Below are 72,089 nucleotides of genomic sequence, written 5' to 3'. Positions count from 1 at the left end.
AAGCCAACGCTTGAATCGCAAGCTCAGGCAAAAGATAGCCGAGATCAACAAACAGATAGACGAGCACTGCCAAGCCTTGTCTAGGCAGTAATGGGACGAAATTTGCAATTCAATCGACGGGCAGATGCGCACGGGAGGGAAGTGTAATCTTCTGAAACATTTGCTCGGACCACTCGGGCACCAAATCAAACCAGAGAAGTGTCCTCGCTAAAGCGCTACACAAAGCCAACAAGTCGTCTTCGGAAGCAGACGTGCTGGAGACGCTAGCTAAGAAGTACCTGCCACTCAAAACTGTGGCCGATGAGGCGCCATACCCAGTATACAAAGGGAAGCCGAACTCCGTGCTGGACGAGCCTTTCCAAGTCAGTGAAATCCGCCGCGCCCTACATGACCTCAATGGTAGGTCGGCACCCGGCCCTGATCAAATTAACAACAAGGCTCTCAGAAACCTAGAGGACGAATCAGTCGAGTTTCTCACAAATGAGATAAATCGCATTTGGGAGGAGGGAATGTAGCCGAACAATGGAAAGTGGCGAAGGTCATACTCATCCCAAAGCCCGGTACACCGCCGAGCTTGGACAACCTCCGCCCCATCTCACTGACGTCATGTGTAGGGAAGGCGGCCGAACACGCCATCCATAACAGAATTGCCGAGTATATTGAGACCAACGACCTTTTCCCTCACAACATGATAGGTTTAAGGCCAGGCCTCTCCACCCAGGACGCCATGAAGCTTATCAAGGTCCAAATCCTGGAACGCTGCACTCGGGACACGAGAGCCATCCTTGGTTTGGACCTGGAGAAGGCCTTTGATAACATTCGTCACGAGTTCGTTCTCGACGCCATCTACAAACTCGACCTGGGCTCCTCCTTCCATGCCTGCGTCAAGTCTTTCTTGAGCGAACGATGCGCCATCCTCAAGGCTGGAGATTTGGAATCAGAGACAATGGAGCTGAGTGGAAGAGGCACCCCCCAGGGGTCAGTCATCTCACCACTCCTCTTCAACATCGCAATGGTCGACCTCTCGAGATACCTAGACAAGATCCAGGGCATCGGTCACACGATCTACGCGGACGACATCACTGTCTGGTGCACGGGAGGCAGTGACGGACAAGTCGAAGCCGCTCTCCAGGAAGCTGTCGACACTACAGAGCGCTTTCTAACGGACACGGGACTCCGGTGCTCGCCAAAGAAATCGGAACTCCTTCTCTACAACCCCACTAGAAAGGGCCGCAAGCCACAGAACTGGAAACCCCCCACCGCAATCGACATTACTCTCTACATCAAGTGCGGAGATCCGATTCCCAAAGTCGCGTCCATTAGAATCTTGGGAATGACACTCGAAGGGGCGGGTACAAATAGCATCACCATTCACAAACTAGCAAAGCAGACGGATAGCGTCATCGGTCTAATCAAGCGGGTAGCTAACAGAAGGAGAGGCCTGAGTGAAGAGAATCTGATAAGGCTAGTCCTCGCTTTCTTGTTATGCCATCTGGAAGAGGGCCGAGCGAGAGAAACTAAATGCCATGATAAGGAGGGAGATCAAGAGCGCGCTCGGACTACCAAACTACACACGCAACGACCCGACTTCTGCAGTTGGGTATTCATAATACACTAGAAGAAATTGCAGAAGCACAAGAAAGGGCACAGATTCTCAGACTCTCCGGCACCACGGCGGGCAGACGACTCCTAACAGAGATGGGCGTCCCAGCGGCTAAAGTCAAAGACTCCTACCAGGGCCTTCCGAAAGAGCAGAAAGACCACATCATCATATCCCCCGCCCCACGCAATATGCATCCCCAGCGCAACGTGGAAAGGAGGAAGGCCAGGGCCGTGGCGCTCCTACGCCGGGCGACAGAACTCCCTGGCGGCAGCTGCTTTGTTGACGCGGCCCAATATGGCAACAGCAAAAATTTCGCAATAGTGTCCATCAACCAGAAGGGTTCGACCGTTAACGCAGCTTCGGTACGAAGCACGTCGTCATGTGCGGCCAAGCAAGTGGCCATTGCCTTGGCCCTCCTGGACGAGAAACATGCCAACATCTTCAGCGACTCCAGGGCAGCCATCCGCGCCTTCAGCGTTGGCACCGTGTGTAAAGAAGCCTGTCGCATCCTCGACGGTAAAAGCATTGCCACCCACACTCTCACGTGGTTCCCCGCTCACATGGGATTGATCATGGGAGGCCCCACAAACCTCAAGGAGCTGGCCCACTCCAAGGCGCAAGGTCTCGCTTTCCGCGACCATGGAGAACTCCCCGGCCGGCCAGGAGTGGTGGAGAACAGAGATCAACCGACAACATACAATGAAATTACGCAGTACTTTTATCTCGGCAGGAGAGACTTTCCCCTTCCTCACAAGAAGTTAAATAGAGCGCAGGCATTGACCCTCAGATTATTGCAAACAGGCTCGTATCCCAGCCCGGCTTTATTACACAAGCTTTATCCCGACACTTATGCCAGTAGTTCTTGCAGGCACTGCAATGACTTCGCTAGCTTAGAACATTTTCTCTGGCGTTGCCCCTCGTTACGAGGCACGGAACAAATAAATGAGGACAAGTGGCTCTCCGCTATCAAGAGCCCCGATGCCGGGGCGCAACTATGGGCTGTCCAGGGGGCACACGATGCGGCGGTCGGGCATGGCCTGACTGTCCCAACGTGGGAGCGGCCCGCTGCGCACTGAGTCGCGTACCTCAGGACGTTCATTAAAGTTTTACATTTATCCATCCATCCTTCCGTTTTCACTTACAAAGTTAATGATACTCCAATTCAGAGCGTTAGTAAATTTAAATACCTTTTCACACCAAGTATGTCTTGGTCGAAGCACATAGATTTAATGTGCTCAAAGGCAATGAAAAAGTTAGGCTATCTGCGCTGCACATTGACCACAGCCCCAAGGGATACTAAACTACTGATGTATAAATCGCTAATCCGGCCTATACTTTGGGCTGCTGAGCACAAGGTCGCGGGATCGAATCCCGGCCACGGCGGCCACATTTCGATGGGGGCGAAATGCGAAACAACCGTGTACTTAGATTTAGGCGCACGTTAAAGAACCCCAGGTGGTCCAAATTTCCGGAGTCTCCCACTACGGCATGCCTCATAATCAGATCTTAGTTTTGGCACGTAAAAACCCATAATTTAATTAAATTTCCGACCTATACTAGAGTATGCTACTCCTGTCTGGAATCCACACAAACAATGCCACATTAATCAGATTGAGGCCATCCAAAAAAACGCGATCCGCTTCATATGCCGAGGAACGACAGGGATTTTTCACGCTCTACAGCGCTTTTATCCCTAGGCTTACAACCACTCTCAGATCGCCGACACACGGAATCGCTGAAGTGTTTGCATTTCATTATTAACTCCTCTTGCCGTATATCTTCAGATAATTATCTAACTCCTGCAAAACCATCTCGCACTAGAAGTTACCATCACCTAAACATCGCGCCTCCTTTTTCCCGCACGGACACTTTTAAATAGAGTTTATTTCCCCGTGTAATTGAATACTGGAATTGTTTGCCTGGTCCCACTCGTTCTCTTCCTTTAAACTTGTAATAAAACTGAGATAATCAGTATGACAAGGCAGCCATCCTTGTTTATTGAAACTTCTTTTCCTCTTCCCCCCTTGCCTTCTTCTTCTACCTTACACTCCCCTTCTTTTAAGTCTCACCCGTCCTGGGGTGATAAGCAATGATGTTGCTCACAGCTGCAATCTCTACTTGTCCACTGTTCATATACCCAACAGTCTTGAGTAGGCCTAGCTGCACACACGTTTTCACGACCTGGAATGGACCAAGGAATTTTACATCAGTTCCTGGTAGTCCCTTTCTGACGAGCGCAAAGTCGTTTAGCTTGATATACGGTATATGTCCATGATGCCTCTTGTCGAACTGGCGTTTCATCGCTGCGCGATACCTGCTGCGCTCCTCGATGGTTTTTGGTCGTTGCGTTAGCTGGAGTTTGTCCAAAATTCCAAGCTCCTGGTCGGCGGACAGTTTCGGCACTTCACCATACGCGGCGAAATGTGGGCTACATCCGAGGCTTGTGGTATGTGTCCTGTTATGGAGTGCAACGGCTGCTTCTAGGGAGCACTTCCAACCTCCTCGGAAGTTTGGGTACATTGACATAAACTGTTTTATGTCACGGATAACTCTCTCTGCCAATCCATTGGCTTGGGGGTGATATGGAGAGCAGCGCCGCAGCACAACCCCGCGACTGTCTGCCCACTGCTGAAACTTGTTGCTCATGAATGCACGTCCATAATGAGAGACTACGACCTTCAACTCCGAAAACATCACTCGGTCAAGAAGGGCAATGACTCTATTTGTATCTTCTTTTCCAGGGCGTGCAGCTACCATTATTGTGCATGGTCGATTCCCACTACAAATGACTGTGTTTGGCGGCACACCTTCGGTCTTCTTTTTCAACTCACTGCTTCTCTAAGAGAACGGAAGTGCAAGACTTCTCAGGACAGGAAACTCGAAGGGCTACGCCCGAAGGTTCAAAATGACGTCAAGGAGGCGGTTGTTAACTTATCCTGCTACCAGCCAAGTCCTGCAGAATTATCAGTCCTGCACCATGGCTTGAACTACAACACGAGTGCTGCCTCTGACCCAAAGAAGGTGATCTGTGCTGTTGAACGAGCGGTTTCTGAATTGCCGCACGAAGTACAAGATGAAGCACGTACTCGAGCAATAGGTATCCTCTCGTCGTGGCGGAAGCGCAACCTGCCGATGGGAAAAAGATCATTAACCCAACTCGGCAAAGTTCACATGCACTACTTTGAAAGGTGTGACTGAGTGAAGCGGTAACACGAGTGCGTCTGGTCGTGGGCGGTACTTTGCCTTGTTTACCTGGCACAAGTGGCATGATCAAACATAGTTATCTACATCTCTCTTCATATTGTTCCGCGTGAACCTCTGCAGAAACTTATTATAGGTTCTCCAGAAACCATCATGACCACCAGAGTCGGGAGTGTCATGGTACATGTGGAGCACTTTTGGAACTAGAGTCTCCGGCACGACGAATCTTTCATTGGCAAACTGTAGACCTTCGCATCCTTCCCATAGTTTCGTCACGTTTAACACTTCATGTGGAACTTCGACCGCCAGTCTTGATAACGCATCTGCATCCGTCAACCCGCTGCCTGCACGGTGGATAACCTCAAAATCGTACTGCTGCAGTTCGTTTATCCACTGCACCAGCTTTCCTCTTGGCTCCGACTGACTGAGGAGATAGGTCAGAGCCTGATGGTCTGTATACAGTTTGAATTTTCTCCCGTCTATGTATGATCTAAAGTATCGCACGGCCATGAGGACGGCAAGAGCCTCTTTCTACGTAGTAGAGTAGTTCAGCTGAGTAGCGTTAAACGTGTAGGAATAGTACCCAACGACTCGGAGCTGTCGGTTTAGGGGAGAACTGCAGTCCCCTGATACAGCACTGCCCCTGTACCATAGTGTGATGCATCAGTGTTCATCTCGAACGGCAGGCTGAAGTCCGGTAAAGTTAGTACTGGGTCAGAAGAGATGCGGCGCACTAGTTCCTGATATACCTCTTCGCACTCATCAGACCAAATAAAAGGAACATCCTTTCTTGTCAGATCGGTCAGGCACTTTGTCATCTTTGCAAAATCCTTAATGAAAGCCCTGAAGTGTCCTGCTAGTCCAAGAAAAACTCGCAGCGAATGAAGGTCATGCGGCTTCGTGAGTGTGGAAATTCGATGCCCAGACTCTTGCTTGGTACTTTTGGTAGCACCGTCGAACACTCTACCGAGAAAAACGACCTTCGGCTGAAAGAAATCACTCCTCTTTTCATTTATCTTCAGATCGGCATTGCTGAGTGCTTGTAAGACCTTCGCCAGATGTTCGGTGTGCTCCTGCTTAGATCTCGAATACACGATGATGTCATCAATGTTAACATTGCAAAAAATTCCGAGATATGGCTTAAGAACACAGTTCATCATCTTTTGAAACCATGCAGGTGAGTTTTTCCAGCCAAAAGGTAGCCTATTATATTCGTATATGTCGAATGGTGGCACAAAGGCGGAAAATCTTTTTGTCTCATCTGACAGTGGCACTTGCCAGAAGCCTTTGCACAGATCCAAGCGGGAAAAAAATCTTGCAGCCCCCGGTTTCGTTGATAATTTCGTCGATAAGTGGCATTGGAAACGGAAATAAGTCAGTCTGTTTGTTGACCTGTCTGTAATCAGTGCAGAGACGAAATGTGCCATCTCCTTTAGGAGCAATGGTGATCGGAGAAGCGAAGGCAGAGGTTGATGGGCGGGTGACACCGGCGTCGAGCATCTTCTGTAGTTCTTCCTTCAACCAATGTTTCTTCTCTAGTGACATATTGTAGGCCTTGCGTTTCACTACCGTCTTGTCGCGAAGTTCAAACGGTACTTCAAACTTTGATGTGCCCTTTGGATAGCCCCCGACGCATATTAACTCTGGATACAACTTCATAACGTCCGCTGCTGTGGTAGGCTTCCGTTGAAGTTCAGCAAGTGAAACCGAAGACATTTGGCGGTCATCTCGAGTGGTGACTTCCCCATCCCAGTAGAGGTTTAGTCGCAGCTGTTGCATGACTGGGCGAGACAAGAGCAACTGATATTTTACTCCGTCGAGTACGAGAGCCTAGGTAATGCGCTTTTTCCTTTGCATGTGATTAACACTTCCACCCACTCATTATACGACTGTTTCCTGCCGTCGTAACCATACACCGTCACAGGACAATCTTCCACGATGCTTAGGTCCGGAATTTCGCTCTTGTTTACAACTGTTATCGAAGCTCCACTAGCTACTAAAGCCTCGACGTCCTTCCCATTTGCTTGCACAGAAATGTACACAAGCTTGGCGCGATCGGTAAGGAAGATGGTCTCTTGAAATGAGGACGGGTGACCTCCCGATGTCAACTTGGTCACAGTTTTACACCGAAATCTGTGATCTTCAGTAGATGAAGTACTGTAGCCGTTATAAGCCCTCTCTTGATGCTGCAGAGTGCCTAAATCTTAAATAGTCTTAAGCAAGTCATCCACAGTATGCGGAGTTCGTAGTTGGACATCGTGTGGCATGTTCTTAGGAAGTCCTAATATAATCAGAGGTATGAGCGACGAGTCCAATAACGTGGAGTCAGCAACATGTAGCAGCCTTCTCTTCTCAAAAAAAAATATTCTACCAGAGGGCCGGAACTATATTTGAAGGCTATAGCTCTATCCCAACTCTGGAGCTTACTCTCGGAGAAAGACGTCAAAAAACTGTTTCTCCACTCAGCCCACGGCCGGTTCCCTCTTTCCGTGATTCTCAAGTCATGCCAGGTTTTCGATATGCCTCGTAGGTACAAGCGCATATTCCTAACCTTGACAAGGTCTTGTCGCCAACCATTTTGGCCGCATGCGTACTCATAGAAACTCAGCCAGGCTTGAGCGTTTGCAGATGATGAACCGCCATAAACATCCGGTTTTACCGGTTTTACCGTAGAATGCTGGAGGACGGTTTTCGTCAGGAGCTCTAGTATTTGTTGCTGGTGTTCACGGTTTCTCTGCTTGAATTCCATTATATCATGAAAAATGTCTTTCGCACTCTCATATTTCCGGTCTTGTTCACTCATGCTGGTCGTACACAGTTACCTACTACCACCAATAGCAAAACGTCGTGTTTGTGAGCGCTCTGAAGAAGGGATCAGTGCTCACCCGTGACAGCGAACCATCTTCCGTGGAAAAAGCTTGCCATGCTCGCACGCCTGTCGTCGTCCGCGCGGATTTCGGTGACGTCCAAGCACATGGTCCTCGGTAAAACGACGCGGATGAGGTGCACAACACAGGTTCCTATCCTGTCCTTGACTGCGCCAAATTTGTAATAAAACTGAGATAATCAGTAGGACAATGTAGCCATCCTTGTTTATTGAAATTTCTTTTTCCTCTTCCCCCTTGCCTTCTTCTTCTACCTTACAAAACTTATTCCTAGCAGCCATTGAATAGTTTTGGTTTGTATTGTTCGTATTGCCTTTATTGTTTATTATTTATCATTTCACTGCTTTTCACACCCACTCCTGCCATAGCCCGATTGGGCTGCAGTATGTACAAACAAAATAAAAAATAAAGCATTCTTTATACTTTATATAAAGCGGCCTAGCGGAACGTGCCATACGAGACGTCAAGCAGCATCTGAAGATGTATCCCAACTTTGCCGGTGGCTGGAAGTGCTGCCTCGAGGCCGCTGGAAAACACCACAACAGATCGCACACCACCGGTTTAGGCTGCAGTCCTCATTTTACCACTTTGGGCACAGCGCCAATACTTCCTGCTGATCGTGAGCTAGGTCTCCTAGAAAACCTCGAACTCACTGAAATCAACAAAACTGTCAAAGAACAGAAGGTCTGCAAGCGCCGCATGAAGAAAACTTTGATAAATGACACAACAGTGATACACCGGACATACAACCTGGAGACTATGTCCTTGCAAGCAAAGGAGCTGTCCCTTCGAATTCCAAATTTTATGGACCATTTCAAGTGATTAATTCCGCATCGCAGTATGGAATTAAGCAAAATAGAGGTAACTTTACTACGAAGAAAAGTTCAGGATAGCCCGAAATAAGGTGACACAAGTCAAGCGTGCTCGTAAAAAGGAATACTCGCTATTGAAAATTTGCCCGATGCTGGGCATGATGGAATCCATCATCCATCATCACGGTGGATTATGGTAATGGGCATGCTTGGCAGTGGGCATGCTGGGTGATGGGTAGAATGCTGGGTGATGGGTGGAATGCTGGGTGATGGGTGGAATGCTGGGTGATGGGTGGAATGCCAGGTGATGGGTGGAATGCCGGGCGATGGGTGGAATGCCGGGCGATGGGTGGAATGCCGGGCGATGGGTGGAATGCCGGGTGATGGGTGGAAGGCCAGACGATGGGTTGGATGCTGGGTATAACAGTTGGCACATCAGGTCAAATGCAATTAAGTTGTGTAATGAATCGAAGAAGCAGCCATTGTGCTTAGGAAGCTCATGATGGGCTATCTTCATGTGTGCTTGAGTCTTGCAAAGTGTGCAGTCTGTATCTACATGTGGCCAAGTATGCCGCTACATTTTCATGCCATAAGGAATCAATGTGTAGCACCATAATATGTTCCATATCTTCAGACTTTATTGAAAAAATGCAATAGGTTAAGGCGATTCACGTCTTCCATACTCGCTTGCCCTCGTGCCTGCTTCTGTGAAGAAGCTCCAAAGGTGCTTCCTTACAGAAGCAAGGCGGTGCTCTGGAGGTGGTGCTGGTGGCCCCATCGGATGTTCCCCGATGCACTTCTCCAGGCAGTCTGAAAGAACAGTGCAATAAATATAGAAATAAGTTGTTTTTGAAACCATTTGTAGTAATAAGTGAATGTAGGAAATCTGCTGCAGAAGATTCAACAAGTTTCAAATAATACAATTCAGCATATATTACTCACAAATATGCTACCCAGTGCGCATGGCAGAGCAGATTTATTTGCAGTGAGAATGCATGCACATGTATCACACTGTTTTGCTGAGTCGCATGGGATTTTAGTAGGTGTTTGCCAAAGCCACGCCACTTCTCATCAGGAGTTTGGGTTTACTGCAAAGTTTAGTCAAACGGCAGCTGCCTTCGAAGCACCGTCAGGCGGACTTCTGATTCCTAACAGCTTCTGATTTCGCATAATTTGTCTGCTCTTCAACCACCCTAATTTCTGTCAGATTTCGAGAGCCACGACTTCGCTAGACTGTCTCTAACGCAAGGGTGGCTGAACGGGCGTGTTGGTAAAGTTTCATCTTAGGTTAGCAGCACGACGATATACATGGAAGCGAGAGAAGGGAAAAGGAAAGAGCGCTGACTTACAACAATTTCATTGCGCACATAACCAAGGTTTAAATACCACGCTAAGGCACAAAAGAAAAAACAGAAAGGTAGCACGTATTCAGGACTCTGCTTCCAACATACGATATGCAAATCATGTGGTTAAATATTGCACTTCTTTATCGCACAGTGACAATGAAGGGGCACTGACACAGCGCTCCCTAGATTTGTGAATTTCAAGCGCTTCAATAATTTCTCTAGTACGTTTGTTTTTGTTGCGACTGATAATTTGTACGCTATCAAATAAGGGTTTGCAACGGTGGTCTCTGCAATGAATACCGAGATGACCAGAAACGCAGTTTAAAACATGATTATTATGCTCCTTTATTTGTTCATTGAGACAGCGTCCCGTCTGACCAATGTATTCGCGGCTGCAGGAAAGGAATGTTGTAAACAGCACCTACAGTGCACGTGACAAAGCGGTTATTGTGGTTGGTTCTGCAGCAATTTTTTTCTTCTTTCTCTAGAATTACAGCTGACCTGCCTGCATAAGTGTGACAGCTTATGTGGTGCTGAAAACACAACATCGACACCAGCACGCCGACCAACTTTCTTGATGTTATGGGACAATGTGTGGATGTAAGGGATGACGGTGACTCTCTTCCTGGAAGTGGCACAATCTGGGTTGCTAGCTTTTTCTTGCTTTTGCAAGCTTCTGGCTACTGACGTCAGCAGACTGCCCGGGTAGCCCGATTGCTCAAGTCTCTAGGCCTGTTTCCCGAAACTGGTTTCCATTAAGTGGCGACAGGACTTTGAAAGGCAATTAGTGAAGCATAGGCTAACGATTCCTTGCTTGATGAGCTTTGAATGGGCTGAGTTAAAAGGTAAAAGAGCGTTGCAAGCTCTGGGTTTATACATCCAGCACAGCTGCATGGTTGTTCCTAAAAATGAGCCTGAGGTCTAAAAACCTAATCGAGTCGGCAACTGGCAGCTCATGGGTCAAGACAAATGGATGAAGGCATTCTTTAGACAGCGATAAAGCATCACGGCAGCTAGTTTTGGCAGTTTCGGCATCAGTATCTAAATGAACTAAAATATCATCTACAAACCTAAAAACTTTTTCCACAAAAGACGGAATGCGTTTCGAAAGCGCACGGCGGGAAGACGTATCTACAAAAGGGCGGGGTTTGCATCGGTTCATGCATAGCGCCCACGCTGAGTGACATCTTGCTAGCCACTCACAGCTGTGCACTTTCCAAACTCCTTCGGTTTTTCGTGGAAAAAGTTTTTAGGTTTGTAGATGATTTTTTGGTTCTTTTAGATACTGACGCCGACACTGTCGAAACTAGCTGCTGTGATGCTTTATCGCTATTTAAAGAATCTCTTCATCTATTTGTCTTAACCCATGAGCTGCCAGTTGCCGACTCGATTAGGCTTTTAGACCTCAGACTCATTTTTAGGAACAACCAGCCGTGCTGGATTTATGAACCCAGAGCTTGCAAAGCTCTTTTACCTTTCAACTCAGCCCATTCAAAGCTCATCAAGCGAGGAATCGTTAGCCTATGCTTCACTAATTCCCTTTCAAAGTCCTGTCACCACTTAATGGAAACCAGTTTCGGGAACAGGCCCGGAGACTTGAGCAATCGGGCTACCCGGGCAGTCTGTTGATGTCAGTAGTCGGAAGCTTGCAAAAGCAAGAAAAAGCTAGCAACCCAGATTCTGCCACTTCCAGGAAGAGAGTCACCGTCACCCCTTACATCCACACGTCCCATAATATCAAGAAAGTTGGTCGGGGTGCTGGTGTCGATGTTGTGCTTTCGGCACCACATAAGCTGTCACGCTTATGCAGGCAGGTCAACTGTAATTCTAGAGAAAGAAAAAAAATTGCTGCAGAACCAACCATAATAACCGCTTTGTCACGTGCACTGTAGGTGTTGTTTACAACATTCCTCTTTTCTGTGGCCGCGAATACATCGGTCAGACGGGACGCTGTCTCAATGAACGATTTAAGGAATATAATAATCATGTTTTCAACTCCGTTTCTGGCCATCTCGGCATTCATTGCAGAGACCACCGTTGCAAACCCTTATTTGATAGCGCACAAATTATCAGTCACAACAAAAACAAACGTACTTGAGAAATTATTGAAGCGCTCGAAATTCACAAATCTGGGGAGCGCTGTGTCAGTGCCCCTTCGTTGTCACGCTGCGATAAAGAAGTGCAATATTTAACCACACGATTTGCATATCTTATGTTGGAAGCCGAGTCCTGAATACGTGCTACCTTTCTGTTTTTTTTTCTTTTGTGCCTTAGCGTGGTATTTAAACCTTGGTTATGTGCGCAATAAAATTGTTGTAAGTCAGCGCTCTTTCCTATCCCTTCTCTCGCTTCCATGTAGATCGTCGCGCTGCTAACCTAAGATGTCTCCAATGCAAGCAGGAGACCTGCAAGGTGCTAGTTCTGTCATCTGCTACCGTTAGCCTGTTGCTCGCAGTCTGTATCTCATGCAGTGGGTGAGGAAGCGGGTCGTAACTTTAGCATTAGCCACGTAGGCATAAAATTTTTTTTGAATGTACAAGTCATAGTCATGGCTGGTTTCCATGCTTTATTTAGCTGCAATGATGGAAACCAATGTTTCAGTGTTCTTTTGAAACCCCATATAGCTTCCTTGCTAAGCTAGCCTACGTCTTCAATGTAAAAAAGCCTAAGGAAGCATCTTAAAATACAGAGCAATCTCTGTATGCTCGTTTGTTCCTAAAAACCATTTTAGCAACAAACGGTATTAGCAGCAGACTGTTGATGGCAGTACAAGAGTTACCAGCATTTCATTCATAAAACAATTGAAACTGCGCAGAAAATCTAGGCGTTACAGCCACACTATGCTGTCATCCGTTCTAATCCAGGCTGGCCGCGAGTTCTAGAACTCTGCATGATGCCCAGCACCTTGATTTTTTTAGGGCACTGATGACAGGCATGAAAATTTATAGGAAGCTTCACACAGGTCAAGCTCAACTATCCATGTCATAGCGTACAGGCCAATAATGTGCGAGGTGTTTTCTTTGTGTAAGTAATTCTTTCCTCATCTTTATGCTCAAATAAGGCACATGTAGCCACCTGACTTTCTTGATTGCTTGTCATTGAAACTGATTAAAGGGGAAACTGCAAACAGCTTTCGCAAGAAACCAACATCTCGAAATTATCCATGCTGCTTTGACAATGCATATACCTATACGGCTTAAGAAAAAGACATGTATAGGCACTCGCATCATTCTTTCTTTGGCATTTCTTTCCATTGTGTGTAAATCAACGTTATCTCATCCAGATAACTTTCAGATATACAGTCAAGTTTCTTAAATTAGGTGAATGTTCACGTACTCTTCACTGCAGCCACTTTCTCTGGTGTTGCTTGAAGCTTCCCAGATGCATCAGAGATAGTCCGGCAGGCCTGCCCAGTCAGGCTTCTTTCCCCAGCTTGTGTTGGTGTCCACAGGTACTGTGCCAGACCTAATGTGCACTTGGCTTCGGAGGTACACTTTAGTATGTAATGCCACTTGTTGAGTGGCATCACAAATCCCACACCAATCTGTACCTGCAACAGATAGAAAGTATATTTTTCTTTGACCAGTAATCGTAACCCTAAAACACACTTGCATAAAACAATATTGTATAGGTTAGGTCCTTTGATTTCTGATAAAACCCCATAACTTCCCATTTCTGCACCTCGAACAAGCGTTATAAAAATCGGGTTAAACCCACTCTTATCACAAAATTAACCTTTCTGTAAAGGATACTAACCTAATAAAATTCCCCCACCTTGTGGGCAGCAAGCAGTCATATTTTATGCCGTTTAACCTTGCAATAAGGAAATTGATGGAGAAAGCAAAGAATTGGTTGAAATAGGCGCAGTACCACGCAGAGAACAGTGCAAGAACGAGTGCCATCGTGGCCTCCGAGATTACAAGCAGTGTCACACTGAGAACAGAGCACACGTGACCTGAGAGAGCCATGTGCACCAGTCTCCAAAGGCCGCCACCATTATACACTGCACGGCCTCGTTCTGAAGCACATTGGAGAAATGCCTTGAAAGCATGATTACCCTTGCACGGTTGAAAAAGCGTGAATTTCCTTGCGACTTCTGAAATCCATGTGCAACACTCACTCATCTTCGCAGTTATATCATCGTCATGACTAAAGTGGTGCAGAGGATGCACCAAGTCTCATCTCAATTGCAAAGTTTGTTTTAACAGTACGGTGCTATTGAATATGTTCATTATATGTGGACGCAGTTTGAACAGGCATGGTCAGAAAATCATATATGCAATAAAATGCGGTCATTTTAAACCAATTATTCGTTATATCTGCAATTGTTAAGTGAGAACTGTAGTGCACATGAACGTAAGCTGCCAGAAGGTTTTTACATAGCGCTCCAGTAATAGCCCAAGTAAAGGCATTTGATAAACTGCTGATAAGCCATCACTGTTTCTCACTCCTTCGCTACACTCGTTACTCGTGCCCTCATACTACACTACAAAGTGCAGCTAAAGCTACGAATTGCATTGCACGGCAGAAGTAAGGTTCCTCCATTGTCTGCCCCTAATCACTCTCCCCATGAAGATAGTTGAATGGAACCTTCAGAAACGCTTCAAATGCTGCACAATGGGCGACCCCCCTCCGGCATTTTCACCCCAGAACACAAAATTGACTCTCGTCATGTCAGTTCTGTCGTTCCTCGATGATTGACTGGTTGACAGCTATTGCTCCTAACGCCAAGGTCACCTGGAGCACCCTGTTGACACTGTGGTGCGGAGGAGATGCCAGAAAGGCCAGGAGAGCAGTACATGAGTTTTTTTTTTAATTTGTGGCATTCCCACAGCACATAGCACTGCCGCATTCACCAGACTATGGTCATGGCATTCCATGGCATTCTCTACATCATGCGCACATTTCTTTGAAATATCAACTATGTCAGATGTTATGTTTAGGGGCCCCCCTTTAAGAAATTTTCTTCATTTATATCAAGGCCGTCATATTCACCAAGGCTTTCTAAATAAACCTTCAGTTTAGACAGCAACAATTTTGTGTTGTTTCCTTAGTCGTTGATTTTCTGTGCTGTCCACAAAGCATCATTTCCAATCAACGTCTTTGTGTTTCACTGTTCAAACACCATATTGTTTTTTGATAAGCTGACCTGCAATACATCTTCAATGTAAAGAAGCCTAAGGAAGTGTCTAAAAATAAAACAAAGCAATCTGTTATGCTCGTTTGTTTCTAATAAACATATTCTTGCAGCAAATGGCATTTGTGGCAGACTGTTTGTGGGTGCCAAAACAAGAGTTACTGGCAGTAAGATTTATAAAACAATTGAAATCGCACAGAAAGGAAAAGGCTAGTTACAGTCACACTGTGTAGTCATCCGCTCTAATACAAGCTGGAGGGGAGTGCTGAAACTTTGTATGATGCCTCAGTGCCTTGCTTTATTTTTGGCATCAACAACAGGCATAATTTATCGCAGGCTTATCAGGACAAATACAGATATCCATTTTATAACTGACATGCCACTAATGTGCGAGGTGCTTTCTTTGTGTAATATTTCTTTCTTCATTTCTATTCTCAAATAAAATGAAATCGCTGCAAGTAAGCCAAAAGTACTGATAGGACACGTCACACATTTCAATAACAAGACAGGTGTGCTTAGCAATCGCATGGCTCTGAATGTTGCAGATTATAACGCAGCAAATAGATCACCACCGTCACCAAATTGGAAAGACAGTGGTTTAAATAGCTTCTTTTCAGACCACACAATTTCCCAAGCTGTGTCAGAACCAAATTAATTTTCCTCAGAAACATTTTTTCAAGAGCATTAAGATGAATGCTGCAGCATGGAAAACTATAATCGAACATGTCAAGTCTGCATTACACTTTTCAAGAAACATAAGGTGCTGAAAATCTCACTTGTCTTTAAGAGAATAAACAGTAGGCACTAGCATCAATCTTTGTTTGGCATTTCTTTTTGCTGTGTCAATGCTACTCATTCAGATAACTTTTTGATATATAGTAGTGAATGTCTTAATTCAGGTAACTGTTCACTTACTCTTCATAGCAGCCACTTTCTCCGGTGTTGCCGCAAGCTTTCAGGTTGAATCCAAACTGTGCGACAGGCCTGCCCAGTCAGGCTTCTTTACCAGCTTCTGCTGGTGTCCACAGGTCCACATTTATTGCACACTAATCAATAATAAAACCAACTCCTAACCAATATAGTATGTCCTACACTCATGTGACAGGAATATCGGCAGAATATAATAGTGGCATCATTCAATAAGTGATTTTGTAGCATCGGCAAGGAAATTACGAATACACGCTGTGACGGTATACGCTTGGTACTCTTCCTGATAGGGTGATCAATTCCTTTAGTTACGTCGAAATCACGGCAGCTGAGATCGTCACAGTAGTCAATACGATGCCATGTAAACATAGCACTGGATGTGATGAGGTATCTTCGTTTATATTAAAAAAATGTAGAGAGATACTTTGCGTTCCATTGGAAATTATTTTTAATCGTGCATTTTACACCACTACGTATCCAGACCTCTTAAAGCTTGCTAAAGTTGTTCATATACACAAAAATGGAGACCGAAGCCGTCCTTAAAATTACCGTCCTATATCTGTCCTGAGCGCCGTTATTACAGCTTTTGAAAAACTTATCGCGAAACGGGTCATGAATTTTGTCGAAAGAGAATCATTGCTAACACCGAGTCAGCATGGTTTCAGGAGCAAGAGGTCAACCACCTTTTTTATTTTTCTCTGATATTGTAAAGACACACTTTTTTATTCAAAATACCCCTAAAGGCCCTCGCGCAGGAGGGTATTACATAGGGGGTGTTCAATAGAACAAAAAGTGGGATTAGTCAAACGTGGAAAGAACACCGCATGAGCGAACACAAATATCACAAAATAATATTAGCTCCAAATAACACAAAGATAGACATGGAAGAAGCAACAACAAACAAAGAGAGAACAATGTGTCGGAAGTTATACAATAAAAATAGCGATAGTTTTATTTTCACTTCACAAGTTCCGTCATTATTAGTTCATGAAATTTAACAGAATCAATAACGGTGGCTATGCAGTGCGGTGTGATGGCAGTGCGTTCCATTCAACGATTGTACGTGGAATGAATGATTGTGAACAGTTAAAGGTATGACACGCAAAACGCTTCACTTTGAAAGGACGGTCACGTCTGGGAAGGATGGCAACTGCTGAAGAAAAGAAGTCGTCATGAAGCAATGGGTGATAATAAAGTTTGTGAAACAGTGATAACCGTGAAACTGTGCGTCGTTGAAACAAGTGTGGCAGTTCTGTACGAATTTTCAATGCTGATACACTACACACTAAGAAAAAAAAGAGTATCCCTTACTCTTTTCGAAGAGTCTGGACTCGCCACATATATGACACACTTTGGGGGAGACACCCGAACTCCCTTCCGCCAGAGAGTCCGAAGACTATCTGTGATGTATACAAGGTGGTTACTTAACTCCTCACGCAGTAGTCTTGCACATTCTTTTCTAGTAGTCTCCTGGACCCTCTCAAGAGGGTTACAAGACTACTGCTGAGGGAGTCTGTTAACTCTTCTAGATGAGTCAGACGACTCAAGATAGAGGGTCACATGACTACTGCTAAGGGAGTCTGTTAACTATTCTAGGTGAGTCAGACGACTCAAGATAAAGGGTCACATGACCACTGTTGAAGGAATCAGGTAACTATTCTTGACGAGTCTGATGACTCCATTTGTATGTGTCGCGATACCCCTAGTGCTTGGTGCAGGACTCTTGCAAATAGAGTAATCTAACCAATCCATGTAAGTCATTCGACTCTCTGCTGGCAGTGTCGAGCCGCTTTTCAAAATGAGTCACAAACTTTTGCCGACAGTGCAAAGTGACTATCGTGAAAAGACAACATAGAATAATAATGAATCCATAGCTAAGCACAAGGGAGGTTAGCAACAAAAAGTGATTATTCCGTCATTTTGTTATTGTCTTCTGGAAGTGTCTTCTTTTTGGGGTTTTATGTGCCAAAACCAGTTCCGATTATGAGGCACGCCGTAGTGGAGGGCTCCGGATTAATTTTGACCACCTGGGGTTCTTTAACGTGCACTACGACGCAAGCACATGGGCGTTTTTGCATTTCGCCTCCATCAAAATGCTGCCACCGTGGCCGGGATTTGATCCCGCCTTCTGGAAGTGTCAAATGTATCAGTCAGCAGAGAATCACCATGAACACCAGACAGTTCTCTTTACTATTAAACTGGAATCAATGGCCAACCAAGGAAACAGTTTTAAAGAAACACCCAATATGCACCTTGCAGCTGTATGTGCATGACACTGCAATGTCACTCTGAACCATAATGACACCATAAAATTGTATGTCACTCATGCAAAAGTTCGATTCACCCCAACACAAGTCATAATTTTATATTGTCGAAAGGTTCTTAAGCTAAACCTATTTCACTGTTCCCTCAGACGTATTTTTATTTAGAACTTAGGATGTAACCTCCTATGCAAATAATGTACACATGAAATATAACAAAGGGCTACACTGGTGCAAAAAGGAGAACCAGATAATGAAGTGCAATAAAAACAATATTCCAACTTAGATTACATAATCTATGCAGTACAAAATTCAAGACAGCAACTGGTTGGCAATCGATAATCCAATTTAACAGTAAAAACAGCTGTCTTACCTTATGGTACTCTTGTTGGCACTTTTCCCACACAACTCATGCATGTTTCTTAGCTTGAGTTGAAAATTGATCTGAAAAACACCATATTAAAAAGTTGTGCATCAATTTTATTCTTTCATACAATCTGCAACAGTGGATACAAACTTGAAAACTGACAATATTACAAAAAACATACAGCAATATTTAAGCTAAACATTTTATTGAAGTTGACCTAAACATGGTTTTTTAGGACTAAGTTTTTTAAGACACCAACAATTTCACTGATTGCAATACGCACTAATACAAGACTTGCCATAAATCAATCATGCTGGCAAAATATGTAGCACAGGTAGCTGTATTTTGCATGACAAAGATAGCGCATGAATCATGAGGACAAGGAAGGAAGCAGACCAGGTGGTAACTAAACTGAACTCAGCTGCACACATGCAGCTGTAAAAGACACATACAGAAAAAGCTGAAAGACACATGCAGAAAGTAGAGACATGAGGAAGGCTTCTTTTACTCATCACAAGTCATCCTAAGAGCAGATTACGTAACGACTGTAATTTACTCTCAGTAAATGCATTTGCACGTCACTCATATAAAGTTCTTGTGATCTAAAGCGCTTCATGTGATTATATAGAAGTTGTGTCACTATGTTAAAGGCGACTATAGCAAGGGACACGTTTTGTTTATTAAATCTTGTGTTCAAGGGAAATGCTACTCAAAATGATTTTCTTTTATTTTTTGTACTAGAGGTTTGAAAATTAAGCCAATTAGAGGGTTCTTCAAGCTGATTTCATATATGTTATTTTTGTTTAGCTGCTACATTTCTTCAGTTATGTCTTAAACAATGGCACAATGTATATGATCTTTGCGGGCAGTTTCTTCTGTATTAAATTTTCACAAAAACCATTGTGCTAACTTAGCTCTTTGTAGATGACAAAGTGCCGATATCTATCGAAACATGTAAACTTAGTGGGACTATGCAAGTAAAGCTCCGTACACTTTAATAATTTTTTCACAATCCCATGCAAATAACTTTGTGCACTTACATTTGTCCGATACTAACGAGATTCGGCTTACATACTCTTAAGGTATATAGAATGCTAATATCTACTTGAAATTGCAATATCTTTCAAAATTATTTCAAGTGTCCTATTTTTTGCATAGTTTCAGTAATTTTACATGCTGTTTGGGTAGATATCGGCACTTTGCGGTCTACGAGCTGAATAAGATACAGCACGATCATTCTTGTGAAACTGTTATATACATTAAAGTGCCCGCAGATACTTTGCCACTGTGTAGGACATAACTAAAAAAATATAGCAGCTACACAAAAACCATTGACATACTTAAAATCTGCATACAAAACTATATGCAGCAGGATTATTTCAAATCTCTCACTGAAATAATTTTAAAAAGTTGTTTCGAGAAGCATTTCACCTGAATAAGTGGCTGCCAATGTATTCTACCAAAGCGTTAGACAATGCATTCAGGCAGAGCGCAGGGAGTTTTAGAAATAGCACACCAAAGCATCTGCCCCAAAGCCCCATGTCCTACTTGCATTTTTTTGTTCTTTCGTGCATTCTGTTGTATGCCACCATTTGCGTCCCTTAACACTGAGTGCGCAAAACCTTAAACACCCCATTATTACATTGAATTTTTAGCCTGTTAAGGAATGGTGTGCAAATGGGCAACATCAACTATGTTGACAATAAACAAATATTTGTTCTCACATTAATGAAACGAGTCATATAAAATATATCACAAATTTGGAAATGAATGCAGAAAGAACCTTGCTGATTGTCAAATTAGTGCCACGAACAAGATATTTTGAAGTTTATCATTCTTAGTTTAATTCACTTCCCTCTAGTGCATGGGCTCTCAATGTAGTAGACTAACCCAGGCCTGGAAGGCAATATTTAAATCTGAAATAAAGACATACATCCCGCCACCACATGTCGGTGCTGTGTCATCAGAAGCGTGTATCTATAGGCATATAGCCTGTAAAATAATTTTTACATGATCTGTACCATTACTCTTGCATTCATAAATATTGAAAATTAGGAAATATAGTGGTGATTCAAAGCACTGCTGTAAACCTTCATGTTCGAGACATGCAATTCTCATAAGGTGTAACACAACCAATGTGTGCATGAAACCTACAGTACCGTTGGCATTCGTAAGTGTGGCAAGCCTATTTGCCATACTGACGAATGCCAAGCGTATCATGGGTTTCATGTCTCAAACGTTGTCCACCAGTGCCACTGGTATCATTGCACTGAAAGGAAGTCACATTATTAAGACACTTATGATGGGCAGCCAGGTTTTCCTACTATAATACTGTTTTTTTACATGCTCCTACGTTCTTTCCTTTTTAAAAAATAACAGGTGCTTGAAATAGGTGCTCAATTTTGCTCTTGAATTTATCCTGCTATGGGGCACTAGTTGAGTTAAAATTCTTGAACGTTTTACAGCGCTGCAGATCAATAAATGAACAAAACATGATGTAAGTCAGTGTTTTAGCCTTACGCATTACAAGAGTTAAGAACCTATCAATTACATACACAAGTACAAAATAACTACGAGAAACTGGGCATACATACAGATATAATAGCAGGAGATGTTAAGAATTCCAAGAGAAAGGAAATATTAAAAAGTCGGTACTAAAAACATGTAACTTATAACAGGAGTATTTGCCAAGAATCCTGAAGAGCAAATAGAACATGAAGCCCAGGGAACACTCCATGCCAATATTTGCCCATGGTTCAACAAGTGGGCACAGCTGGCGATGCTGTTTGGATAGATGGCAGCCGAGGTACAGCTGCGAAATAGGTGAAACACATAGAAGGGTCACCAAACATTGAATAGTGGGGCACAACAGGTTGCCTTGATCCCTGGCATCCTCTGACATCGACGCGTGGAGTCTGATTATGGCATCCTTTCCAAGAGGCCTGGCTCAAGTGTGTGGCCCAGCTCGGGTAAAATTTCGCAGCAACCTGAAAAACAGAAGCCCACATCTATAAACACCAAAATATTCTTCACCATAGGACAAATCTGAATCTTACCATCTACACATAGCAGATAATGAAAACAGACACAGGTCACCTGACTGAAGGTAAATAAATGTGCAAAAAGTATAAATAAATGTAAGGAACTACTTATAGGATGGAATGCTTGTCATTTTGTCTTGTGTGAATCAATAACTTCACCTTAACGTAATGTCAAGTGTATGTTACTTGGCCCTCCGTATGCCCCATTTCTGTAAGAAGGCTATTGCATACAAACTGTCCCCCCCCCCAACCTAGCCCTCGACCATTTCGGATTTCCTTTTGAAAAATTGGAGGCCCTTCAATATCAGACAAATTATGATTTTGTGAAATATTTCCAGGTGAAACATTTTTTTACTGGTGTAAGTTCGATGTGAATTTTGTTCTAAGGCACCGAAAGGCATAGCCAAGATACCGGTTTCTTCAATGTGAGAGCAGAACAAATTTTTCTCTGGAGAATGAAGAGGCCTTACACCTAAAATTGTTTTCCTTGATCATCAGTTTATTATGGGCCGTTAAAAATGGGCAAAATGACCTATTTTTATTTTCAGAGAAATGGCTTCTAGCAAAAGCTGTAAACTAACGTGATCCAAGTGCTCAGGACATGTACTGTGTACGCACAATGGTTTCAGAAATATATATCTCATGCAGAAACGCACAAAGATGAGGATGAACTCGCAGAAAACTCTGTTTTGGCGTATGTTTATCCGCAGGTTTAACAATGAGGCGGTCCTAGTAAAAATATGCCAAATATCACTTCTGAGAGCACACTGTATTGCTTTCAAATCGGTAAAGCTTTATTAGTGCTAAGCAAGAAAAAAATTGTATAAGTGGTTTCCACTAGTATCAAAATGTGCATCGTGGTTCGTCTAATCCACATAGCTTTTTGGCGGCTAAAACAAATTGCGTGGACTTGAGCATTGCTGCACCAATAGAGGGACGTGGAATAGTGGAACTACTTCAAGGTTAATTCATTGCTGAGTGGCTACAGGCTGCTTCAGTCAAGACACTGCTGGATTGCATGTATTTACCTGCATCTTGCCGTCTGCCATCGGACTGCTTGGCATCATCACTAAGGTTGCCAACTCTCTAGTGGAAGCAGTCGGGACAGGGTGGTGGTGGAAGGCAGGAGCAGGAGCCGCCAAGTTCTACCTGCAACAAATTTGCACAAATGTTTCAAGTCCTACCATGTCGTAATTTACAAAAATGCAGCAGTTGTCCATGTAACGTGGTTACTAATACAAAAAAGGTAAACAGTTAGCTCCTACAACACTAGAACCCCAACAATAACGAAGCCAAAGTTATGTTTATGAAAATGCCAGCAAAGACGAAAAAGAGTGTGCAACCCGAACCTGAGCTCATGCCACCAAGTGGTGTGCTAATCAACTGCAAGCCTGCCATCTTAAAATGTCATTGTATATTTTTTAACCTGCCTTAATCCAAGTTGAGCATCTCTTGACAAAAGTAAATCAAGCTAATTTATTTACTAATTTCTATGGTTATTAATGCAATAAAGTGCAAGCTGCAAATGAAGCTGGCCAACTGGGTAGTGCTAACAAAGTGCTTCTCTAAATCTTATTCTTGTTTCTCTGCCTGTCTTGGATCTAGCATTAGACTACAGAAAAACTTTCACATTCTTGACCTTTCACCCTGCCAATTTTTATTACATAATGCATAATACTTCAGCAAGAGCAATAATGGTTCCTTTTAACGGTAAATAGTGATAGAACGAGAAATGTCACTGGAGCCAACACGCTGACAAGAGGACTTGTATTATTCTCCTTGTCGAAACATTGGCTCCAGCAATGCTCTTTGTTCTATGACTCTTCATCATTTGAAGTCTCTTGTGTTACTGTGTGTACATATGTCCTTTCATTGTTGCGTTGATGAAATTGTAATAACAGAGAATTAGTAATCGTACCTGACGAGAAATTTTGGCTTGTTGGTAGATGAGGACAGAGTAACCGCGCAACATTCATACATGGACAAAGGAGGCTTATGTGTCCTGTCTCCTCCAGCCATGTCTCGCCCTTGAGTGATTACTCTGTCTCTATGTTAACGTATTACCATTTGCACAATACTAAAATGAATAAGGCAGGAACGAGGCCAAAAAATTACAACAAATCGCATCATACTGCTAAGAAGATATGCCAAAGTGCCTGCTACGATTTCTCACCCATAACGTGCTGGATAAGATGGCTACTTTCTGTGGCTGTTGCCGCTTCTTCAATACCTAAAATAAAATACATTTCAAAATTACAAAACATGCAGGACAACAGCAGTAGCGTAAGAGATCACACAACATTGTTTCTACAAGGTAAACTAATCTCTGATACATGACAGACAAAATTTTTAAAAATTAAATTAGTAGAATACACCACACCACATTAAATTTCATTCAACGCTGTCAGTGTTCCTTGGTACAAGAAAAAAGTATTTCTGCATGGCAGCAGTAAAATAGTACACAGAATTCTACTTTTACAACAAAATATCCTACAGCGATTAAGCCAACTACAGCTGTATGTACTTGCTATGTATGTCATCATCATCATCAGCCTATTTTATGTCCACTGCAGGACGAAGGCCTCTCCCTGCGATCTACAATTACCCCTGCCTTGCGCTAGCGTATTCCAACTTGCGCCTGCAAATTTCCTAACTTCATCATCCCATCTGGTTTTCTGCCGACCTCGACTGCGCTTCCCTTCTCTTGGTATCCATTCTGTAACCCTAATGGTCCACCGGTTATCCATCCTACGCATTACATGGCCTGCCCAGCTCCATTTCTTCCGCTTAATGTCAACTAGAATATTGGCTATCCCCGTTTGTTCTCTGATCCACACCGCTCTCTTCCTGTCTCTTAACGTTAGTCCTAAGATTTTTCGTTCCATCGCTCTTTGTGCGGTCCTTAACTTGATCTCCGAGCTTCTTTGTTAAGCCCGTTTCACATGGTGCGATCTTGCAGTGCGTTTTTCGCACCTACAATTTCCGCAGATGCGAAATTCGCAATCCCGTTTCACATGGATCTACGGCAGCTCCGTTTTCCGCATACTCGTTAAGCATTCTGACTGGCGATAACGTATGAGCGAGCCGCCTCTTATTGGTCGTCTGTTTCCACCGCTACAGTGGCTACCAACGCATCTGCGTTTTTCGCAGAGAAGTTCACGCCAAACATCGAAAAAACGCACGCACGAAGGGTCCGGCGGCCTATTTTCCGCAGCTGCAAATTCGCACGTGCGAATTCCTGCGAATTCGCACGTACGAATCATCGCATCATGTGAAACGGGCTTTAACCTCCAAGTTTCTGCCCCATATGTTAGCACCGGTGCAATGTATGTACTATAGCTGTATTGTTATACGTACAATAGCCAAGACAGGATTAACTTGTTTGGGTTCATATGCAGCTCACTGGGAGGTACAACTTTGCAATGAACTCATTTCTGCTTGCCAAATATACAAATACCAATATACTCACATAAAAATACAAATGAAAGAACCATTTCTTTCATAAAACACAAGACACAAAATAGAAAATCGAGTAATAATAGTCTCCGCGCGCATTCCTAGGAAACGTCTGTAACTGCCAAGACAAACGTCGTGCCAAGAGAAATGTCGCGCAAAATGTAGCCAAACCGGAAGGGCCGAGTACGCGCCGTTTGAAAACTCGAACAAAAGCTGATACACTCACCTGAGACGTTAAGAGAAAAATGGCACTGTCACTCCCTGCTGGTAGGCATTCGTATGCATCCGGCAGTCTCTGTGCGTTACGATCTCTCACATCACAATGAAAGACGACGCAGTGCAGACCGCAACACTTCGGGTGCTAGCCACGGTCCGGCGAGCTATACTTGTTCGATGTCGGCCAAGACGAAATCGGCGACACGCTACTGCTGGCCGTTCTTGTCGTCGCAATGACGTAGCACGGAAAAAAGTTCCCATCGTAACTTGCCATAATGTTCGGTTGCACTCGCCCCTAACGCAGCGCTTTCAGGGCCGTTCAACAACGACAGCGAGCACGCGCTTTCATGTTGCAACACAACTACAAAATGGCGCCGGGCTTTGGATGGCTCCGACTTTGGATCACTTTGGGGCCGCAAAAATCATAAACTAGTTTCGGTTTTCTTCCCTCGCGCTGAAAAAAAAAATGTTTTGCTCACTGATAATTTTGCTTCGCGTAAATAATGTTCACGAATCAAAGAGCCATGAACTTAAACAACGTATAACTATTCCCGTTTATTTGTGATAGTGATTATATGGACACAACCGGTGAAATTTATCTGTTGGCGTTGCTGTGAGCTTACGTATGAAGTCCAAGTGCGATAAGATGCTACCCCGCGCCGTTGACTGCGCGCGTGAGTGCAAGTGTTCGAGGGTGAGCCGCGCCGTTGACTGCGTGCGTGAGAGCAAGTGTTCGAGGGTGAGCCGCGATGGATAGTGGCTTGATGGGCGCGCAATGAAACGTGATAACACGCGCGAAAGCCGGGGGAAGGGAGGCGTTGGTTTAGCGCGCGTCTCCTCTTGCCGTTGCTCTGAAACCGGTATTGCGCCACACTCGCCCTGTTAGAGGTAATCTCCGATGGGTCCAAAAGCTGGGTGAGCCGAGGTAGCGTAATTTAAAGTTTCGGAAACGCGTTGAAGGAAAGAGGCAGAAGAAGCGTTCGGTCCCCTCTCTTTGAGCTCATCACGCCATCGCTGTGACAGCAAGCGTTCGCCATCAATTGAGTGAGATCTGTTTATGTTAGCACGTGCGCGTATGACCTCATGCTTGGTAATGTAATTAGTAAACGAATGTTTACTGCAATTTATACAGCCGATGAAACTACGAACCTTGCTTCGTGCAGTTGTCTAATACATTGCTAAAGCTATCAAGGTTACGTCTTTCGGGGAAACTGCGACTTTTTGTTATTATATTTCTAAGGGGGCTCAAAAGCTGTGTAGTGTACGCTGATGTTTCTTTCTGGTCGCGGAACGCAACGAACCGCGGTAGCCCAGTGGCTGTGGCATTGTGCTTCTGAACTCGAGGTCACGGGTACGATTACAACCGCGGCGGCCGCATTCCAATGGGGGCAGAATGCAAAACCACTCGGGCACCGTGAATTCCGGGCACGTTAAACAACCCGAGCTGCTGAAAATTAAACTACAGTTTCCCATTAGCGTAGATCTCACAATAAGATCTCGGTTTCGGTACATAAACCCTCAAAATAAAACTTTACGTCAGAGAACTACATTTACAATCGGCACTGTTGAGTGCATCCACTGAACTTGTTAACTCGTTGATATGCTCTGTTTAGTAGCCAATCTTCTTTTTTTTGAGATTTGCTAATGGTCATAATCCAGTGTGACAAATCCTGGTATTTCTTAACACAGAAAACCAGCTATCGCTTAAACATGCGAGCTGTCAACAGACATGGTCAAGGAAAATCCACATTGCAGAACATGGGACGAAAAAAAGTCGAGGTTTTGACGGAAGCCCGTCGGGTCGGGAGGCATCATGAAGAAGGGTAAAAAAAGGACACCGACCACTGAAAGAATGCAAGAAAAGACGTTGCGGCTTCCGTGACGGGAGCCTTGTTCACAATCTGTAGCCTTGTTCACAATCTGAACAACAGATTGTGAACAAGGCTCCCGTCAGGGGAGCCGAAACGTCTTTTCTTGCATTCTTTCAGTGGTCGGTGTCCTTTTTTTTACCCTTCTTCATGGGACGAAAGAGTGAGACATTATGACAACCAGGAGATAAACCCTGAGGGTCTGCCTAAACCAGAAGCAAGCATAAAGCCAGAAGAAATTATCTGGTATTTCTTTCCTGCATTAAAATCTTTCGTCAATTGCTGCACACAAAGAAGTCGCGATTTTTCACGACGACTCTTCGCAAGCCATTGGGAGTCAATTGACTCATGCAGAAAGGTTGACTCTTATTTTGTGACTCTACTCACGAAAAAGGGGGTCTTAGCCCAGAAAAAGAGAGTCACGTTGCTGTGACTCACTTTTGACCCTTTTTTTTCTTAGAGTGTAGAATGACGAGAGTAGTCTGAAAAGATGTAGCGAACAGCGCGGTTTTGAAGTGATTCGATGTTGTTGATTAAGTAAGCTTGGTAAGGCCCCCAAATGGCACATGCATACTCGATTTTAGGCCGTATTAGGGTGATGTAAGCAAGTTCACGTAGGTGCGATGGAGCATGCTTCAAGTTATGTTTTAAGAGACCTAATGAGCGGTTAGCAGATGCGAATGACGTTGATGTGATAATTCCAGGATAAGTCTGAACTAAGGTAAACACCAAGGTATTTGTAAGTAGTAGTAAGTTCAACTGCAGTATTATTTAAAGAGTACGAGGTGGCAATGCTATTAGGGCGTTTAGTGAAGCACATAAACTTAATTTTAGAAGTATTAAGGCACATTAACCATTTAGAGCACCAAGAGGTTACGCAGTCCAAGTCAGCCTGGAGTGCCCGTTCATCATCTCTACATAACATTTTGCGATAGATCACGCAATCGTCCGCGAAGAGCCTGATTTGGGATAAAACTGTCTTAGGCAAATCATTAATGAAAATAAAAAAAAGCAAGGGGCCCAGGACGCTGCCCTGAGGAACGCCTGAGTACACTTTCACAAGGGATGAGGAAATGTTATTGACGGATGTGAATTGGACTCTTCTTGAAAGGAAATCTTTAATCCATGCGAGTATAAGCGGATGAATATTAACCTGTGACGAGGCACACGGTCAAAGGCTTTGGAAAAATCAACAAAATTTGCGTCAGTTTGTATGCCAGTGTGAACGGAAGAATGTAAATCATGAACGAACCCAGCAAGTTGAGTGTCGCACGAGTAGCCCTTTCGAAAGCCGTGTTGGTATTTGAAAATGATGTTATGCTTTTCCAGATAGTTAATTACCTGCGAGTGAATTATATGTTCGAGAAGTTTGCAAATGGTGCTAGTTAATGATATTGGCCTATAATTAAGTGGGGATGAACGATCTCCAGATTTAAAGATGGGTGTTATTTTAGCGATTCTCCAGTATTCAGGGATTAAACCAGACGACAAGCACTGAGTAAAGAGAGCAGATAAGATGCGATGAATGCCCTGAGCAACATTTTTTAGTATCTTGTTATTGAATCCAAGGTGATCAGATGCTGAAGTCGTTTTAAGTTTGCTGAGTAAGGGACAGATACCGGCTTCGTCAATAACTATTTCGGGCATTGAGTTAACGGAAAAAGGGATTACAGTTGGCGATGTCGTAACGTCCTCTCGAGTAAACACTGACAAAAATAAATTATTTAGGACCTGCGCGCACTCGTCCTCGGGAATCGCGTCACCGGTAGCATTTGAAAGGGTGATGTCGGGATGATTACAAGGGTTTATTGTGCGCCAAAACTTTCTTGGGTTGTTGGTTAACATTGATGGCAGATCGTGAGTGAAAAAGTTACGGCGGGTTGATTTTAGCAGCGATTGGTACTGACTGTCACAAAATTTGTACCGGGAGCAGGAAGCCGATTCGTTATTTTTATTAGCTTGTCTGTAAAGGCGTTTCTTTTTGTTATTAAGTCGCCGAAGCTGGTTATTAAACCAACGAACTGTGTTAGTACACGGAATTGTTATGACGGGTACAAATTTGTTTATGAGGTCGGCAAATTTAGTTTTAAACAAACTCCAGTTTTCATCTACTGATCGGGTTAAATGATCGTCGAGAAACACTCCTGCGAAAGTAGACAATTCCTCGTTGATACGATCGTAGTTAGTTCTACCGTAACACCTAATTTGCTTTTTAGTAACGCTTTTTGAAATGGCTGAAAAGTTCAGGTTTCCTGTGATAATGGCGTGATCGGAAAGCCCATCATGATGTACAATATCAGAACAAAGATTGGGATGACTAGCGTTGGATTAGAAAATTTCGATGATATCTTGACTAATACTCTGCGAAATTCGACTGTGAACATATTCATATAAGGCGACGATAAACAGTACCAATAATTATGTTGGTAGCACCATTCTTCAAAGATACCCAAGTAGACTCGAGATATGTATGAATGAAAATGGGAATAGCAATAAGGTCTTTACTAAGGGCAAGAACACCCCCACCTCGGCGGTTTTCACGGTCGCAGCGATACTATTTAAATTCAGAGTCAGTGAGAAGGATGGAATGATCGGGAATGCTGCCATTTAGCCATGTTTCCGTTAGTGCGACGACCGATGCAGAGCATGAATCGATCAGCGAGGAAAGAGGCACGCTTTTGGGCACTACACTTCGGATATTAGTAAACAAAAAACTCGTAGTCATGTTCGTATTAAGACGTACACGTGAGCAAAAATGCTGATTAGCCCTAGTAGTTTGGCGAAAGACTGCAGAGTGTCAATGGCTGTCGCTATTGCACGGTTTTGAAACAGGCTGAGAAGCACGTACAGCGCATTCAGCTTCAGTGTCCCAGAAATACGTGCCATTGTTAATAGTAAGTTTGTTAAAGTTAAGCCGCACGCGGTCACCATCTTTCTTTACCGTTTTAGAGAACTGCCACAGCTTACGTCGGATATCGCGAACAGCTTCTGAGTAGTCACGGGAAACGCTAAATGTCGTGTTTTTCAGCTTGAAGCCATTGGGCATGACTGTCAACTTCCTTTTCGTTGAACAGCTTAGCAATCATAGGCCTTGGTTTATCAGGTGAAAAACGGCCTATGCGGTGCGCCCTTGCTATGGTGGATACGGATATGCCAAGTTTGTTAGTGCAAAATTCACGGGCGAGACGCTCGGAGACGCCCCATGCTTCAGATTTGTTCCTATCGCTAATACCGTAAAAAAGAACACTAGAGCGGCGTGAGCGGTTTTCCAGGTCGTCTATTTTTTCTTGCATTTTTGAAAGGTCAGGTTGAGAGGAAGTAGAAGCCCCGGGTGATGCTGCCGCCTGGCTTTTTGACTCTAGTTCTTCGACACGTTTAGTTAGAGCCTGTAAATCATTCTGTAGTGAAAGATGAATCTGTAAAATTTTGTTAACGCTTTCAAGTAGGTTATTGTTACTGGCCTCAAGCCGATGTACTGTGTTGAACACACTTTCAAGATTCTCTTCTTGGGCCTTAGTCATCGGCCCAGGATTCATCTCAATATCGCCTCCAAGAACCAAAAGACGCCACATGTGCATTGAAACCGCTCGGAAACGCTTCAAAACATGAGGGGGCCACGACACCGCTAACAGAAAGACATCATTGCTGCGGTAACAACTGCACTCATAGTAACTGACCTGGAAGAACATGATGGGTGAGTGACACGGCATTGAATCAGCGATGCCGTGGCCCGTGTCTCCGCTGGAATCCCCGCGCTTTAAAGGTTCCGGGTCAGCTGACAGCGTAGCACGTTGCCAGACGAAGAAGCGCGTCTTCACCAGAAATGGCGGCTCGTCCAGTGGCGGAATCCGGGATAGGTCGCCTTCGGTTAGGAAAGCGGTAGCAGCATCAGCAGGGTAGACCGGCGGCAGGGTTGACGCAACGGCCGATAAAGAGCTTTCACAGCCAGCAGCACTATCTGGAAGAACATGATGGGTGAGTGACACGGCATTGAATCAGTGATGCCGTGGCCCGTCGAAACGCTCTTAAACAATAATACAAACGCACTTAAACAATACTATGCACTTAACAAACGCACTTAAACAATAATATGACTGTATTAGGTTTGTTCATCGGCATTAAAAAAGCTTTCGATACTGTACATCATGACATATTACTTCAGAAACTAGAACGTTACGGCTTGCGTGGTGTCTGTCTTGAATTTTTCAGAAGATATCGCACCAGTAGACAACAAAAGGTATGATTTATCGATGTCGAATCAGATTTTTCTGAGGTCTCAACGGGAGTCCCCCAAGGATCAGTGTTGGCACCCATATTATTTTCATTATACGTGAACGATCTGCCGTTGATATTGCGTAATTTGACTCTTGTCATGTACGGATGACACTGCATGCACTCAGTGTCATCGGATGACCCTGCACTCATTGGCGCACATGAGTCTACGCCTCACGCTTTTCATATAGTTAACGAAGAAATTAAGCTTATCAGTAATTGGTTTCATGCTAATAAGCTGCTACTAAACGTAAAGAAGACAAAATATATGTTAATTCATTCTTCACACAAAGCTGTAACTTTAGACTCATCGTGCTTCAGGTAGAGGGAGAGCCCATTGAACGTGTGAATAGCATAGCATATTTAGGTGTTGTAATAGACCATCATTTAAACTGGAAAATTCATATTGATTTGGTATGTAAAAATCTCAGCAGTATCTGCTTTGTGATATTTAAATGTCGCCACTTTTGCGATGTACCGACTTTGAGAACCATCTATTTTGCTTTTTTTCATAGTCAGCTATCATACTGTATAGAGTCGTGGGGCCATACGTATGAATCTGACCTAAGGGCACTTGTAGTGCTGCAGAAGCGAGCAATTCGTTTTCTGTCAAGTTCAAGTTATGCAGCCCCTACAAAGCTGCTTTTTAACAAATATAAAAATCATGCCCCTTAAACTGCTAATAAACTACTATAAAACTACAATTATGGTGTATAACTGTATCCCTAACAATTGTCCACTTCACTGCTCATCATTCATGTCTTCCCGGTTCCCAAAAAGAAAGCACGAAGCCGGGAACTTTCTGCAGCCTCTTGTAAAAATGTATATGGCAAAAGGCGGGTTCCTAGCAATGGTTGAACTTTGTGGAACAGTCTTCATGTGCACGTAAAAGAAATACTTTTTTGTTAAGCTGAAACATCATTACAAAGGCCTGTATTAACGTTGAATTATAATTACAATACAAGATGTCTGCTACCTGCATAAACACGCAACTGTTGAAATTGATATTGCACAAATTTAAATCTCTATTATTATTCATGTATGGATCCAAATTAGCTTGATGCTAAGGATCCAGATGCTTCTCATGTATTTTCATCATTTTTGTATCCTTGTGGGAAATAAAGTCAATAAAATTCAAAATTCAAAAATATTGAAGAACGTCTGGTACACTGGAGTGTCGGGTCAAACGGAGTGCGCCTCTATTGGAAACACCTTCAAATATTGCACCAGGAAATGTAATCAAAAGAAGTCCGGAAGAGTGAAGCGGTCTGCGCTGGAGGCATGAAAGAAGACGAAGAGGGGGGTTACGGGAAGAAGTGACAGGGAGGAAGTGAGATTAAATGGCGGACGACACCCGTCTCACTGAGCTCATGTCATTTCTATAGCCGTACTAGTTACGAACGCTACATCACATATTTGGGCTAGGCTAAGCACTTCCACGTCATCCCCAGCATCTTCCAGAATATATTGATTATTGATTGACTATCGCTTAGCTATTGATTGGCTATCGATTGCCTGTCGATGACTGACAAGCTTCATCATCATCCTCATCACAGCCTATATTTTATGTCCACTGCAGGACGAAGGCCTCTCCCTGCGATCTCCAATTACCCCTGTCTTGCGCTAGCGTATTCCAACTTGCGCCTGCAAATTTCCCAACTTCATCATCCAATCTGGTTTTCTGCCGACCTTGACTGCGCTTCCCTTCTCTTGGTATCCATTCTGTAGCCCTAATGGTTCACCGGTTATCCATCCTACGCATTACATGGCCTGCCCAGCTCCGTTTCTTCCGCTTAATGTCAACTAGAATATCGGCTATCCCCGTTTGTTTTCTGATCCACACCGCTCTCTTCCTGTCTCTTAACGTTAGTCCTAAGATGTTTCGTTCCATCGCTCTTCATGCGCTCCTTAAGTTGTTATCGAGCTTCTTTGTTAACCTCCAAGTTTCTGCCCCATATGTTAGCACCGGTAGAATGCAATGATTGTACACTTTTCTTTTCAACGACAGTGGTAAGCTCGCACTCAAGATTTGGTAAAGCCTGCCGTATGCACTCCAACCCAATTTTATTCTTCTGTAAATTCTTTCTCGTGATCAGGGTCCCCTGTGAGTAATTGACCTAGATAAACGTACTCCTTTACAGACTCTAGAGGCTGACTGGCGAACCTGAATTCTTGTTCCCTTGCCAGGATATTGAACATTATCTTTGTCTTCTGCATATTCATCTTCAACCCAATTCTTACACTTTCTCGATTAAGGTCCTCAATCATTTGTTGTAATTCGTCTCCATTGTTGCTGAATAGGACAATGCCATCTGCAAACCGAAGGTTGCTGAGATATTCGCCGTTGATCCTCACACCTAAGCCTTCCCAGACTAAGAGCTTGAATACTTCTAAGCATGCAGTGAATAGCATTAGAGAGATTGTGTCTCCTTGCCTGACCCCTTTCTTGATAGGCAACTTTCTACTTTTCTTGTGGAGAACCAAGGTAGCTGTGGAATCCTTGTAGATGTTGTAGATGTAGAAGCTTAAGTTGTCCCAACTAGAGCACTGCACGGGCTCGGGCTTAGCCGAAAGTCCGTGCCCGGCCCGGCCCGTAGGCCGGGCCGCGCCGGGTAGAGCAGTTTTTTCACGGGCTCAGGCCGGGCTTGGGCACGGCGTGTGCTTTTTGACCCGGTACCGGGCCGGGCTCGGGTGTTTTGACGCGGGCCTGGGTCGGGCTCGGGCTTTCTGGTGATGTGCATGTAATGTGCAGCGAGTTATTCTCGGGCGTCTCAACCCTGAAAAACATTATTTTTCGGTCTCGGGCCGGGTTCGGGCCGGTTTCGAGTCGGGCTCGGGCTGGGCTCGGGCCTAAGGTAAAGGGGTGGCGGGCCGGGCCGGGCGAGTAACGTATATTATTGCCGGGCCCGGGCCGGGCCCGGGTCTCGCCATAAAAGTTTTGATCGGGCACGGGCGGGCAGCCCAACGTAAAAACGGGCCCGGGCCGGGCCCGGGCTGAAAAAATCGGCCCGTGCAGTGCAGTAGTCCCAAGCAGGCTTCACTAGACTCAGACAGGCTCAGTTCGCTAGTACACAGGGGTATGTGGCATTGCGCTTGGACTCTTTCTGCACAGCCGCCAGGATCGGCCCACATTTTTCGATTCAGAAGAAACATTATGCCCGGCTTAAACAGCTCCGCTGTTAAAAGAAACCGACAGTCGTCTACATCCCTGACTACCTTGGACACTGCGGCTCTTCGTAGTTCGACTTTCAGGTTCCTGTCGTATTGTGGCAGAAAAGCTCCCTCAGCACGGACGCTGTACTCGAATTTATGCGGGCGCCTTCTTTTTGTAGGTACAGGCATCCTGAACTAGACGTGCGAATGCAGAAATAAAGGTCATTTATCAATTTGCCCATCGCCCATCCTCCATGAGTTCTGAAACCTGGGGTTGCCATACTTCTTTATGTTTTTTTCTACAGTTCCCACGACAATTGCATCGTAGGGCAGGGAATAACATACGTCGTAAATGCAGGCTGAAAAGCCAATAATTATCGGAGGTTGTTCGCATGCGTGATAGAGTTAGTGAGGGTTTCCGGCCAGCCGTAACTCTTTCCTTATTCGATACTTTGCAACTCGCTACTGCAGTTGCTTGAAAAGCGGAGCTGTTTAAGCTTGAGTTACAGCCGTGCCGGGCGTCGCTCAAAACTCGGCGCCGCTAAGGGGAGAGGAGGAAAATGCTAGGCAAAGTAGTGTGAGGGGAAGTTGCGAGATGGCGCTGAGCCGTGCTCCCTCAAGGGCTGCAGAAGATAGCGCCAACCTTTCCCTTTCCCTCAAGAACCACTTATCGGAAGTTGCGAGAAGGCAAGGAGCCGACGAGCAGCTGTGGCGGCGAGGTATAGAGGAGTGAGGAGGATAGCCAATCGGGAGTGCGCGTGGAGGCGCAGATGTTCGCGTGGGGAGGCACGTGTCGGGGATTGGCTGCGCCTAGTGATGACGTAAGCTCTGACGTGCAGGTGTTCTACTTGAGAGAGACGGCGTGCGCTCGACTGCGTCAGGTCAGTACCAGCTAGAGCGTTTTAGCTGAGCGCTTGTTGTCCGCTCCGCTCAGACCGGAATATGCTAGCAAATGCCACACAACCACTTAGCGGGAACGCTATTGCGCTTGCGCACAACGCTCATACCGTCAGCGGAACGAAGACCACATCAATCGCTCCGCTGCAAAGCCAACTGAGCGGAGCGTGACAGCGTGTCTACTTGGCCTCTTCGTCATTTTGCAGCTGGGTTGATAGCGCGTCGCTCGCCTCTCGGCAAGACGCGCTTATCAAATGCGAAATCTACGCAGTTCCCTGCAGTATCTCAGAACCTGAAATCTAAGTGGAGCGCAGTGTAACCGGCGCTCTCCTAAAACTGTCGACTGTCTAGTGTCCGATCTACCAATAAGATGGGCAGACCTAAGAAAGTGCTCTCTCCCGAGGAAGAAGAGGAACATCGGCGAAGGAAGCAAGAAGCCAATCGTGAGTGCGTCAAGCGGCGTCGAGAAGCACCGGAATTCCGCCCGAGGACTGCCGAAGCTAAAAGGCAAAGGAGAGCTGAAGATCCCGAGTTGCGGGCCAGGAAAGCCCCTGCCGATCGACAATATGACGCAATATGAAAGCATGGAGTGGAAGGTAAAGCGATAGAAAACTTCAATTTAAACCTATAGAAAAAAACAAGGTAAAGCTAGTGAAGACCACCAGTTCCGCTGTATCCAGAGTCTTCACATCTCAATTGCGATGCTGGCCGAATTTTATTTCTGCGAATAGCATTCTTTGCCTACTTCAGCCGTTTTGAATCTGTCTTTCTATCTATCTATCTATCTATGCATCTATCTATATATCGATCGATCTATCTATCTATCTATCTATCTATCCATCTATCTATCTATATATCTATCTGTCTGTCTGTCTGTCCGTCTGTCTGTCTGTCTGTCTGTCTGTCCTCTTGCGTCTTACGCCGATCCAGTGGCCCAAGTTGTCTACCTGCTTGGCCACTGCTCATGTGAACCTGGTAGTGATACCGCCGTGGCCGCTCCATCGTCCTCATTCCAGCTTCATGATTTTTTAGTCATGCCGTCATCATCCCGCTTTCTAATCTGCTCCAGTGACCCAGGTTGTCTAATAGACCGGGCCACTCAGTATGAGTACGTGGCCTTGATACCGTCATGATCATTGCATCGGCGTCAATCCAACTTTGTCATCCGACAGTCGTCATGACATTGTCGTTACGCTGCCCTCGTAATTCTGTCGTCATGTATTCGTTGTCCCACCACCATAGTGACGCCGTCGTGGTTGTTCAATCGTTACCTTCCAGCTTCGTTATCTGACTCTCGTCATGCTGTAGTCGTCACGCCCACCATTTTGACGCTGTGGTCCAAGTTGTCTAAATGTTTGCGTAACTAGGTAAGTGTCCGCGTTGGTGACGCCGTCGTGGTCATTGCATCGTCATCTCAGCCTTGTCATCCGATTCTCGTCTTGCCGTCTTCACGATATGCTCGTCACAAGGCCGTCGGTATGCCGTCGTCATCTCGCTGTCATTTTAAAGCATCCCTTCAGCTACGTCATCCTATTGTCGCCATATGGTTGTCGTCATACCGTATTCGTCCTTCCATCGACGTCTATCTCTCTTTTTAGTTGTATTTTAATCATACTGTTGCTATTGAATTGCGATTATGTTGCTCTTGTCATGCCGTCGTCGTCAGATAGTTGCTATCATACCTCCATTGTCAGACCATCATCGTAATGCCGCCGCCATGGTGCCTTCATTTTGACTGCAGCTTCGTGATCCGACACTTTTGCCGTCAGTGGTATCGGGCCTCGTACGGCGAGGCGGCCGGACGCGAGACCTACGTGGTGAGGCTCAATGGCCGGGGCACTGAGTGCCGCAGTGAAAAGAGACGACTTCTACCTTTGGGGACCAGACGGCGACTCGGTTTATTAGGAGAGCGAGAAGAAATCAGAGCGAATGCTGATTACAAGACTAGGCGCGGCGGGTCGCCAGTGCTCAATTCGAAACCGAAACAAGGCAGAACACAACATCAGCTCTTCCTTAAAAAAAAAGCCTGAAAGTATCTTCCCCCGCCAAAAAAGCATAAATGGCATGAGGCACAACGTTTACAAAACAAAATGAAAAATTACGTAGTTATACAATATCTAAATGCGCAAGCATCGCAAAGGCCAATTCAGACAGAAATGCAATGGAAATGCAGATATATTTGCAGGTAAAAGACACTTTCGTGACTGTATGTTACGTTTAAGCACCGTATGGTGGATTGGATAGGGAACTTTTAAACATTGTGGAAATATCACTTCAGAAATGGACAGAAATGCACTAAGCACACACTATATACACTAGAAAACATCATCTCTAACTGTAGGTACCTTAATTTTAAGACATAAGTTTAAACAGTAACCTTTGGTTCCCCTTTTTTTCTAAAGAACATGAAGCAAGTAACTCTAGCACAGAAGAATGCACAACAGTACATGAAGACACTGCAAAAATGTAAACACAGCAAAATGTATACACTGCAAAAATGTCTGAAATACCCGTCATTGGGTAGTCTTGCACAAGAAGCTTGCACGAAATAAGGAAGAAATGTGGACTGTCGTGTGACCTGCTTGGAGAGACAAATGTATACCACACTCACTCTGAGCCTGAATCAGAGTACTCGGTTGCACGACCATTTTGATTGGGAATTTTGCTTAGCGCACGGTTAAGCAGACATAACGGATTCTGGACGACGTGAGTCCGTGTAAAACCCCGTGTAAAACCTAACCAAACATGTAATTTACCAGACATTTGTATTTTTTGGCGTAAGAGGCCGAATTCACACGGTAGGACAAACCTCTGTAGACGTATAAACAAAGAGAAACTCGCATCAAACGAAGTTCCTACCACGCTAGGAACAGCAACGGAAAGAGAATCAGAAGTTCAACAGCATTCTGAAATCACAGTGGGAACTCATAGCCTTCGAGAACGAGATCCACGAAACACACCTGGAGACAAAGTTCTGTGGAGAAAACGTGATATTTATAGCAACCTGAACGATCTCACCAGTAATGCATAAATTTTGCAAGACAGTAGTACTATTTGGGGACATCGTCCTTCGGAAGACTAACGGAGGACTAACGCTGGTAGAGAAGGAGGAGTAAAAGAATCATTCTTTGATGATGAGCCAAAAGTTTGTGCACTGTTGTCCTGAGACTCTTTAGGGGCGTCCGGCTGAGACGAAAAGTCACACGGAAGCTCGACTGATTCCTTCTGCGGGAGATGAACCAAGTGACGGTTGTGAAACGGGAGGAAAGTCAAGGAACAAGAAGAAAAGGTGGGAAACCATCATCAAGAGATGATAAATCACTGGAATTACTCCTTTCACGTATGTTTTTATAAGACCTTGTATAGGATAGGAATAAACTTTATTTGTTCAACGGTTAGGGCTGTTGGTGCCCGGGGCTAGGCAGCCAGGTCTCCATAGCCGGAGAAAAATCTGCCGAGATCCTCGGCAATGGCCCTGGCCCGCTGGACGGCCCACTCCTGGACTTGGATGAGCATGATATTTTACCAGTCTGGAAACATTCGAACGCTTTCCATTCTCAAGCTGGAAGGTGTATCGACCTATTTTGCTACGCATCTTGAAAGGACGTGTATATTTAGGATCAGACTTACGCGAATTTCGTACTCGTACAAGATCTCCTGGTTGAAACTGAGGAATTCTTGTTCCACGACGACGGTTCACGTACGTTCTGACATTTTCCTGCTTCTGTAGCACACGTTTTTGAACTTCCTGGCGTAACTATGGAGAAGGAAATTCTGTGGAAACCGAGGACTCGACCTCCAGTCGAGTCCTCGGTTGACGATTATGGAGCAGCATAGCCGGAGAGACGCCTGTAGTGATGCGTGGCGTAAACCTATAAATTACCAACTATTGTAAGACTGCAGGCCTAAGGTCACGGTGTTCCAATAACACAGCCGGTTTGAACTCTTTGAGGACAGGGTTCAATCTCTCTACCTGGCCGTTTGATTGAGGATAGTAAAGAGAAGACAGGAAATGCTAAATGCATCTCTCCTTTACGAAGTTCTAGAACTCAGTGGAAACAAACTGTGACCCATTGTGGGACACTATTGCGTCAGGAAAACCTTCACGACTGAAAATTGTAATAAGTGCTTGCATGATAACCTCGGGCGTGACCGAAAACATGAAAGCAACGTCAGGCCACTTGGAATGATAGTAAACTATGAGTAAAGAAACGTGCTTACTGTCGAGCGCGATCTAAAGAGCCAATTATGTCTACGGAGCCACCTTTGGTTCTTCACAAGAAAAGTCAAAATATGCCTATCGAGAAAGGGGTCAGGCAAGAAGACACAATCTCTCCAATGCTATTCACTGCATGTTTAGAAGAAGTATTCAAGCTCTTACACTGGAAAGGCTTAGGAGTGAGGATCAATGACGAATACATCAGCAACCTTCAGTTTGCAGATGACATTGTCCTATTCAGCAACAATGGAGACGAATTACAGCAAATGATTGAGGACCTTAATAGAGAAAGTGTAAGAATTGGGTTGAAGATGAATATGCAGAAGACAAAGATAATGTTCAATTGCCTGGCAAGGGAACAAGAATTCAGGATCGGCAGTCATCCTCTAGAGTCTGTAAAGGGGTACGTTTATCTAGGTCAATTACTCACATGGGACCCTGATCATGAGAAAGAAATTTACAGAAGAATCAATTGCGTTGGAGTACATGCAGCAGGCATTGCCAAATCCCATAGGCGTATCTACCAGGGGGGCAGGGGCGGCACTTGCCCCCCATTGTCAAAAGTGTGGGGGGGGGCAAAGTATGCCTTTTGCCCCCCCCCCCCACTTTTGAAAGCCGACACTTTCCAACAAAACACAGCTGAAGCAAAATTTCTTTTTTTCGGTGACGGAAGCCGATTGCCGATCAATACTGTATTTTTTTTCGTCAGGCTCCGCCAGTGCGCTTGACACCGTGTACCCTTTGGCTGCATCATTGCGGCGCTGTTGTAGGCTTGCTTTGAAGTTCCCAGTTCCGCCTTATAGCACGCCTGGCACTCTTGGCACGAATTTTTGTAGAATGTTGCCAGGGTAATTTCTTTTTTGAGGTGGTCTTTGAATCTGACGAGTTGCTGTGTTATTTGCTTGTAGAAATGTGGCAGATTCGCACTTCGTAACCTTTGAAAAACCTTGAAATGACTCGCTCACCCCTCGTGCCTAAGGAAGCGAAGCACGCTGTCTTGTTGTCCTTGCTCTGGCAGGAGGGTTAGCAGCACGCCGTTTTTCCGTCGTTATAGGCTGGTCGGGATATCCATTGTCGAGGAAGTCTTCAGCTCAAGTTTTGGTGCGACAGCACTGTAGTATAAAAGCGGAATTCGAAATATATAGGCGAAACTGGGAACTTAAAAGGAAGACTACAACAGCACCGCAATGATGTAACCAAGTGGCACACTGTGTCAAACGCGCTGCCAGAGCATCACGAAAAAAACAGGACACGGTATTGATTGGAAATCGACTATCGTCATCGAAAAGGAGAAGAAATTATCATTCCGCATGTTCCTTGAATCATTTGGATATAATCTACGGCCCACACGATTGACCGGACACGGGGGCTCCCCCTGAGCTATACGCAAACGCATTACGTCATTCGGCATATATAATAAAGACCATCATGGTATGTACCTCGTTCATTGTGAACAAGGCACCCGTATGGGGTGCAAAAACGTGAAAAACATTCTCGTTTTTCTTTTTCTTTTTTCGTTGGCGAGTGCTCGTTTCTTCAACCATCTCGCAATTTCTATGCGTTATACACGGCATTTAGGTGTTTTTTCCCGGTATCCTCGGCAAACTATGCGAGGAACGTTGCTTATATTTCTTCGAAGTACGAAGCAATGTTCTGAGTGAAAAGCGATAAATGGTCTGTGTAGGTTCTTTACAGAGCTTGTAGAAAGTTACTCATTCAAGTATTCCAGGGTGCCATACTGCTACAAATGTAAATGTTTTCCAGACTCATAAAACAACTGCACGTTATAAGAACTTGAAACTTTGTCAGAATATGTAGAATTTTGAGTGAGATGCGTTGCTGAACGTTCACGTTCCTGCTTTAATTGGAATTACTGCAGATAATTACTAAACCCTTATTTCTCAATGTGCTTAATGTACATCGTATGAGATTAGTAATTTGTTTCTCCGGTGTCCTCGGTGAGCTAAACAAGGTATCTTGTTTATATCTGGGGAAAGCTAGGAGCATGGATGGTAATGTGTAGGGGATGTTTCAAATGAGTAGGTTAAATGCGCATTTTCCCGTAAATTACGTATGCAAGTGGTCCATAGCGTTATTAGTGTGTTTTACGAGCGGTGTTAAACTTATACTGCTGCACTGGCATAATTACAACTGAGGTCTAATTTTGCGAACATAAGGGGAGCAACACGCCAAGTTTATGTACGATGGTAAATGCGTATTGATCAAACACAGTTTTGAAACATCGCAAGCAAGCATTTGAAAATATGACAGTACAGTTATTGGAGCTCTACTACTCCAGGTACAAACCCAGAAAACGCCTGGTTCCGCAAATATGACCTTCAAGCTCAGCAAAGGTCAAACTGGGACTACCGGCGGCGGCTGCGTATGCCACGCCCATATCTTGAAAGCGATGTGGACAAAGTGCGCCGAGTGCTGGTAGCTTCATATGCGCTGTGCTTTCGACGCTTAGTTCCCGTTGAAGCGAGACGCAGCATAAAGGTCAATTCGCTCGCTGCTGCTGCCGCGCCGAGCAGCGTCTGTGTGTTGTATTGTGGTGCAATTGCAGATGCGGTACTTGCTGATAGCGCTGAACAGTGTGGTTTAGCTTGGTTTAACGGCGTTGAACCACGGCTAATCTTTACCCAGGTTTCCCAATGTCCTAAGAGAACTCTGCGTTTCAGAAATTTTCTACTTTGAAGGAATAAGCAGCACTTTAAATGCAATGTGTCGCGAAGTTCTAACGTTAGTGGCTTATTTAGAAGCGTTACGAATAATTCTTGAACTCTCTTCTTTTTCTTGCGTGATATATTAGGCTCGCCTGGTGTTCTCACTGAACGAAAAAAGCAGTTTCTTTATCTTTGGTAACTGTAAGGACCAGGTATGGGTGATGTGTAGGTAAAGCTTAAAATAGATAGGTAATCAATAAATTTCCTGTTCAAGTGCTCTAAAGCGTTATGAGTGTGTCTAACGAGCGGAGAAGAATTGAGACCGCTACCCTGGCACACTATGGTAAATGTTCTGGCGAAGTAACATGAGTGTTGATGAATTACTGGCTTTTTAAAAATTTATCCCAACACGAAGAGCTCCAAAACATTACATGTGGGCATGGTTTCAAACTGAACAGTCATATACGGGCAACGTTTTCAAGCATGCGATATAATTACAAGAAACTGAAACATTTATTGCAACTGCTCGAAAGAAACAGCTTCGCTGGAAATGGGTTAGTAATTCTCCAAGGTCGCACACATCTGCTGTCTTTTTTTCTTGTGAATATTCCAAGTAATTTATGTGTATTGTGTTTTGTTGCGTATGACCTCAACAATACTATTACGTTAACTAGCGATACATTCGTGCTGTAGACTTCAACACCAAGTAGAATTCTTTGTCTCATTATTAAAATCGTTTTTAGCAAATGTGTTTTTTATTATTGCGCGCCCTACTACTACTACACTGCGGGATCAGGGACCTCTGTGAGGCACTCATTGCCTTAGTACCTGCATCATCTTTAAATTTTGTATAGTTCCAAGAAATAAATGCAAATTAAAATAATTTCTCGGGTCCTGATGGTTCACCATTTGTGATTGATAAATAGGCCATATAAAAATAACTAACAGACGCCTTTTCCGGGCTCTATCAGATAATATAATAGTAATTAGCAATTCTATATATATATATATATATAGATAGAGAGAGAGAGACAGAGGGAGAGGAGCAGGTGGTTTGCGGTTTGCCCCCCCCCCCACTCGAGAAATAGTTGGTACGCCACTGGCAAATCCTGACTGGGAGCTTAACACTGTCGTTGAAAGGTAAAGTGTACAATCATTGCATTCTGCCGGTGCTAACATATGGGGCAGAAACTTGGAGGTTAACAAAGAAGCTCGAGAAGAAGTTAAGGACCGCACAAAGAGTGATGGAACGAAAAATGTTAGGCCTAACTTTTAGAGACAGGAAGACAGTGGTGTGAATCAGAGAACAAACAGGGATAGCCGATATTCTAGTTGACATTAAGCTGAAGAAATGGAGCTGGGCAGGTCATGTAATGCGTAGGATGGATAACCTGTGGATCGTTAAAGTTACAGAATGGATACCAAGAGAAGGGAAGTGCAGTCGAGGACGGCAGAAGACTTGCAGAAATTCGCAGGCGCAAGTTGGAATCAGCTAGCGTGAGACAGGGGTAATTGGAGATCATGGGGAGAGGCCTTCGTCCTGCAGTGGACAGAAATAGGCTGATGATGATGCTGATGTCTATGGCTAATTTTTCCCATGGTCTCAGAGGCCATTTTACAGGTTGAAGAGGAGCGAAAGAAGGTTTGGCCGAATTATCTGCTTGTTGACAAACAAAGCAGTTCTTCACAAGTTCCTAATCTTGTTTATCCATGTGAGGCCACCAGTAGGTGCATCGAAGTCTGACTTTAGTTTCAGTAATGCCAAGATGACCTTCTTGAGCGATTGAGAGTAGTTTATGACGCAGCGAAGCTGGAGGAATACTGCGATCTCCTCGTAAAAGATTATTTATGTAGGATAATTCAGACTGTAAGGATGCGTATGCCTGTAAATCTGGAGAAAGATCAGAAGCATTCTTCCAAACATGGACTATTTTGTCTTGCAAGCTGTCTGCAATTCTTCCTTTGTAATGCATACTGAAAGCAAATATACCACTTCCTCATCAAACACTGGTTCAGTTTCAGGAGGAATAGGAAGACGCGACAATGCAACAGCTTGTGACATTTTCATCACCCTTGCAATACTCAATGTTGAAATTGTAGTAAAGTAACCTTGCATTTCACAGTGAAATTCTTAGCGGCATTGTCCCGAACCCTTTGAGGAAAGTAGTGGAACTAGAGCTTAGTGATCAATATGTAAGGTGAACTGTCGACCCCATAAGTTAACATGACAATGCTCAGAAGTGAAGAGGCAAGCTAATGCTTGACTGCCGCGTACGGAGTACCGTCGTTTTGCGGAAGTTATTGTACAAGATGCGAAAGCCATTGTAAATAACTGATTTCCGCATTTCCCCTGTTGAAGGACGGCTCCCAAAACAAGGTCAGAAGCATCGGCAGTAACAACAATGGATAAATGCGGTTCAAATATGCGCAGTACTGGACGCGAAGGAAGTACCTAATATACTAAAAGCTGTATTCAGTATCCTAGCCCCAGGCAAAAGCTTGTCCTTGCCTTAGAACTTTCCTTAGAGGTTCTACGATGTCAGCATACTGCGGAATAAATTTTTGCATGATATCCCGTAAGGCGCAGAAATTAGTGCAAAGCCTTCTTGTCAATTAGCTCTGTAGCCTATACAATAGCCTTGCTTTTATTTTCCATCGGCAAAATGCCGTGTGCGGAAATCGTATGGCCAAGGAAAGCTATTTCAGTAACACTGAATGCACACTAGTAATTCAACTGCATGCCTGCATTGCTCAAACTAGAAAGTATGACCCCAAACAAGTACGTCGTCAAGGTAACGTAATGTACCCGGACAGTCTTTTTAACCAGATGACAAGATCTGCTGAAAAGCGGATGGCGCAAAGTGAGAAAGACCTCGTGGTAAATAAATGTGGTAAGGTCACGGCTTTCCTCAGATAATAGTAGCTGATGATAAGCGGACTGTAGATCCAACGTACTGAACACAGTAGCATCAGCCAGTCGATGCAAAAGTTACTCAGTCCTGGGAAGAGGAAAGACGTTGACGACGATCGCATTGTGCGGTTCTCGAAGATCGACGCAGAGTCGAATGGTATTGTCATTTTTCCGAACTACGACGAGTGGAGAGATCCGCTCGGACGCTGACACACGTTCGATGATATCAGCTGATTCGAGAGGATGCAGTTGGCGGAGACTTGCTCACCTCCGGAGAACCTGAGGTAGCGGACGTAGTTTCGTTGAAACTGGATGAACTGAGGGTCGTAGACAAATGTCATGGATCAAGCCCTTTACAAGTCCTAGTTGGCCTTAGAACAGATGAGTGAATTCGGCTGGAGCGTTTTGCGGTAGAGACGGAGACGATTTCTGGAACAGCCGGCGCTCCGGTCACTTGTTGGCACGAAAGGAAAGATCGATGAATGTCGATGCCTAAGGCTTGTATTGCGTCAAGGCCCAGAAGAGAAGTGACTTCGTCGGTGACGTGAAATTTCACAACTGCAGAATTGTTGCGATATTTTACAACCACAGAAAAGTGTCCTGAATCCAAGATTTCTGGCAGGGAATAGTTCTTGAGTCGGAGACCTCGAGGACATAATGCGAAGACCTTGAAATGTTCCTCGTACGTAGCGCTGCTCATCAGCGACACAGTAGCTCATGTATTCACAAGAAGCTTGATTGAATAATTCCCAATGAGAACTTCGACGAAGATTATTGCCGGACGGACATGTGGTGCTTGTACTGTCAGCACTGAAGCACCTATACTTAATAAATCTGTTTCAGCAGAAGAAGAAACGAGCTGAGCTCTTGCTGGAGACGCGTGATGCGTTCGGTTCCGTCAACGGCAAACTAATCCATAATGTCCCATTTCTTTGCACGAACGTAGCTGGACAGCTTGGATCGAATGCTATGTGCTGAGTTGATTCACACCGGTAGCAATGGACAGTGGCGTCTTGACTGGGCTTGGATAATTCTTGCCGAGTGCCTTGTTGGCAGGCTTCCCCAAATCGCGACTTTCCGTCATGTCGTCGGGCGCCATCTTGGACTCGTCTGGTCGAGGAAGAAGCTTGGCGAGGACCGCCATCTTAAGCACCCGGGCGAGGAAGGCGACGGTTGGCGACGCAATCTTGCCGCGGAGAAGAAACACGCTTACAGTAGACCCGGTGAAAACTTCAAGTTCCTTGTGAACTTGTTCGACGCTTCGTCCAATTTCTTCCGCTTTCTTGAGCGTCAACGGTGGTCTCTCGTAGAGAAGTGCCTCACGGATTCTTGTTGACGCGACGCCTTGCAGAGAGAGAGAGAGAAATAACTTTATTGGGTCCAGTGGTTTGGGGTCCCGCCTAAACGGCGGCCAGAAGCCCTTGGGCCCTGGCGGCGTCTTCAGCCAGCTGGACGTCCCAGAGTTGTACTTCCGGGTCAGAACTGAGTAGTACGGCCTCCCACTGCTCCTCATTAACTATTTTGCGGCCCTGTCGAGTCCCCTGAGGGCAAGCCCACAGGATGTGTCTAAGATCCGCCCGTCCTTCACATAACCGACATTTGCCCTTATATTTATCTGGATAATACCGGCTGTAGGCCACGGGATTCGGATAGGTGTTGGTTTGAAGGAGGCGCCAGGCCACCGTATGCGGCTTACTGAGTGTTGGGTGGGCAGGGGGATACCAAACCCTCGCCAATCTATAATATTTGGTGATTTCATTGTAACTAACCATGCGCTCATGTCTCATCTCTGGGTGAGGCTGCTCTCTGGCTCGGTTAGTGAGTTCTCGAGCCAATGTGTGAGCCGCCTCGTTCCCAGGGAGGGAGGCATGTGCAGGTGTCCAGATAATTTGTATGTGTCTGTAGTCTTTTAAATTGGTTAAAATCTTAATCGCCTCCGGCGATACTCGCCCTCTTAAGAAATTTCGCACTGCTGCTTTTGAGTCACTAATTAGGTGTCCAGCCGACGAGGCAGCTATCGCCAAGGCGATGGCTGATTCATCTGCCGTTTCTACGCTGTGCGTTCGTAGTGAGCCGCCAGCTGTCATCTTGCCTGCTTTATCAGTGATTACGACAGTCATTTTTGCTCATTTGGATATTTCGCGGCGTCTATGTAGACCACTTCCTTGATGTTTTCGTATTTATTTCTGAGGGCTATTGCCCTCTCCACACGCCTTCCCGCGTCGTTCTCCGGGAGCATGTTTCTGGGAATCGGTAGAACCTTTATCCTTCCGCGTATTTCTCGCGGTATATCCATCTTGATTCCCTGTTGCGTTTCATAGCCTATATGAAGGCAATAAAGTATCGTCCTGCCCGTAGCAGTCTGAGCTAGTCTCTCGTATTGGGCCATTTTGTGCGCTTCTATTAATTCATCTAGGGTATTGTGTGCACCTAAGGCAAGTAGTCTTTCCGTAGGTGTACTGACTGGTATTCCAAGCGCTTGTTTATATACTTTCCTTATCAAGGCTTCAATTTTTGCTTTTTCTGCCATGAGGAGGGTCAGATAAGGAGTCACATATAATATTCGGCTAATAGCAAAAGCCTGTACTAACTTAATTAGGTTGGCTTCCTTCATCCCACTGTGTCGGTTTGCAATTCTTGCGATCAGGCGCATTGTTTGTTGCGTCTCTCTTTCTTAAGCCTTTATCGTTTCATTATTTCGCCTGTTTGCTTGTATCCGCATGCCTAGTACCCGAATACTGTCAACTGCTAGTATTTGTTGGCCCGCCGCGCTTAGTCGTATTTGGGATATGCTGTTGTCTTTACGGCTGCTTCGTTGTGGGTGGTAAATCAAGAGTTGCGACTTCTGTGGTGAGCACTGAAGGCCCCTACTGCCAACATATTCCTCTACTCTGTGTATTGCTTCTTGTAGGGTAGCCTCGATGTATCCGTCGCTGCCCTCTGTGACCCACAGCGTGATATCATCAGCGTATAAACTATGATGTAGCCCTTCCACTGTGTTCAACTTCTCCGGGAGGCCGATCACGGCCACGTTGAAGAGTAGTGGCGAGAGAACCGATCCCTGTGGTGTTCCTCGGCTCCCTAGTCATATATCGTCCGAATGTATGTCTCCGATCGTAATTCGGGCCTTTCTGTTTAATAGGAAGTCTCTAATGTATTCGTAGGCCCGTTTCCCAACTCCTAATCCTTGGAGGTTTCCTAAAATAGCTTCATGTGTAATGTTGTCAAAAGCTTTTGCAAGATCTAGGCCTAATACGGCTTTGTTGTCTCTTATTTTTGAGGCTGTGTCTATAATTTGGTGTTGGATTTGAAGCATGATATCTTGTGTGCAAAGTTTACATCGAAAGCCTATCATCGTGTGCGGTGAGAGGTAATTGTCGTCCATGTATCTTACTAGATGCGTCAGTATCACGTGTTCCATTAATTTTCCCGCACACGATGTTAATGATACTGGTTTTAGATTTTCTAACTTCAGCATTTTTCCTTGTTTAGGGATCATGACTATATGCGCTGTTTTCCACAGTTGAGGTACAGCCCCCTTCTCCCAGCAGTCGTTCATGTATTGGGTAATCGCCTTTATAGAGGGATCATCGAGATTCCGTAGCATTTTGTTGCTGATACCATCGGGACCCGGGGCGGATTTCGGGCACAGGTCCTGCAGCGCCTGTCTAACTTCTGCTTCCGTAATAGGCATGTCCAATTCAAGGTTTTCCTCTCCAATATAGTGCGGTAAGGGAGTCTGCGCTAGGTCGCCTATGTATAGTCATTGGACTTCTTGCAGTAATTCTGTTTCTGCACCTGCATATTGGTGGGTTAGCTTATTGATGTTGTGCCTTTGTGCAATTTTGCCATTTTCAGGGTCAATCAAGTGCCGTAGGATATTCCATGTTTTTGCCGAGTTTACTTCTCTCTGCATTTTGTTATACGTGGCTTTCCAGTTTTGCCGCGTCAATCTATCTGTGTGTCTCTCGATTTCCCTGTCTAGTTCGGCCATTTTCCGCCTAAGATTTCTACTGAGCCGTTTCCGTTTCCATCGTGTTGCTATACTGTTCCGTGCTTCCCATAAGTGTAGCAATTTTGCATCTGCTTGTTCTAGCCCAACCTCGTCTGGTATATTCTTTGTGGCTCTCTTTACACTATTGAGGAGATTCTGTGTCCAGACCTCAAAATCCTCAATTGTGTCGCCATCTTCGTTTGTTTTCTCCGCCCGTATTTGTCGGAAGAGGTCCCATTCTACCATGGTGAGGGATCTTCCTTTCCTTTGCGAGGGACGGCTTTTATTACTGTCTCAAGAATGTAATGGTCACTCCCAAGATTTTCCTGGATGTTTGTCCAATGGGCATCAGGCATGTTTTTGATAAATGTTAGATCTGGCGTAGTATCGATGCTGACGCTATTGCCTATTCTGGTGGGTGTTTGTGGGTCCGTTACTAATGTAAGGTGGGTTCTTTGCGCCTCAACCCATAGATTCCTGCCTTTCGCGGTGTCGTTTTTGTACCCCCAGGACTGGTGTGGAGCATTAAAGTCCCCGAGTATTACCACTGCCTGACGATTGGCTATAGTTAGTGTTTGTGTGACTCTCCCAATTAACTCTCAATAATTAACTCTCCAAACCTCATCTTGTTGCTTCTAGGGCTGCTATAAACATTTAGTACGAATAAACTTCCCTGATGTTGTCGTTTAGGGATTATCTCGATCAGGACGTGGTCCACGTTTAAAACCCCTGTATCGTGCGTTAATACCGCTAAATTTCTGTTCACTATAGTTGAGACGGGCGTTTTCTCGCTCGAAGTACCATACGTTTTATATCCGGACAGTTTGGCTGTTCCTCCCGTTTCCTGCAGAGTAATGATGTCTGGCGCCTCCTTGTTATTTATGAACTGCTGAAGGTTACTCCGTTTCCGACGGTACCCCCTGCAGTTCCACTGCCTAATTTTGTAATGATTACGTGACGCCATGTTTACTGGGAACTAGTTCCCCGGGGGCTCTAGTGACGTCGGTACCCGCAGGCCTATCGTAGGGTTGGTAGATTTTTATCGGTCCTATTCTCGTCGAACGTCCACTTTTTTGCATGTTCTCAAGCATTGTAACCCGAGAATCGATTCCTTCAATAATCTGCTGCATTTTTTCTAGTGGTACTTGTATGCCTACATACTGTTTTTGTACGGTTTCGGCCAGTTTGGTTATCATGCTCTCGATCTTTTCAATTCTCTCAGTTATATCATCTGTGCTAGATTCCTCAGTATTTTTGCTCTTTGCTGGAGGTGCTCCTGTAGTGCATTTTGCTGGTTCTCCTCCCAAAGTTGTCGGGGGATTGGTCTCTTGCCCTTTGTTTTGACGAAGTTCCTTATTTTCTATGCGGAGGCGCCGGATTTCCTCTCTGTGTCGCGTTTTCACGAATGACCCCCTCGAGTGCTTTCCTAATATCAGATATTTCTTTTATTGCGATAGCAATTATATGGACACTCAAAAGCAGATTTCTGCCGTCGCCGTCGCCATGAGGTTCCGTATGATGTCAATGGAGATGAAATCGTCGCCGCGTGCCGAACGCTGCATGTGCGAGTGAAAGGGCGCGAGGGGCGCGCGCTTTCACGGGGAGTGAACGCACGGCGGAGAACAAACGCGCGTTCTGCGCCGTGCTCCCTTAAGGGCTGCAGAAGTAGGCGTCTCTTTCCTCGAAGACGCGTCCAGGTAACGGGCGAGTGCAGACGCATGCAACATCGGCTCCGTGAGACCGATGCTGCCCTTCTGGTAAATTGTCATCTCGTTTCAAGAAACTTGCCGTGTAGCTACGCGAAGGTGAGTGGAGGCCACTCACCAAGTTTGGCGACCATATCGTCCAGCAAACGTGACTTATTGGACAGAGAAGACCGACACGCCGTACAGGCCACGCCATGCCAGGCGCGAGTCCTAGCTCGGCGAATCACCGGCAGCCCACGATGATGGAAGTACAAGTCGAAGGAACTACCCTCCGAGAAGAGGACTACGACCCAGCAGACTGGACTAAGATCATCGGAACCTATCAAGGTAAGTCCCAGTCAAAAGCCAGAATGGAAGATACAAACGGGGTACGCGGAAAACAGAAGGCATCCGAGGAACGCACCGAAACGCTCCCCGCGTCGACGTGGCGTCCGACGTACCGCCCGAACCCGGCGCACTTGCGTGCAACGCAGCAAGTGAAGCGCAAAAGTCGCTAAATGGCTCCACTGCCACAACATGCGATTAAGGTAGTTTTCCGCTCACAGGGAGGCCTATTCTTACCCAACATACAACCGCAGCTGCTGCTCCGCTGCCTCTGCGAAACGGCGAAGATACCGAGGGGAGAAGGGAGAAGTGCAACTACGCGTGCACCCAATGAACAACACGTGCACAGTAGCCACCACTAACCAGGAAGCATCCCTTAACCTGGTTAAAATCAGAAGCATTACCCTAAACGCAAAAGCGTATGGGGTGGCAGCGTACATAGTTCCTGCAGCGGACACAGTAAGAGGCGTGATATCGAATGCTTTTTGGGATGAAACGGAAGAACAGCTTCTGCAAGATCTACAAGAGAGAAATCCGGAAGCAGGCATTCTACTAGCAAGACGCATGGGCAAGTCTAAATCCATCCTTATAACCTTTGCCCAGGGACCCATCCCCCGTAGAATCATCTACTATGGGGGAGTACACCTGTGCACGCAATATAGGGCGCAACCAGAGGCCTGCACGAACTGTCGCGCCCCAGGACACAGATATGATGTGTGTCCAGAACCGAAAATACCGAGATGTCCAAGATGCGGTGAAGATCACGGAGAAGACAAAACACGTCAGTGCGTGCCCCGATGCATTCTGTGCGGCGGAGAGCACCTTACAGGAACAGGATGGTGTAAAGCAACGAAGCGACAACAAACAACGAAGCCACCGGTAAACAGGCAAACAACCTGAAGACGCCAACTACACCCAGAACATTTTCCAAGATGGGCAGAACGAATCGGGCAGAACGAATCGTCCGCAAACCAGACCCCCGGGACGAGGAGATGATCCGTCTTCGAGAGGAGGTAAGAAGCTTGCGACAGGCCATCACCCAACCCCACCCATCACCCGTCACCCAAACCATCACCCAACCCTCACACCCACCCGCTGGTCACCCTTTACCCCTAGAAACCCAGAGTTCATCTCCCGCAGAAACCTCAACCTCCACCCCACCTACAAAAAAGAAAAGACGTTCATCCGCCATCAGCCAAAACGACAGAGCTGGAGCAATCAGACAAAACAGCTGAGATGGAGGCTCAGTTTGAAGCCAAACTTGAGGCAAAATTAACAGCGAAACTAGCACACTTCCAACAGCAGATGCGCGATGAATTTCAGCAATTCCTAGACAAGCGCCTGCAAACACTCGAGGCTCGATTCCCAACTCTCGAAGCTCGGATCGACAGCCTCATTGACGAACGCTTCAAAATTTTAGAGAACAAGCTAGATACCTTCAGTACCCAGCTCAGGACACAGATGGGCCTAATGGTGGCGGAGGCAACCAACCAAATGCAGGCGGTGCCCCTACCCCATACCACTCATCCCCCCTCCACTTCCCAAACTTCTGGGCAGCAAAATGGCAGGTGATTCATCTAATTCTAAGACTCCTCCCCATTTAAAACTGGCACTGGAACTGTCGCAGCATACGCCGTAAGCGAGAAGCGCTAATTCAACTCATACTAAATGAGGAACACCCACCAGACCTAATTCTGCTACAGGACCCTAAAACAAGCATATCGCTCCCAGGATATACTGCTTATCACTCACCAAACGATACTACTCCGGTTGTGTCCACCTTTATCAAGCGGTTCATAAGGCATACTCAACTTTCATTCTCCCACATAGTACAAAACGTAGTCCTTGAAATTATCCCACTCGACATTCAACAGGATTCCTTACTCATCGCCAATATATATAATCCGCCGAGTATGGAAGCAACGCGCTGCGCTCACCTAATAGCGCAAATTACCGCAGCGGCAAATAAAACACCAATAATAGTGGCCGGAGACTTTAATTGCGCGCACATCGATTGGGGATACCAGAGAACTTCTGGCAGAGGGGAGGTTCTCATGACACAAGCTCAACAGTCCCAGCTCACGGTGTACAATGATTTCGACTGCCCCACCAGACAAGGTACAACAGGAATGATGGACACAAGTCCGGATCTCACGATGGGCAGACGCATCCACAACCTTCAATGGGATAGAACACATACTTTAGGCAGTGACCATTATATTATCGAAGTTCAAGTCTCAGGTCCCCAAGCGCCTCGAAAAAGAATAGAGCATAAATTAATCAACTGGGATAAATTTAGAAAACGGCGGGAAACAAACCAACAAACAGGGCCGGTGGATGCGCTAACCTGGACAGCACAAGTCCTCGAGGACCAAGCGGCGTGCACCAAGGAATACAGCCCAGAACAGCAAGTTCCAGTTATGGACTCAAAATTGGCGCATATGATAGAAGCGCATGAAAGTCTCATGAAAAGATATGCTAAGCAAAAACGCAACAAGAAGCTCCAAAGCAGGATATCTGAGCTGGCACAGCAAATTCAGGATTACAGCCAACAACTTTGTAGACAGAATTGGCAGCAGATATGTGAGGGTTTCAGAGGCAATCTCAGTACCGCTCGAGCGTGGAATCGTTTAAAACATCTAATTGATCCCATGAAAAGTAAACAACACACTAGAAATCTTGTCGCTCGACTAACACACAACCATAAATACGACGCGCAGGCGCTACTACAGAAACTGAAGAGCCTACACACCTCGCCGGGCACTTCCACTCCACTGCCGGATTTCGCCGGCCCACCAAATAATGAACTAGACAGCGACATAACTATACAAGAAGTCCGAGCAGCACTTCATAGACTCAACAACACCACGCCAGGCGAAGATCGCATAACAAACGCCGCTCTTAGAAACCTAGACGACAATTCCCTGCAAGAACTTACCGGTATCTTCAACAAGCATTGGCAGAGCGGCACACTGCCAGAGGAGTGGACACATGGAAGGGTCATACTAATACCGAAACCTAGCAAACCAGTTACCCCAGAAAATATGCGCCCCATCTCCCTTACCTCCAGCCTAGGCAAACTCTCTGAGCAAGTCATCCTAGCTAGATTGCACGGTCACATGGAAGACACTAGTCAATACCCACACTCAATGATTGGTTTCCGATCGGGCTTATCCACGCAAGATGCCATGCTGCAACTCACAACAGCTATTCTGGATCACCTCATACCTGCGCACACTAAAGCGGTACTGGCGATTTACCTCAAGAAGGCTTTCGACAACGTCACGCACCAGGCCATCCTAAAGGCCATGATAGACCTAGGAGTTGACCAACGAACATACAACTACATAAAGGCTTTCCTGCAAAACCGAACGGCCAGCATGTGCGTAGACAACCTTCGTACACACCGCTACACACTAGCGAACGTAGGCACACCGCAAGGCTCAGTGCTGTCCCCATTCCTTTTTAACGCAGTACTTATTCCGCTCGCGCCGAAGCTACAGCAAATTCCCCATCTTGACCATACCCTCTACGCGGATGATATCACCCTGTGGACTACATATGGATCGGACGCGCAAATCGAAGAAACACTGCAAACAGCCGCAATGGTAATACAGGAAGAGGTCACCAAGGTAGGCCTCGCCTGCTCACCGGAAAAATCTGAACTTTTGTTGATCCCGCCAAAGGGTAGAACGTATCATACTCCTATTAGAATCTACCTACAGGATAGGGTGGTCCCACAGGTCCACACCATTCGAATCCTTGGCCTCTACCTGCAACAAGATGGGAGAAATACCGAAACCATCAAACGCCTAAAGAGCACGCTAGCAGCTACCACGCAGCTAATACGCAGAGTAACAAATAAAGCTCACGGCCTGCGGAAAGAAGATACTCTGCGAGTAGTACAAGCGTATACCATGAGTAGAGTACTGTACTTTACCCCCACGTCAACCTCAATATAACCGAAACCCAAACAATAAATTCTATAATCAGACAAGCTACCAAGGCTGCGCTGCGCCTGCCCAAAAGCACCAGTAACGAACGACTGGCGGAGTTAGGCATGCATAACACCATACAAGAACTAACCGTAGCACACCTACAGGCACAATATCTCCGACTAGCCAGTACCTCTACCGGGAGGCATATACTTTCAAAACTCGAAATTCGCATCCCTGCTAATCATGACTCCCTAAAAGCCCTTCCTACAGAAATTCGTCAAACGCTACGCATTCGACCGCTCCTTCGTAACATGCACCCCGACCAAAACCGCGAGCGGCGGAAAGCCAGAGCAGCAGCCCTTCATAAACGGTACGGCGATGAACAGAACGCAATATGGGTAGATGCTGCATGCGATCAGCACGGAGCCACAGCGGTGGCTTACACACTGAAAACACCTCCAATAATAAGGGAACTACCCCAGGGAACGGACCCAGAGGAAGCGGAAGAGATCGCTATAGCGCTAGCGCTCGGCAGCTCCAGTGCTACCTACATCCTGAGTGACTCTAAAACTGCACTGCTAAATTATGCTAGGGGCAAAGTTCACCCTGCCACCTTCCACATATTGACCCCGAACCCCCCCCCCCCCCCCTTCTCCCGCAGCGCTGAGCTCATCTGGGTGCCCGCGCACTCGGGAAACCCCGGCTGCTCGCGTCGGCACTGGGGACTCGGTGCCGACGCGAGCAGCATGCGCTTACGCTTCGTTCTTCTTCAGATCGCAGTAACGATCGCTCTTGGATCACCGCTACCCGCCCAAGATGACCACTGGTGCCTGGCTGCAGCCCCGTCTGCTGAGCAAGGGCCACGAATGGAAAGAGCCCATCAAGTTTTGGACTTATCTGCCACGCCGTGCCTGACAGCGCGGAACAGTCTCAACGGTCAGAGGGCAGCACCGGCTGACCTTCAACTACAAAAGCAGCTGAGCCGCCTTTCTCCAGTGGGACTCTGTGCCGACGCGAGCAGCATGCGCTTACGCTTCGTTCTTCTTCAGGTTGGTGTATCATACCATACCGTTCCTAATGCGAAGAGACATCGTCTGCTGTCGGCACCATCCCCCTTGATTCTCTTTTCTTGTTGCCTTGAAAGTGTTCGGTTTGCTTGTTCTTTTGCCAAACTTTTTGTCACACGTTTACTCCTGCTTTTATCAGGTGATGTAGAGCTAAACCCTGGACCACTGACAGATGAGCAGATTGAGAAACTTATGAAAGCTGTCGATGTTATTTCCTCCCTTGAGATAAAACAGCAGCAGGTGCTAACCGAGGTCGCCGCCATGCACGGCAAGCAGGCCGAACTTGAGCAGAAACTAGATACTATTACCAATAAACAATGTGCAATAGAAGAGGAGTTGTTGTCGCTAAAGACCGTTAAATCGGACGTGAAACTGGTTCAGCCTTGCTTTAAGTCCATGACAACAGAACTGTCAAACCTGACTAGGTGCTGTGATGATCTAGAAAATCGCAGTAGACGTTGTAATCTTGTCGTGTATGGTATTGCTGACACTGAACACGAGACGTGGGACCAGGCTGAGGCGCAAATACGCAAGGTATGTGACGATGTTCTTGGTGTGCGACTAAATGATCGCGACATAGAGCGTGCGCACCGCGTAGGATGTTTCAATACAAGCAAACCACGTCCGCTTATTGCTTGCTTCTCTTCCTACAAAACCAAGCAAAATATCTTGTCGCAGGGTCGCAAGCTGAAAGATACTGGTTATTCTATCAGTGAAGATTTCTCGCCACGTGTGCGTGCGGAAAGAAAACAACTTATTGCATACGCCAAACAACAAAAGCGCCCTTTTAAGCTTCGTTTCAACCGTCTTTCCATTGACAATAAGACCTACAGATATGAAACAGATAGCAAAGAAGTCGTACGCTGCAACTCGTAGCTAGAAGGGCCCAAGAAGCTCCGAAATTGCACTGATGCTGACCTAACAGTGATGGTGATAAATTGCCGCAGTGTCAAAAATAAAGTTGATGATTTCGCTTTTGTTACATCATTGTATCGCCCTAACATCATCATTGGTACCGAATCTTGGCTCGATGATTCTGTGCCAGATGCCTACGTCTTTCCTTTGGGATACACTGTGTACCGAACTGACAGAAACACGCATGGTGGGGGTGTTTTCGTGCTAGTTGGAAATGACTTACCAAGTTGGCCAATAGAAAATTCATGTCGAACATGTGAAGTCGCACTGTGCAAGATTTCGCTGTCAACCGGAAGAACGCTTACAATAGGGTCATTTTACAGACCACCCGGTGTGAACGCTGAGCCCATAGTAAATCTGTATGAAGAACTTATGACGACACAAAATGATATTATATCGCTAGGAGGTGACTTTAATGATCCGGATGTACTCTGGAATCGTGAAGAACCCACATTTTTCGCCCACTCAGCATTGCACGACGCCCTGGGAAGCTTCGTAAACGGCTTAAACCTATCTCAGCATGTGTTAGAGCCGACAAGGGTGTGCTCAGGCTCATCCAGCGTTTTGGATCTTCTATTCACAAATGAATCCACCATTGTAAAGGATACTACATGTGTACCTGGCATAAGCGACCACAAAATAGTTATATCTTCTCTCAAGTATCTGCATCGGCATAAAAGTAAGCAGTCTCAAAGAAAAGTGTATTTCTACAATCAAGGCAATTACGGCGCAATCCGAGATGAGCTAGACCTTTTTTACCCCACGTTTGACGCAAAATGCAGTCGTCATGACGTCAGTGATGCATGGTTGCTCCTGAGATCGAAAGTCTTAACTTTGATTGAGCAACACGTCCCATCGAAAATACTTAGCTCTAAGAGACGAAGGGACCAACCATGGATGACGCGTGAAATTCGCCACATTATTAATAAAACGCGCCGCTTATTCGTTCGTTTTCGCAAGGTCAAATCAGTTGCCATCCTAAATAAAATTTCCGGACTTCAGTATTCTTTCAAGAGCAAAATTCGTCAAGCCAAAAAAACTTTTTTTGAGGGTATGGAAGAGTCCATAAAAAATAACAGCAAATCAATTTGGAAATTTATTCAGAGTAATCGTAAACAAGATATAGGTATACCGCATCTTCTTACGGTGGACGGAACTATTACGGACAATGAACACAAAGCTGTCGTCCTAAATAATTACTTCAAATCAGTGTTTCGGGCAGACTCGCCCGGAGATAATGCCGTTTTGCCAGATGTTCACCAAGTAATGCAACCGATGGGCGCAATTTCGCTCTCTGAAGAAGGAATCTTCCACCTCCTAAGCGCCATAAGGCCCAGCAAAGCAAACGGGCCAGACATGATACCTAACCGCGTTTTGAAGGAATGTGCACGCCCCATGAGTCGCCTTCTCCATCGTCTGTTCACACTTACACTGAAAATGAGAACAGTTCCAGACGAATGGAAAGTTGCAAACGTTGTACCGGTTCATAAAGAAGGATCTAAAAATAATGTTGAACATTACCGCCCAATTTCTCTGTTATGCGAAGCATCAAAAATATTGGAGCATATTTTGTATAGCAACATAGCTAAACATCTCAGTGAGCACAGCTATTTTTTCCAGAACCAGCATGGATTTCGCCAGGGCTTCTCCTGTGAGACACAACTGGTCGAATTCCATTTCGACCTTGTGTCCGCGATTGATAAAGGATCCGTGGTAGATTGCGTGTTCTTAGACTTCAGAAAAGCGTTCGACCAAGTCAGTCATCGTTGCCTATCCTACAAGCTAGCCCACCTTGGTCTTCCTGAAAATGTGTCTAAATGGCTGGAAAGCTACCTTTCTTCTCGTAGTCAGCTTACCATTGTCAACGGTTCGAAATCATCATCAGTTCCTGTCACGTCTGGCGTACCGCAAGGATCGGTGTTAGGCCCCTTGATGTTCTTAATCTTCATCAATGACATATCAGAAGGAATCACTTCGAAAATACGGTTGTATGCAGATGACTGCGTTGTTTATCGCTCAATTGACACTCCAGCTGATATCAAAATTCTTCAATCTGATCTGAATAAAATTTCTGAATGGTGTAGCACCTGGCGCATGGCTCTGAACACAACGAAATGCAATTACATTCGTTTCTCGAGAAAAAAGCTAGACTCGCCAAGCTCCTATGTTATCAACAATGTCAGTTTACCGCATGTAAAGGAGGCCAAGTACCTTGGTGTATACTTTACGGATACCCTGTCATGGAATGAACACATAATAAAAACCGCAAATAAAGCCAACAGAACCCTTGCATTTTTGGCTCGCGCTTTCCATGCGTGCCCTGAAGGCGTGAAAAAGGTCCTGTACACGTCATACGTTCGTCCTATTCTCGACTACGCGAGTGTACTCTGGGATCCTTATCAACAGAACATGATATATTTGCTGGAGCGCGTACAAAATCGAGCAGCCAGGTACATAGTCGGTGACTATCGCCGCACAAGTAGCGTCACCGCTATGAAGACCAGATTGCAACTGCAGACTTTGAGCGATCGTAGACGGTATCTTAGGCTGAAGTTCTTTCATAATATTTTCCATGGGCGCTCTGGCATAGACAAAACGAACTACATGCTCGCACCACATTACATTTCGAATCGCCGCGACCATGCCTTTAAAGTTCGGGAGATAACTTCCAGAGGCAATTTGCTGAAGTATTCATTTTTTCGACGAACGGCATCTGAGTGGAACAGGCTTCCTGAAAACGTTGTAAGCATCGCATCTAATTCTCAGTTTTATAAGTGTGTTCAAGCTCTATAGCGCTGCTGTTACCTGATTTTGTACTTGTTTTGTTTTCTGTACTGTACTTCTGTACTTGTTTTGTTTTATACGGGTATCATACCTAGATGCTAGGAATCTATTGCCTTTGTTCACCTGCTTGTAAAGCCTTGTTTCGCTTGTGTGACACTGTGTATAATGTTTGCATCCACAAATGTATAAATATGTTTATATCCCCCCCCGCTGTAATGCTCTTGGAGCGAATGCGGGTTTTTGTAATAAAAATAAAATAATAAAAATGAGGCCGCCGATTCTTTAGCCCGAGGGTCGAGAAACCGGGCACAGGCGGACCTCATGGGCGGTTTCTCGAGGGATCGTGCGTGTACATTCGCTGAGCTCATCGCGAATGCTCGCGCCGAGAGGCAAATATACCCACCGCCCCACTCTTCCCTCACTACCAGGGAGCAACACCTGTGGCGCCGTCTGCAAACACGCACCCTACCTACCCCATCCCTCCTCTCCCACTACAGACCCATCCCACCTTCCTGCCCTCTGTGCAATGCGCCGAAAGCAAACCTCACCCACATACTCCTGGCCTGTCTGGCTTCTCCTCCCCCTGGCGGCCCGACACCACTCCAAACCTGGGAGGACTGGGAGACCTCACTGCGCTCCACGGACCCGGCAAGGCAGAAGATCGCCGCCATCCGGGCTGCTAGCGTCATGGACATGTTAAACATGAACGTTTGAGTGCGGTGGGGTCGCGCGGGGACCCAGGGGACCTGGGAGGTCCCAAATGCCCTGTCAGAATAAAGTTTTTTCCTCCTCCTCCTCTCTTTCCTCCTTTACAATCACCATGTATGTAGAGCAAACGCGCCTTCTTCCGACGCGCGAGAGGCCGTGGGGGAGGGGGGGGGAGGGAAGGGAGGCGACGTTTAGCTGCGGCACCAAGTGACTATTTATATAGAGGCTCCGGCAACAGTCACCAACGCCGCACGCATTTTGAGCGAACGCGGGCAAAACGCCGACGGCGTTGACAACAGTTCTGCTTGTTGCCGGTGCTGCTGCATGTCCAAGTTTATACAGCTGATAAAGCTAATATTATTACTCCGTATAGCTCTCTACAAATTTGCTATCGCAATTGATGCTTCGCCTTTCAGGTGAAACTGCGACAACCTTTTTCTAGAGCGGATCTATTCCCGTCCCTCGGAGCAGAGGAGACCGTATCTGCCCAGCTCACCTTTACACCTTCGTCTGCTGGCGTTCCTCTGGTGCTGCTGGTCGCCTTTTGTGGTGACGCCTGTCTCCTCGTCCTCGATGGGGACCGGGACTGGGTTCTTGATGGAGACCGTGACTGGCGATGTCCTCTGTGTTTCCCTTCCGGAGGGGGAAGTCTTGGGAAGGAGCTGGAACGACTTCTCCTTCTAATTTCCCGCGGCGGCGTCACGTTGTGTTGTCTTGTACGGAGGGTTTCATGGCTTGAGCAGTTCCCTTGGTGGTCCGATTTGGTGGGTGTGGAGTCGTCCCTCGGTTGCTTGGTCCCTTGTTGTTCATGCTGCACATGCTCCCAGTACCTTTTTTTTCAGTAGGTACGGTGTTTTGAACCACTCGCAGCACTGTTTGTCCCCTGTAAAGTGTCCCTTTCCGCACAAAGAGCATCTCGGCAGGCGCGTAGCCAGGGGGGGGGGGGGGGGCTGATGGGGCTTCAGCCCCCCCCCCCCCCCCGAAATTTTTCGTGCTGTCATGCACCGCCGGCCAAAACTACCACCGGCGCCGGGAATCATTGTGGATTTTGTCTACAATGTCTTTTTGACACTCGAAAAGACATTTCGCCGCGAAAATTGCGAACTCGGGCTGGATTTCGTGGAAACGCCCATGCACCTGGAGTCACATAACGTAAGGAGCCAGCCCCAGCCGAACACAAATTTTCAAGGGATTTTCGATAGCGAGCGGGCGCGTCGCGGCATCTCGCAGCGGCACCGGAATCTACGGAGCGCATGGATTTCAATTGGGAAACTTGATGGGTATAAAGTTCTCATACACTTTTGACGCGAAAAGTGCACTGACATTTCCAAAGGCGTGCTTCTGATTTTTAATTCTGGAACTTGCTGGGTTTAATGTTTTTATAAAATTGGGCCAACATACACGCACTTGAACGCGCGTGTCCAAGCCGTTCCAGAAATGGAAGCACGCGCTCGCAATCTTCCACACACACGAAAATATTAAATATCACCGTGACTGTCAGCTGGCATCTGATAATTTTCTCCAAACATTTTCAGGAAGCGCGCCCACATGTGATCGATAAGCTGGACCAGGGCAGGCAAAGTAAAATAAGAGAAAACAGAAGGAACTCAACGGCCTATTTAATTTGAGACAGTTCTTTTTTGCGGGCGGCAAGGTCTTGCCCTCCGTGGCGATAGGGACACTGGTCCTATGGATTTAAGCAAAGCCCCCGCTGAAAATACAGCTATTTCCAGAGCGCTTCTTCGCATGTGAGCTGATTGTGGAGATGCACACCTGAAGAACCATTCGGAAAGTTGCCCCAGTAATGCCTCGTATTTAAACCAGACGAACAAAACCAAATTATAGAAATTTGTGATGAAATTATCAAAGAAAGCCTAGATGCAAAAGTGAACGCTGCAGGCTGCTTCTCCGTACTTGCTGACGAAACGACGGATATTGCTGGAATCAAATAGCTTACTGTTTGTGCAAGGTACGTAAACAAGGATGGCAACGATATCGAAGGAAGGAAGGAAGGAAGGAAGGAAGGAAAAAAAGTTGTCGCAGTTTCACCTGAAAGGCGAAGCATCAATTGCGATTGCAAATTTGTAGAGAGCTATACGGAGTAATGATAGTAGCTTTATCAGCTGTATAAACTTGGACATGCAGCAGCACCGGCTACACGCAGAACTGTTGTCGACACCGTCGGCGTTTTGCCCGCGTTCGCTCAAAATGCGTGCGGCGTTGTTGACTGTTGCCGGAGCCTCTGATATAAATAGGCACTTGGTGCCGCAGCTAAACGTCGCCTCCCTTCCCTCCCCCTCCCCCCCCCCTCCTCCACGGCCTCTCGCGCGTCGGAAGAAGGCGCGTTTGCTCTACATATATGGTGATTGGAAAGAGACGCCTACTTCTGCAGCCCTTAAGGGAGCACGGCGCAGAACTCGCGTTTGTTCTCCGCCGTGCGTTCACTCCCCGTGAAAGCGCGCGCCCCTCGCGCCCTTTCACTCGCACATACAGCGTTCGGCGCGCGGCGACGATTTAATCTCCATTGACGTCATACGGAACCTCACGGCGACGGCGACGGCAAAAATCTGCTTTTGAGTGTCCATATAATTGCTATCGCATTATTAAGAGGTGAAAGACAGAGAGGTTAACCAGGTTAAGTGTCCGATTGGCTACTCTGCACAGGGGATGGGGTAAGGGCAGAAAAGATTAGAAAACAAGATTAAAAAGAAGAAAAGAAAAAAAAAACACATCTGTCCGCACAATTCTATAGTTTTCACTAAGTCCTGTTTCTTTTCAAAAGCGTAATAGCGCTTTTAAAGCAGTTCGTTCCGACGTCGGCTGGGACCAGGGACCAAGAATTGTGGCTTCCGTAAGAGGACGGCTGTCTACCTTGTCGAGTGTGGTGCTGAGGAAACGATATCGAAGTGTTTTTAGGTTTTAGCACAGGAATAGATGCCCCCTCTCATAGAGACTGCAGGTTATATGTACATGTGTACAAACTAGAGCACTGCACGGGCTCGGGCTTACCCGAAAGCCCGGGCCCGGCCCGTGGGCCGGGCCGGGCCGGGTAGAGCAGTTTTTTCACGGGCTTGGGCACGGCGTGTGCTTTTTGACCCGGGCCCGGGCCGGGCTCGGGCTTTCTGGTGGTGTGCATGTAACGTGCAGCGAGTTATTCTCGGGGGTGTCAACTCTGAAAAACATGTATTTTTCGGTCTCGGGCCGGGTTCGGGCCGGTTTCGAGCCGGGCTCGGGCCGGGCCTCTGGCCTAAGGTAAAGGGGTGGCCGGCCGGGCGGGTAACGTAGATTATTTCCGGGCCCGGGCCGGGCCCGGGTCTCGCTATAAAAGTTTTGTTCGGGCTCGGGCGGGCAGCCCAATGTAAAAACGGGCCCGGGCCGGGTCCGGGCTGAAAAAATCGGCCCGTGCAGTGCTCTAGTACAAACTGCTGCATATTCTAGTCGCCCTTCCAGTGCCACTGCCAGCGCAGAGAGATTTTCAAATGTGAGATTACTAAAAAAACCACTTGCGCTTTACAATGAGGAACGCATGGTTATGCTGGCGCTTCTATACGCCCACAGAGACGTCGCCATCAACGTGTCCGATGTTACCCCGCCGAGTGAAGTTTATCGTTTAGATAGCGAAGCAGCAAAAATCAATGCCTGTAAAAATATCTGTTCCTTCACGTTCCTATATAAGCTCGTAATTATGAAAACGTATGACCGTTCATTAGCTTTTAAAACGACAGAAATTTTCACCGTTTATTGTAACAGTTAGCATGATGATCAAAATTATCCTGGGAATACAAAAATTACGGGGACATCAAAAACCAATTTTGACAAACCTTGCTCATTGAAAGCCCGGCACACGCGGCGTTTCCCAAAAACGCATTCGGATGTTAGGTAAATCAACTTGCCGCATCATCTGTGGCTTTCGTTTGTCCTTTTCTTTCCTTTTTAGCTACATGTATTTACTTCTTTTTTGAAATGAAGCAATAGCCTTCTTTGGCTTTGGGTGCAGAATAATTCTTGCCGCTGTGCAGGCAGTTAAAATACGCATTTTCGCATTGATTTCTGCATTCTTTTTCTCTTATTCTAGCCACATGGTGCTGTCGCGATCGCAGCATGGCTCAAATGCATATCACAATTTCTGATATCATAGTATTGTTCTTGTCTGGATCGTCTTTCTTTATACTCGTATGCGTGAAGTTTACTATCTGTGACTGCGCAACATGTTTATTTGTCTTGTTTGACGCATTATATACAATGACGTTTCCTTAGATACGTAGATTTATTGCAGACTTATACGTATATTTAAATATCTTGTTGCGAGGTTTTGTGTATACAAGCAGTGAACTTGGTTTCACGCGACACTTTCTTGCCGTTTAGCTTGGCATATGTATATTCCATTCTATCTTCGCATTTCTAATGTATATTTTGCGGAACTTCTGCTTTTTATATGTACTCGTTGTTGCAACTATAATTTCGGTGCACTTACAATATACGACCTTTATATTGATATCAGCTATTACTGCCACAATTTCTGGGACATACGCAATCCATTGCAACGAAGGACAGCGTCATTGTGGCTTTTCCCTGGCCGTTGCATATGTACATATATGTAAACAAGGTTGTTAAATGACAAAAATTCATCAAAATATTTGTCAACTTGTTCATTTTATGGCCTTTACGTTTTTCATACCAGCTGCATGCACTGCTTTACTGGTTTCGAACTGATATAGTTCTAAAGTTCGCGTGATAGTTCCTTTACTTATTAGATAGACAAAAAAAACGCGGAAGCATTGATATCAGCTATTACTGCCAGCATTTTTGGGACATACGAAGCTATTCTTTTATGAAACAAAGACATAATTTACTTGTATTGACTGTGCGTAGCGTTAAATAATTCGTTTTCAGCACCTAATATAGAATGGCATTGGCAATGGCAATGCAGTTATTATTCATGTATTTGATGCCTCGACAGCGTTTATAAGGAGGAGGCCGCGTTGCAACTTGAGCCCCCCCCCCCCCCCCGAAAAAAATTTCTGGCTACGCCACTGCACCTCGGATCACATTTGTGGTCCTCGGTGGGATTTATCATTCTGCAGCCTCTTCAGTGCTTGGTATTGGGTGCCGGGCAGACGTCTGTTCTGTGTCCTAGGCGACCACATGTAGTGCACATCTCGTGTTTCTTTCGGTACAACACACAGCGGTATTCCGCGCTTCTATAGTACACGTAGTGGGGCACGTAAGTGCCTTCGAACACTATCACTACAGAGTCCGTTCGGCCCATGCGTCTCGCATGGAGAATTCTCGGATTTCTTCGATTTACAAGACTTTCCTCTATGTCTTCAGGTGCATCGAAGTCCGGGATTCCCCTTATAACACCTTTGGATGTGTTGTCAGGTGCCGTGATATACGCGGCTGCTCCAAAGACGCCTGTTCCAATCCGGATCTCTTTTAGTTGACTGTAACGGTTCGCCTTTTCCAGCTTCGGTGTGCTCATGATGAAAGTGTTTTGCTTTGAGTTCACTCGAAGAATATCTTCTTCCGCGTCTTTCATAGTTATTCCTGCTGCACGCAGAACGCCGTCTTTTATAATCGCAGAGCTCTGCATCGTGTCAAAACCTCCTCTGGGACGAATGACTACCTCGTAGTCCTCCTCTGGTAGCTGTGGCTGTCGTGGAGCCGGCGTTCCGTGCTTGCTTGCTTGCTTGAAAGCCTTTATTAAAAAGAAAAGAGAGAGGTGGAGCCCTTAGGGGGCTTCGCAGTGGGTGGAGTCCCTATTCCGGGACCCCATTGGTACCAGCCGCCAGCTTAGCCCTCTGAGCCAAGGCCTTTTGGGCCTTAAGGTCTGAGCAACCACGCAGGGCCGCCTCCCACTCCTATCGGGTTGGATTAGGGTTGGGGGGAAGAGCTGAGTTGAGCTGGCAAGCCCAAACCATGTGGTAGGTGTCAGCCACCTCCCCACAGTATTGGCACTTGCCAGTGAAGGAAGAATCGAAATGTTTTAAGATTGCCGGGCACAATAAAGTGTTAGTGAAAAGTCGGAACAAAATGCGTTCATCAGCCTTGCCCAGCCCCTTTGCAGGAGTTGGCTATTGGCGGTGCCTGTCCTTGTAATAGGTCGTGATGTCTTTAAAAATAAGAAGATAGCCGCCTTCGGGTTCCAGGTACTCAGGTTCTAAGAGGGACGCCCGGTGGATGAGTGCTCGGGCCGCCGTGTTTGCGGCTTCATTCCCTATTAGGCCCTGGTGGCCCGGAGTCCAGACTAGGCAACGGGGGATAGGGTCGATTCCCCTGTTGCTATAGTTCTGCAATATTCGTTCCGCTAGCGGGGTGACCCAACCAGCTTCATAATTTCGACAAGCCCCACGCGAGTCGGTTATGATATATTGAGATCGGGGATCAGAGGCAGCTAGGGCGATAGCTACTTCTTCAGCTTGCGTTGAGCCCGGGGCTTTGAAAGTGAGCCCATCTACTTGCTTTTCCTCGTGTATGACCGCTGCCGTATACCACCCCCTACGACATGGACCGGCCACATCCACGTAGAAGAGTCCGTGTTTGTTGCCATAGTGGCGTTGCAAGGCGTCTGCTCTCGCCTGGCGAAGACCACTATGTTCTTCCCTATCCATTTTTGTGGGGAGGGGTCGAACTCTGACGGCGCGTCTCCAGAGCTCGGGCACTCGGACCCGCTCTTGAATATGAAACTCATGTTTCAAGTGGAGCCGGTAAAGCAAATGCCGTCCCGACTTTGTTTGAGCTAGACGTGTATATTGGTTGATGAGGTGGGCTTCCTTGAGCTCCTGAAAGGTGTTCACCACTCCCAAAGCGAGAAGTCTCACGTTAGAAGTGGTGACAGGGAGGTCAAGGGCCCTCTTCATTTGCGGAGGATAACCTCGACTTTGTCTTCATCATGCTGCCGCAGATGGAGATAGGGGGCCGAATATAGAATTCGGCTGGTTACGAATGCATGAGCTAGCCGCACAGCGTCCTTGCTTCGTAATCCCCCTCTCTTGTTGGACACACGTCGGACCATTCGGCCCACTTGGTCCCCAACCTTGCGGAGCTTTTCTAGTGTTGTGTCGACTCTTCTTTGATTGTGAATAAAGAGTCCGAGAATTCGGATCTCCTTGGCCTCGTGTATGGGGCCACCAGCCAAAGAGAGGCGTATTTCTGTAGTGTCCTTAGGCGATGGTCTAAGGTGCACAAATTCTGATTTGTTTGGTGCACACTGGAGGCCGCAGCGCTCTGCGTAGCGATCGACTACGTGAGCGGCTGCTTGCAGGCGTTCCTCCATGTGCCCTGTATTTCCCTCTGTGGCCCAGATGGTGATATCGTCGGCGTACAGTGCGTGCCGCACGCCTTCGATACCATGTAGCTGGGCCGGGAGATGTACCATCGCAAGGTTAAAGAGTAGAGGGGAAAGTACAGCGCCTTGTGGCGTCCCCCTAGTACCCATTTCGTAAGGTCCATATTCAGTGTCTTGGATTCTGACGAGTGCGGCTCGATCCGTCAAGAAATCCTTGATATAGGTGAATGTGTTTGTGCCACAGTGGGTTTCGCTCAGGTGTGCTAAGATAGTGCTGTGTTTAATGTTGTCGAAAGCTCCCTTTAGATCTAAGGCCAGGACAACCTTGTCGTTGTGAGGGTGCTCCGTCAGGCTGTATTATGTCATGATTGAGTTGTAATAATATGTCTTGTGCCGACTTGTGTGGGCGGAAGCCGAACACGGTGTCTGCAAAAGTGTTACGATTTTCCAAATATTCGGAGAGCCTATCTCGCACCATCGCCTCCATTAGTTTGCCCACACACGATGTGAGCGAGATAGGTCTCAGGTTGTCTGCATTAATTTCCTTCCCTGCTTTAGGAATGAAAGTGACAAGTGATGTTTTCAAATCAAGGGGGACGGCAGTCTCCCCTTTCCATATCGCATTAATATAGTTAAGAAGGGCTTCATACGCGCGATCAGGGAGGTTGGCTAGCAGTTTCACTGTGACCTTGTCCCGACCGGGCGCAGTGCCTCTCTTCATTTTGGCTAAGGCCGCCTTGAGGTCGTAGAGTTGGAACGGCTGATCCATCTCTGGATTATCTCTGCCTGCATAGAGATATTCCTGACCTCGAAGGTCCTGTCTTGTGCAGAGATACTTGTCCCTTAAGGTCTCTGCCAGCTGTGTTGTTGTGCCCTGAAAATTGTGTAAAGCGCGTTGTAAGTGTTTCTGTGTTTCTCCTCGTGACTGAGCGAGATCGATCAAGCTGCGGAAGAGCTTCCATGTATTCTTCCCCGACATCTGTCGGGCTGCCGTGTTGCATCGCTCTATCCAGTTTGAATCGGCTAACTGAGAGGCATACTCGGCAGCCTGCTGGGTCAGATCTGTTATACGTCTTTTCAGCGTTCTGTTGTGTTTTTGTCGTTTCCATCGTTTCGTAAGACTGCGACGAGCTTCCCAGAGATGGAGTAAATGATTATCCACCGCTGGGCAGTCCTCCGCAGTCTGTATGCAAGTCTAGTGTTTATGTAGTGTTGTCATGAGATGTTGAGCACAAGAGCTGTAGCCATCTTCAAGAGGACTGGTCTGCGGCAGGGACTTACGGAAAGCAGTCCAGTCTGGCAGTTTGGCCTGAGTTAGTGGTCTTTTTAGGGGCCGGGTATGAATTAAAGTATTAAGGATACAGTGATCGCTTCCTAGCGTGTCTTCGGTGTTGTACCACTCAACGTGTTGTATGTGTTTGGAAAGCGTGAGATCGGGACAAGTGTCCCGTGTCACGGAGTTTCCTAGACGTGTTGGCTGTTCTGGGTCGGTCTGGAGGGTTATACCTAGCGTGGAGATGAGCTCCGCTAGCTTCCTACCGCGCACCTCCTCCTTTTTGTAACCCCATACCTTACTGGGAGCATTGAAGTCGCCCACAATAAGTAAGGGGTCTCGACCCGCTGTCTTCAGTGCCAGACTGAAGATGTCTGCAAAAGTTACGTATTTTAGCTTGGGCGGACAATATATGTTAAGGATATGTACTTGTGGGTCAGAGCGTCGCAGGGGTAACACTGTAACCATGGTGTACGAATATGTTATCTGTAGGTCGAGGTCTACTTCTTGTGCTGTGTACGCTTTGTGCACAAGGATGCAAGTAGATGGATCTCGCTGAATTGTATTGTACCCTGAAATTTTAGCTGAGGCCCCGGGCTCCTGCAGAGCCACGATGGGTGTTAGAAAATGCAATGTTTCTAAGTAGAGACGAAAATTAGCACGCTTAGCAGGATTCTGCGCCATGATTAGCACTAGTAGAAGCTGGCTGGCTCACCGCTGTTTGAAGGGCAGTAACGAGCGGGACGGCTTCGGTATCATCCTCATCAATATTACCGCAAACTTTGGAGGGGCGGCCCAGCTCCTTTACGGGTCCAGCCCGCCTAAACAATTTGGGACTAGCCTGAATCCAGGACTTTATGTTTTGGGTCACCGCAGCGGTGATTTGCTGAGTGAGCGTAGTCACCAGCTGTTGCATTTGTGCCTGCATGATCTGAGCGATCATTGTTGGCAGTGGTGCCATCTGGTCGGCGACACTTTTCTCGAGGTCCGTCATGCGGCCTTCCAAGTTACTGTTTAGGGGGCCGTATGTCACCGGTCCCATGCCTGAGCACAATGAGACCGATTCGTCACCACTATCCAGAGTTCCTGGAAAAGGCGGCTCTGCCCTAACGTTTTGGAGTGCAATGACTTTCTGTTCTAGCTGTTCATTTTGAGTTCGGAGAAAGGCTATTTCCTTCTTCAGCTCAAGTTCTAGGGGCGAGGGGGAGGAAGAGGGGGTGGAGGCGATCTCCGCCCAGTTGCTCACCTTGGATGTTATGGCAGCTTTGCTGTTGCCAAGTGGCGGGAAGTCCCCTTCTTGGAAAGCTGGCGGCTTGGCACTTTGCCCGGATGTCTTCCTGTTCTTATTCTCCTTAGAAGATGACGTCTTGTTTCCGGCGGAATTTTCCCTTGCAGCCTTGTTTCCGGTAGCAGGCCCGGTGACTTTTCCGGACTTGCCCATGGACGCACCTCCGTTGTAGGTAGGCTTGCTCGTCTTGTTGCTGGGGGCCCCTTGTTGCTGGGTTCGTGGACGTTGAAGTCGGCGGAATTTTCCCTTGCAGTCTGCTGAGCCGGTGAGGTGGGCCTCCCCACAGACCATGCACGAAGGGGTACACTCGTGTTCAGCTAGGCCCTGCTCGGAGGCGCCTACTCTCTGGCCGCAATAGCCACACCTTGTCAAATCCGGATGCGGGCAATTGTCTATCCGGTGACCGATGGTGCCACACTGGTAGCAGGCTGGGACGGTCCTCTTATATTCCCTAACAACTGCGCATTCACAGTTCTAGTGTACGTAGCGGGGCACTCTCCGGCCCACGAAAGTGAGCACCGCCACATTAGATGTTCCAAGCTTTCGCACGAAGGCCAGATCACCCTCGCGCCACACCACCTTGCCTTTAAGTGATGTCGTTGTCTCGTCCGCCCGCACGGTGATGACGCCTCGACACACTTCTCCGTTGAGTTTGACATGACCCCGGAGAGGAATGGAGCCAGATCCCACGTTGAGGTTGAAATCACCAGCCAGTTTGTTCGCGGCCTCCACATGTTACGTCCCGCAGACAATCAAGTTCTGCGTCCATACTGGCCAGACGTTTAGGGTTGTGCCAGCTTCGCCGCCAACGTACTGGGCGATGGCCGCACCCAGATCTCCAGTCTGGAATACCGTCTTCAGGTGCAGAGTTTCACGAGGCTTTAACACCACAATGATATCATCTGCGCTCATCTTGGGAGTGTCGCGTGGGCGCCACGTAGCCGTCTTGCTCCTCGGCTGTGCAGCGCGAGCACTGCCGTTGCAGACGAGGCCGCTGGGGTTCCCGGCAGCCGGCTTTGACATCAGCGGCGCAGCTGGGACGCCGCCCTTTGATGCCATCTTGCGCTGGGTAGCTTTCCGTCGTAGATTCACGAGCTGGAAAAGGCCTTCATCTTTTATATTTGAGAGTCCATTTTCGGTGGTAGCAGCCTGTTGCACATCAACTTGAGTCCAGGCCATGGCGAGTGGGTCGTAGCCGCGCTGGGTAGCGGCCGCCATCGTACGGAGTCTTCGGAGAAGGCCCCGTACCGCCGGAGTCGACGCTAACCTTAACGCGGCTTAGCGTTCCGCGGCGTGGCGAAAATACAAGTTGGGCGAAAAATGCCCAAATTTTGGCCCACCTGCTTCGGATCGGTATCCACAGGTTCTTCTTTATGTTAGGAAGAAGGTCGCAACACTTTCAGAAGGGTGACATCGAAATTTCCGCGGTTCTTGGCAAATATTGCCGGAGCCGAAGCGCAGCACGTCCGATTCCACCGCGCGCTAGCAGCGTCTCTCTTCCGTGCTTGCGCCAGCTGTTGCGTCTCGTTGCTAGCCGATGCGTCTCGTCGGCGTTCCTTAAGCTGT

At 46.3% G+C, this 72,089-nt stretch overlaps 1 long non-coding RNA gene across 2 annotated transcripts; it reads right to left on the bottom strand.

The window, feature by feature from the left end:
• Positions 1-18,635: 18,635 nt before the first annotated feature.
• On the bottom strand, positions 18,636-23,863 carry LOC125940450 (uncharacterized). 2 transcript variants are annotated; one of them, XR_007463671.1, is made up of 3 exons: positions 23,754-23,863; positions 22,609-22,729; positions 18,636-21,526 (listed from the first exon to the last, which is right to left on the bottom strand). It is a non-coding gene; the product is annotated as an uncharacterized LOC125940450 (long non-coding RNA). The 2 variants fall into 2 exon arrangements; XR_007463670.1 differs by lacking the exon at positions 23,754-23,863 and having other exon boundaries at positions 22,609-23,645.
• Between the last annotated feature and the right edge of the window lie 48,226 nt (positions 23,864-72,089).

This window comes from Dermacentor silvarum, chromosome 9, assembly GCF_013339745.2.
Source record: "Dermacentor silvarum isolate Dsil-2018 chromosome 9, BIME_Dsil_1.4, whole genome shotgun sequence".
In the NCBI taxonomy this organism is placed as follows: Eukaryota; Metazoa; Arthropoda; class Arachnida; order Ixodida; family Ixodidae; genus Dermacentor; species Dermacentor silvarum.
The sequence above is the reverse complement of the archived record's forward strand: the minus strand, read 5'-3'. Positions and strand labels throughout refer to the sequence as shown.